The sequence below is a fragment of the Solanum stenotomum genome, chromosome 11, assembly GCF_019186545.1.
Source record: "Solanum stenotomum isolate F172 chromosome 11, ASM1918654v1, whole genome shotgun sequence".
Classification (NCBI taxonomy): domain Eukaryota; kingdom Viridiplantae; phylum Streptophyta; class Magnoliopsida; order Solanales; family Solanaceae; genus Solanum; species Solanum stenotomum.
This window is the reverse complement of record NC_064292.1, coordinates 14,422,163-14,494,251: the sequence shown is the minus strand read 5'-3', so window position 1 is coordinate 14,494,251 and position 72,089 is coordinate 14,422,163. Positions and strand designations below refer to the sequence as shown.

The following is a 72,089-nucleotide window of genomic DNA, read 5'->3' as shown; positions in this document are numbered from 1 at the left end:
ATCAGAGCACAGAGTTCAAGAGTCCTAGAGATTCTATGAAGCTGTGTCTGTAGAGTTCTAGTTATCGGAGTGAAGCGCGCCACATCTATAAATAGGAGGCTGCGACAATTAGGAAATTACCTCACTTCTTTCACACTCATTTCGTGCGTTAGAGTTTGATCTCTAAAATGTTTCTTTTTATTCGTGCTTGTGTGTGTCTTTCAGTTAACCATGCCTCCACGAAGAGATGTCTGCTAGGAGGAACGTTGAGGAGCAAGGGTACCTAATGCACCTGAAATGCAACCCCAAAGGGAAGTCACTAATGCTGAGTTCAGGGAAGCGATCAGGATGTTAAGCCAAGTTGTGACCAACCAAGTTGGGAAACAAAGGGGGGCTCGATAAGAAGAAGCCGATACTTCGAGGATTCGAGAGTTCTTGAAGATGAATCCTCCAAGTTTCACCGGTTCAAGCACTACTGAGGATTCAGAGAATTTTGTTGAGGAATTGCAAAAAGTATTTGAGGTCGTGCCCGTTACCGATGCTGAGCTAGTTGAACTACTTGTATATCAATTGAAAAATGTTGTTAGGACTTGGTTTGACCAGTGGAAGAAAGGTAGAGTTGAGGGAGCACCACCAGCGAGTTGGGTTGGTTTTGAGGAGGCCTTCTTGGGGAGTTTCTTTCCCCGAGAACTGAGAGAGGCCAAGGTATGAGAGTTCCTCAATCTTAAGCAAGATTCACTAAGTGTTCATAAGTATGGGTTGAAGTTCACCCAACTATCCCATTATGCTCCAGAGATGGTTGCAGATATGAGGAGTAGAATAATTTTATTTGTTGTTGGGCTGTCTCGTCGGTCGAGTAAGGAAGGTAAGGCTGCAATGCTAATAGGTGACATGGATATAGCAAGGTTGATGGTCTATAGCAATAGGTTGAGGAAGAGAAGTTGAGGGATATAGAGGAATTCAGAACTAAAAAGGCTAAGACATCAATGAATGAGTCCGGGCAGCAAAGAAATAATGCGAACCGGTCTTATTCCAACAAAAGCAAAAAGGACTTGCTCCATCATCTGCTAGTGCACCTACACCCAGAAACAAATGTGAGTACAATAGTCAAAATTCACAACACTTCAGGGCTAGACCTGCCCAATCTCAGGGTAGTGTGGCACAAGAAGGTAACTGGGATCATGCATATGCTAAGTGTGGTAGAACCCACCCAGGTAAATGTCGCGATGGCTCCACAGGCTGTTTCAAGTGTGGACAAGAGGATCACTTCATGAAAGAGTGCCCTAAGAACCGTTAAGAAAATGGAAATCAAGGCAATATAGCCCAATCTTCATCAGTTGTTCCACCAGACAGGGCTGCACCTAGAGGAGCTACTTTCAGTACTGGCGGAGGAGAAAACCGCCTTTATGCGATCACAAGTCGTCAAGAGCAAGAAAATTTTCTAGATGTTGTCACTGGTATGATCAAAGTCTTTACTCTTGATGTTTATGCTTTGCTAGACCCATGAGCAAGTTTCTTTTTTGTGACTCCTTATGTTGCAAATAATTTTGATGTTCTTTTTGAGAAACTTTGTGAACCTTTTTGTGTTTCTACACCTGTTGGGGAGTCTATTCTAGCTAAGCGAGTATATCGTGATTGTGTCATTTCCATCAATCACAAGAACACCATGGCTGATTTAGTTGAGTTAGACATGATAAATTTCGATGTCATTCTTGGTATAGACTGGCTTCATGCCTGTTATGCCTTCATTGATTGTAGAACTCGAGTTGTTAGGTTTCAAATTCCTAATGAGACAGTTATAGAGTGGAGTAGTAGTTCAGCAGTGCCTAAGGGTTGTTTCATTTTGTACCTTAAGGCGAGAAAGTTAGTTTTCGAGGGGTGTGTCTATCACTTAGTCCGAGTTAATGACTCTAGTGTTGAGATACCTCATATGGAGTTAGTTTTGTAGTAAAAGGGTTTCCAGTAGTCTTTCTTGATGATCTTCCCGGAGTCCCTCCCGAGAGAAATAGACTTCGGTATAGATATTCTTCCAGATACTCGTCCTATATCTATTCTGCCATATAGAATGGCACCAACAGAGTTGAAAAAGCTAAAAGAACAATTGAAAGATCTCCTAGATAAGGGCTTTATTCGACCAAGTGTCTCACCTTGGGGCGCTCCAGTCTTATTTGTGAGAAAGAAAGATGGTTCCCTTAGGATGTGTATAGATTACCGCCAGTTGAACAAGGTTACCATCAAGAATAAATATCCTCATTCAAGAATTGATGATCTTTTCGATCAGCTTTAGGGTGCTACTTGTTTCTCTAAGATAGACCTCAGATCAGGCTACCATCAGTTGAGGGTAAGGGAATCTGATATTCAAAAGATAGCATTCAGGACCTGTTTTGGTCATTATGAGTTCTTAGTTATGTCCTTTGGTTTGACCAATGCGCCTGCAAAATTCATGGACCTTATGAATAGAGTATTCAAGCCTTATTTAGATATGTTTGTTATCGTGTTCGTTGATGACATACTAATCTATTCAAGGAATGAAGAAGATCACGCTAATAGCTCTCCAAACTTTAAATAATAGAGAGTTATATGTCGAGTTCTCTAAGTGCGAGTTTTGGCTTGAGTCTGTGGCATTCTTAGGCCACATTGTGTCTGGAGAGGGATTTAAAATTGATACTCAAAAAATAGAGGCAGTGCAGAATTGGCCTAGACCCATATCTCCAACTAATATTAGGAGTTTCTTGGGTTTGGCTGGATATTATAGAAGGTTCGTAGAGGGGTTCTCGTATATTTCATTCCCTTTGACCAAGTTGACTCAGAAAACAGTGAAGTTTCAATGGTCTGAAGCTTATGAGAAAAGCTTTCAGGAATTGAAAAAGAGGTTGACTACTGCCCAATAGTGACCTTACCAGAAGGTACACAAAGTTTTGTTGTGTACTGTGATGCGTCTAGAGTTGGCTTGGGTTGTGTGTTAATGCAGAATGGCAAAGTTATAGCTTATGCCTCCAGACAGTTGAAAGTTCATGAGAAGAATACCCAACCCATGATCTAGAATTGGCTGTCGTAGTATTTGCTTTGAAAATATGGCACCATTATATTTATGGTGTTCATGTGGATGTATTCAATGATCACAAAAGTCTTCCGTATGTGTTTACTTAGAAAGAGCTTAATCTCAAACAAAGTAGGTGGTTAGAATTACTTAAGGATTATGACATGAGTATTCTTTATCACCCAGGTAAGGCTAATGTTGTTGTTGATGCTTTAATTAGGTTGTCTATGGGTAGTAATGCCCATGTTGAGGAAGAAAAGAGAGTTAGCGAAAGATGTGCATAAACTTGCACGATTGGGAGTTCGACTAATGGATTCCATAGAAGGAGGAGTAGTGGTGATGAATGGGGCTGAATCATCCTTAGTGTCGGAGTGAAAGAGAAACAAGACCAAGATCCTATTTTTCTTGAATTGAAGGCAAATGTTCATAAGCAAAAAGTATTGGCTTTTGAACAATGGGGAAACGGTGTGTTGAGGTATCAAGGTAGGTTGTGTGTACCAAGGGTGTATGAACTCCAAGAGAGGATCATGGAGGAAGCTCATAGCTCCAGATATTCAATTCATTCGGGTTCCACAAAAATGTATCATTATTTGAGAGAAATTTATTGGTGGAGTAGTATGAAGAAGCGCATTGCAGAGTTTGTTGCTAAGTGTCCGAATTGCCAACAAGTTAAGGTAGAGCATCAAAGGCCCGGTGGTTTGGCTCAGAATATAGAAATTTCAGAATGGAAGTGTGAGATTATCAATATGGACTTCATCACAGGTTTACCAAGGTCTCGCAGGCAACACAATTCCATTTGAGTGATTGTCAATAAAATGACAAAATCAGCCCATTTTCTACCGGTAAAGACTACCCATTCATCAGAGGATTATGCTAAGTTGTATGTTCAAGAGGTCATAATACTTCATGGGGTTCCGGTCTCCATTATTTCAGACAGAGGTACGCAATTTACTGTACAGTTTTGGAAATCATTCCAAAAAGGCTTGGGTTCAAATGTGAACTTAAGTACAGTCTTTCACCCTCAGACAGATGGTCAAGCAGAGCGTACTATTCAAACTTTAGAAGACATGTTGAGGGCCTGTGTAATTGATTTCAAAGGTAATTGGGATGATCACCTACCCCTTATTGAATTTTCTTACAACAATAGCTACCACTCTAGCATCCAAATGGCTAATTATGAAACTCTTTATAGGAGAAGATGCAGATCTCCTATTGGATGTTTTGAAGTTGGTGAAACAGGGTTGATAGGACCAAATTTAGTTCATTAAGCTATGGAGAAAGTGAAAGTGATTCAAAAGAGGCTGAAAACGACGCAGAGTCATCAGAAATCCTACACTAATGTTAGGAGAAGGGAGTTAAAGTTTGAAGTAGATGATTGAGTATGCTTGAAATTTTCACCCATGAAGGGTGTTATGAGGTTTGGTAAGAAGGGGAAGCTTAGTCCCCAGTATATTGGCCCTTACAGAATATCCAGAAAGGTTGGTAATGCAGCTTATGAGTTAAAGCTACCCCAAGAGTTAGCAGCGGTTCATCCGGTATTTCATATTTCCCTGTTGAAGAAGTGAATGAGAGATTCTTCACTTATCATACCAACTGAAGATATTGGTATCAAGGATAGCTTATCTTATGAAGAGATTCCGGTTCAAATTCAAGATCGTCAAGTTCGCAAGTTGAGGACTAAAGTAGCATCAGTCAAAGTTCTTCGGAGGAACCAGTTTGTTGAGGAAGCTACTTGGGAAGCTGAAAAAGATATGAAGAAGAGGTATCCACATCTCTTTGAGACCGGAGACATTCCAGATCAAGGTACTAATTCTCTTCTTAGTACTCTTTAATTTATAAGTTGGCATGTTGTATTTGTATTGCTTGTTGGGTGTTTCAGTTGAATGTTAGATGTTACACCCTTAGCCTAGTGAGACTAGTAAGATTAATCTCATTCGAGGACGAATGTTTCCAAGGGGGAGATATTGTAACATCTCGCTAATTGAAAGAATTACAAAGAGTTAGAATTGGAAATAGTCATTTTATGAAAGAATGGAAAATCTGGAAATTTGTTAAGTTATGTTAAGTTTGGGTTTTTGGTAAACTTCAAACGACCACAACTCCTAGATCAAGATGATTTAGGTGTGCTTCTAGATACTGTAGGAAATATATTGGAATTATCTTTCCAACTTCACCGAGTTTGCGCGATTCCGAGTTCGTATGAGTGAGATATACCTATTGGAAGTTGGGGTGTTCGAATAAGGAAAGTGTAATCCAGATTTTGGAAGGGTAGTTTGGTCTTTTCCTTACCAAATTACTTTATTTCATTTTGAGAGAAGAGAGAAGAAGAGGAGAAGGAGCAAGAATCGTCAAGTTCTTCAAGAATCACTTGTTGATTTCGTCAAGGGTTGATCCCTACGAGGTATGTGAGACTTTCATAACGTTGGCTTCGTTCACCCACGTGTCAAGCATGTTTATTTCAGCATGAATTCGTCCAAAAATGGTTGAAAGGTTGATGTTTTTGATATGTGTTCATGAATTTGTTTTCGTTCTTGAATTGGGCTGAGATAAAAAAGTTTTGAGATTATTGCGTCAAATTATGGAGTTGTTTTGAGTTAGGTTCTTAGGTACATTAACTGGGTATGTGAATCTAAAGAAAATTTGGGAAAAAGAACCGAGTTTAGGCGAATTGGGGCTGGAAAACGAATAAGGAAAAAGTCGGGCGAATCTGGTACCAGGTCCGCGACGCAGACCTGTTCCTCAGGATGGGAAAATTCTCCTCGCATCGCGGAGTGGTCACGAACCGTTCTGCCTCAAAAAATATTTTTGCGACCAAATATTTAAACACATCTCCGCATCGCGGATTAGTTTCCAGACAGTGATTTCCTGATCGTTTCTATGTTTAACTATCTAAAAACCCTCATAAACATCATGAGATCCTTTCTATCACAAATCACAATCCTTGAATCCATAAATTCAAATTCAAGGATAAGAGTCAAGTTTAGAAGTTAAGAATCAAGTCAAGAGAAGTTCGTAAAGTATTTCAAAAGTCTTTCACAAACGTTTTATCTTTGTTTTAAGACTTAAGCTTTGAGTTGAGGAAAGAGTAAGAGTAAAGTTCATTTCTTCAAAGATTATACGGGAACTAAGTATTCCCAAAAGTTAAAAATGTTTTCACATTTGAGTAAGAAGGGAAACACTGATTTCCAAGAGAGCTTTTAAGCTAAGTTTTGAGTAATTATCTCAAACCAAAGAAAGAAGTTTTGTTTTAAAAACATATGAGCTAAGTATATTTTGGGAGTAGTATTAAGCACCGATATGGGGATACGAGTTCATAATAACTCAAGTCTCCATAAATCATGTAGCTATCATGGGTAGTAAAGGATCACACTCTTTAGATGATTCCTTAAGTGCTTTTTAGCATAGACTAGTGGATCCACTTAGTTAAGGCGTTCTATATAACGGCAAAGTATAGGACAGTTCTGGCAGCGTGGGCAAGACGTTGTATCACCACTTAGGCTCGTAGTAGTGGTTGTCGGTTAGAGAAACTCCCACAGTATTACTTACTTTATTATATGAGTAAGTTGAGTTGTTATTGCATTTTCTTTAACAAACTGAGCTGCTTTCTACTGTTTTAAAAAGCTTTCTATATATTATATATTGCATGTGTATTATTGCTTTATATTGAGTTAAGTTATTCATGAGTTGAGTAAAGCCAAGGTAAGTGTTTCTTTCAGATTCCTTTCAAGCTTATGTTATGTTTAATATTCCCCTCGTATACTCGTACATCCAATGTACTGATGCCATTTGGCAGACATCATTTTATGATGCAGACACAGGTAATCAGGATCAACATCCAAGGCTCCGTTGATCCAATTAAGCACTCAGAGTCAGTTGGTGAGCCTCATTGCTTTGTGGAGGACTCATTTTACTTTGCTTTCTAGTATTTCAGTTGTTAGGATGATCGGGGGTCTTGTCCCGACACCCCTTCTTGTTTTAGAGGCTTCATAGACGGTTAGTAGTTCAATTGTCTTTACATTATTATTTCATATGTTAAGACTCGAGTTGCCATTTTGGCCTAGTTGAATGTTTGACATTTAAACGTTCTAAGTTATTTTATTAAACAGTTGAGTAGACGTGCATTTGATCATTATAATAATGCTTAGAGTCTTCTGTTGAGTAAGTAAGTTAGGCCAAGGGTTTGCTTGAGGCCAGTAATGGTTCTCGAGTGCCAGCCACGTCCGAGGTGTAGGCTCGGGGCGTGACAATATTCTAATCATCCATAGTTAAAGTGCATAGGCATGGTACTCCAGTCATCCATAGTTAGTGTACCGTCGTGGTACCCGAGTCAATCAATAATCAGAAACAATCATGCACAATCACAAGCACAATAAACATTACGACTTGAAAACCATAAGTCACAATAACAAGTCCATTGTATTAGATTATCAACATGTTGTCATTTCATATGTCCCCCTATGTATTCCCTACCATGAATTGCATCAATGATACTACAAAGCAGTAGACATGTATACATACATAGACCAAAATCATACAACCATCACCTACCTCAAATCAAGCCTGTTGAAAATTCTAATAAACCTGAGCTTTTCCCTTACAAAGTGCCTCGACTTGTTCTTAGTCTAAAACAAATAATAAAAGCAACAATCAGTCACTAACAACCTATTAATTATCCGGATCATCAGCAAATCTTTACCCCAGACCAATATATAAGGCTTAAAAATCAAAGCACAAGGTTGGGGAGTCAAAATCTTACCATTACCGACGAATTTCATGGAAAATGAGTGTAAACAACCCAAAATCGTCCCTCCCACCTCCAAGAACAAAAGTGCAGAAATTAGGAGGTTTCGGGGTTGTTTCTGCATAAAATATTATTTCGCCCCTTTATAGCAGCCCAGCCCGCTATAGCGGAACTTACCCTGCTATAACAGTATGCACACCGCTATAGTGGGACGCTTCCAGCTATAGTGGGATAGTCGAAAGTACTACATCTCGGAAATCCGAGAAAAGTCACTTTTTTATAAGACAACATATTCCCTTTGACGTCTCGACATATCTCTTCCAATCAATTTTGAGAGTTCTACTTACCCGAATTTAATTCCATAAAGCCATATGGACTCCTTATTAATGTCTCGACATATCTTGCATATATATTTTTTTTCTCTAATATTAATCTCATCTACACTAGTAGTTTGCCGAACATATGGAAGAATTAGGAGGGTATTTTGGTCAATTTATTTTTTATTAAAATTATGTAAGGACAAAAGTTAACGATCATCAATATGAGGGGCAAAAATTTAAGACCATCCTTATGGTATCTTGTTCTTACAAATTTACTCTATACAACATTTAGTACCATGCTGAGTTTAACAAGACCAACCAATTGCGGGGATAATTTTTTCTTGAACTACCAAACATTGTATAACTTGCACGAAAACTTATATGTTGGGGGAGTTGGGAATTTCGTTAATAAAATCAGCCAAACGACCAGTTAATTAGCGTTATTATTATTTGAAACCACTATGATTGAATGTTGAAATACACAGTATAAGATTCATCTTTGAAGCTGAGTAATGGTGCCAAAAGAAAGTTTCTCTTAGCACCTTTTGCCACAAAGCTGATAGGGTGATACTGGGTAATCCCATTTCCTAACATAAAACTTGTTGCCTGTTTGAATTCAGCATCGAAGGACGACTTCGAATTGCAGTTAAGCTTGACACTTGATACATCTTTGTAGTCCACACCACTATACATGAAGCAACCACTTTTGTCATCAGATTCTAACGAAACTGTCCCGTCCTTCCCATCTAATCCTGCAACCAAACGGAACAACGACCAAATGCCATCCGAGGACTGTGTGATCCCGAGACTTGTGCCATTTCCTAGATGAGTTATGAACATTCCAGGGAAATCAAAGGGCTCTAACATGACTAGTAGTCCGATAAAATCTTTTGGTTCGGAAAGATTGACAGATTGTTTGTCATTTGAGATGATTCTGAAGGTAGCACTGACAGCAGAATCTGTTCCGGTTTCAGGGTACTTCTCCATTTGAATAGAGCGGTTCGTGCTTGTCATGACAAATGTTTCATTACTAGATTCTTGTGTTAGAGATATTAGATAAGAATTATACTCCCATGGAACTGGAGTTATCAAATCTGAGAGAGAAGTGGATTTTTTTTCAATATCCCAATCGCCAGTAGAATGGCCCGCGAGAAGGTATATATGGACCATAAAGAATTGCCTGTATCGATGCATATTCTAGACGGTCATCTAAAGCACCATTTAGAAGAGTGTGTTAGTAGCTATAATGTATGATCCAATAGTTTTTTTGAATAGAGACATATAACATTGATCGGACAAAGAAAAATCTTAATTATCACCTTTAATAGCCTCTGTTCGAAGATTCATAGGAAGCTCCATGTTGATTTTTTCACCTGAGCCCCAACCCTTGGTGATCGATAGGAAGTTACCTGGTGGAGGTAGAGATAAATTCTCCCCGTTCAAGGATGCTTTTGCACTACTTGAATCTGTCCAACTTGGTATCCTCAGATTCAATGTAGATGGTGCACTAGTTTCATTCTGAAAGAATTATTAATCACAACAAGTTATGTTCAAAACAGGAGCGGCTTAAGTATATCAGTGGGCTAAAGTCAAAAATGTCATTTTGAGGCTCGGAAATTGGAGTAGTGCATTCTATCAAATATTACAAGTTCCAACAAATGAATAAAGGAACAAAGTAAATTAGAATGCGTACCCCCTTTGATGACACTGTTATTGTCACTAGAAGGCGATTGTCCCACGAAACAACAGGGTCTACACTCTGACTCACCACAATTTGCTCAGATTTCCAATCAAGAGTGCTAGATATATACTGGATGATGTAGAGCCCAGGAGAATTCCCTTTCTCTTCGAAATAAATAGAATCTCCCAATTTGGAGAATGATTCAATCCCTATAGAGGAAAATGGGAAAATACAACTTAAATTCATTCCATTTTTTTAAGCTATAGATCTTTGGGGGTAAACTCAGAAAATCACAAAATTTTGTTGCAGACATAAATATATTTGCTGTGCCAGGGGCATAGAGAAGATTGTTCTTTGCAAGAAAAGTAGGGTCCCGTATGTCCAATCTTTGATAGACAGAGTTACCTGGTACTTATACTGGTAGGAGGTAGCAACTACCCATAGAATTATCTAGGTGTCCGTACACTAGTATGGACACCACGACTATAAAAAAAAGACAGAAGGGCGTAAGATCAGAGTGTATTTATTCCAACACCTGTTCCATAGCAACACCAAAAGTCATTAAACGGCGATCCCCATTTATGGTAGGTCTGAGCTTTGGAAGCACCCGGTCGAAGTGGAAGCATATATATCATCACTCCAGGATCTCTGCCCCTTTGGATACTGAGCACACCATTTGTTAATGCGCGTTCATAATAATCAGCATATGCTATTTCTTTCGTCCATCTGAACAAGTGGCGGGAAACCTACAAATGATTCACATTTTTCCATAAATAAACACTCTCTTCCCCTACGAGCGAAATAGGAAACAACACACAAAAAAAACCAATGAGCGCACCTTTAGCATATTATAGGTAGTACACGATTCTCCGGTCTCTTTGCTTAGCTTGCTTGCTAACCTCTTCGGATCAGACCTGCTCAGGTTGGTATCAAAGAGAAGGGGAGATACAAAGAACTTTAAATCAAGTAAGCCAAACAAAGGAATTAACTTTGTGCATACTATGCTTAATAGTAAACAAATAAATAGAACTGTTCATCTCCGTTAGATTTTTTAGACTGTACTACCAAAATTCATCGGCTGATGTCCCTCCAGTTGCGTAGACGTGGGAAGAATTGACAATATCCATGAAGAACATCCCAATTTCCTAAAGAAAAAAAATGTTGCATTTACTCCTAAGTAAACCAGTGGAAACACCAGGACTACAGAACTTACTCCTGAAAAGATAGTTTTCCAAAATCAAAAACATTTACCTTAGAAATTGGATCACCAGTAATCTCATAACGCAGTTGTGATCCAATAACAATTGGAATGTGTGTATTTGCATGAAAATTCGATATGTCATCAGCCTAACAGAAGAGATAGGGGAAAGATATTACACACACAACTATATATTGTAATCATGGATCATATATGATCAGCCTAAACCAAAAGAAAAACAGAAATTACAAGATTAAAAATCAAATTTAGTTATACAAAAATTAAGAAACAGAAATGACTTTCCCAGTAAATAACTTGGTTCGTTCTCAAATGTGCGAATGAGGTGCTTCGATTATAGTCAACACAGCAATTAGTTGAATCATAGCAAGTAATGGTAATAGATACCAGTCGATATTTAGTATGTTACAATGTGAGAATGTGGAGAACGGGGATTTATACCTTAACAGCTAAGCGTCCTAAAAAGCATGGTTTGTCAAAAAGATGAGCCAACACTAGGTGCTTTGAATTACCCTGCAACAGCATTTAGAGGATGATAAAAGTAAGATTATTCAGATAATCACAAAGAGTATGATATATGCATATTGTTGCTTATGTGAGGCGATTAATGACAAAACATTGTGCTAAGGAAAGCTGCAATTTGCAAAATCAAATTAGTTAAGTTTTAGATATTAGGACAGGAAAGGTTAGACTGTACTGTTATTCTGTACAGCCTATAAAGAACATCATTCATGCCACCAAATTCTTCATTTAACGAATCCCAGTGCCTTTGAATAGTATACTTGGTGATCACATTTTGCACCCGATCGTAGAAGTAATCAACCATCCATGTAGTCATATTCAAAGCTTTTGGATTGCCAGCTAAAGCATACTGATCCAAAAGACCTGCCATTATCTGTCAAAGTCCAATTTAGTTAAGCGGAGCATAAATGGCGTTAAGAAGCAAGAATTGAACATCTACCTTATGAATTGTATAATACGGTGCCCAGACTGGTTGTATAGCTTCAACGCGATCAAATTGCTCTGATGGGAAGGCAGAAAGATACCCTGTACCCATCTTTTCCTGGCATTCATTTAGTGCAGAAACCACAGCATACATTTTCTCTCCAAGACTGTCATTGTAGGTGCTAGCCCACATCTGTGCTGTGGCACTAAGGTAATGACCTTCAAGTTACAGCAAACTGTCAGCTAAGCGATACGAGTTTGCATAAAACTGAACATATTGGAATATACAAGTAGTTGTCTCTCAAAGTAACATTCAGAAACTCATAAAGTTTGATTCTTGAATCATGTGAGTTGAGGCTTGAATCCTCACTGTATCGCGAACAACCAAAATTCATCCATAAATCAAATGCTGAAAGATAGAAAGTAGAACTAACCAACAAAATGACCTCGAACCTCCATCTCTGGTTTCTCCCAACCTCCATATGGCTTACCACGAGTCTCCAGACCAGCTGTTTTCCTAAAACTCCAAACCAATCTATCAACATCAAGCATTAACAAGTATTCCAAATTAGTTTGCTGAGCAACTCCATACATTGAATTTGATTCCAATCTCACATCATGGAGTGAAACCTCATTCAACAAACCATAAACTTCTCCAAGACCACCCGAATTCTTCATCTTTCTATACGTCATAGCCCAATCAAACTCGTCTTCCTCCCTCAACACCTTCCTAGGAAGCAAGTTAAGCCAGGCCGAATCATCGGTAGGAGTCAAATGGTAATGACTAAAAATCTCTTGTTTTAAAGTTTCATTCTTTGAAGACAATAACTCATATCTAAAAGTATGTGATGACAATGGAGTATAAATGTTTGTACACTCTTTACAATGAACACCACCATATAACATAGAAAAAAAAGCCAATACTCCTAACAACTTGAAAAACACTAAAGATTTCATCCTGATCAAAACACTAAGAAGATATATGGAAACTCTCTCAATTTATAGTATAACAAATTTTGACAATTGTGAGCTAACTAAATACTAGAGTCCTGCATGTGAAAGCAAGAGCAAAAGAAGTGTGTAGAGTGTTGAGGAGGGTTAAAAAAAAAAAAGACAAGAAAATTAACAACCATTGTTGAAAATGAGCTAAAAAACAACTCTTGTAAAGACAAATTCAAGTTGTAACCTTCAAAGTAATTCAATAAGAGAAAGTAACAAAAGTGCTTAGTGCTAACCCCATGACAAAAATACTTGTTGCACTTCCATTCCTAAACTAGTACTTATAAAATTATGTACATTAGATTAATTCAATATTTTATTAGTAATATCTAGATAATTCAAAATATACTAAAAGTACAGTAAATTACAATTCTTCTTATATTAATATGATAAATTAATATATTTTAAAATGTTAATAAAGCATTAGAAGGCAATCAAAATAAGAAGACAAAAAGGTAAGCAGAGAGTGGAGTTAAAGCTAAAAATGGATAGTTTTGTTGTAACTAAAAATCAAATGTTCACACCTATATGAACAGGGTTATTATGTTGTCTGACTTTATGATTCCATCCTATTTTCAGCATATTAATTAACTGAGTTTAGTTCATAAGTTTGTTTAAAATGGAGAAAAGTTCATTACAAATGTATTTGGATATTTAAAAATTACTTAATTATGAAGAAGTGTAAAAGCTTTGTGAAATAATATAGTAGCAAAATATAATCAAAACAAGTAACATATTATATACAATTATTTGTATTTGTATTGTATGCATGTTGGCATTGCCATTGCTCTTCTTATAATTTCTCTCATCCTGTGAATTATGAGGTACATTTTTTTATAGAAAAAAAAAAGCATAAATAGCTTAGAGATGAAACTTAATAATTCTCATTAGCTATAGTTTGTCTAAATACGCTTTATGGGTATAGTTCCATTTGTTATGCTAATTTTTGTTTATATATTTCGCTGTTTTGTTTTTTAGAAATTATACAATTTGAGGTTATACAAGTAACATATTATATACAAGTATTTGTATTATATACAAACTATTAATATAGATAAATAAGTAATTGTAAATAAGTGTCGAAATTATACAATTGATTCATAAAAAATATTGTAGGTGATAATATACTGGAAAAAAACAATCAACAATCAAAAAATATAAAGAACAAAACAAGAAATGGAAGTTTGTATATACACAAATACGTATACACATGTACAGTATAATAACAAAATTATTTATAGGTATACAAATACAAAATATATACAAATATCTTAGATTCTTCATAGCAAATTTCTTAAAATATATCCCCAATTCATTATTATATTAAATAATACACTAGTAATATTTGTAAGGCAATATATTCAATCAAGCAAAAATTGAGGGGGCTAAATAAGGAATCAAGATCTCAATGACTAATTGAGAATATCACCCCTCTCGTTACAAGGGCTCAAGTATGGGTGTACAAAACCGAACCGAAAATCGAATCAAACTGCAAATCGAGTCAAATTGAAAAAAAAACTCGACTAGTGGTTTGGTTTGACTTGATTTGATATTGGAAAAAAAAACCCGACTAGTTTTGGGTTGGTTTGGTTTTAACAAAAAAAAAAACCAACCCGAGACCAAACCAACTCGACATTATATAACTTTAAAATTTTATTTTATACATAAAAATATTTACTTTGATATAATTTTAAAATATTTCTTATACTATTTCATAGGTTTTATCGATTAATATATTATTTCAAGTTTAAAACTTAGAATTCGGAATGGTCCAATAAAGATTATAGTTCATAGATTTTGATAATTATAATAAAACTTAAATCAAAATCAAATTAATACTAATGCAAAAAGAAAATCAATTCAACATTGGTTTAGACAATTAAATACATAATCTAATTTTAATTTTCCTTAAATATTTAGTAATGTAACTAATACTTATTAAACTTATTTTAGCATGATTTAGTACTTTTAAATTATGATTATTTTCATTATGACTTTGCAATATTTATTTTATATGATGATTTCATTATTATTTTTTATTAAATATTTTAGTGTCATCAGTACTCATCTCATATTTTGTGTTATTTTCTTAAGAAACACCTTAGATAATTGTATTTTGGTTGGACTAAAGAAATACTTGGAGCACAAGTTAATTATATGTTTGTATGCAAACTTTACCGAAAAAATCCAAAAATCTGGAAAAAAACCCCCCGAGGTTTATTAGTTTGGTTTGATTTATAAATTTAAAAATTCGACATAATGGTTTGGCTTGGTTTGGTATTTGAAAAATCCGAACCAACCTGAGGTTGAAAAACCCGAAGAAATCCGAATTTTATTAGTTTGGTTTGGTTTATAAATTAATTTTTTTTACACAAATGGTTTGATTTGATATTTGAAAAACCCGAACCAACCCGGTCATGTACACCCCTAGGCTCAAGGATGGAAAACGAATCAAATTTCAAGGAGATCTTGGAAATTAATCTGGAAATATGATTAATTATCTTCGTTTTTTTTCTTCAAAAATCAAATCTCTTTGGTTACTATCTATTCTCGAAGAAACTTAAGCCTCGTCAACTTTATAAGAAAACGCTCTAAAGAAGAAGTGAGGATATATAAACAGTCTGAATTATCTAACCTTGTCTATTGTATTTTTATTAAGCATTGTATTACTTAATGTTTTACTGTGTAATAAAATTAGAGGGAAGACAAAAATATTTATGGTAAGGTATTGTATCAAAAAAATAAAAATAAAGAGAAAAGCAGAGTGTAGACTTGGGATTTATATTTAAACTTTGTGCTCAAACCAAATTACAAAGGTCAGAAGAGAACAAACTTTCAATCTAAGGGGACTGAACTAAGATCTATTTGAGATCCCAACCAATACAAAAATATCTGGTGCAATAACTTTTACATTCATCATTTTTACTACTCCCTCCGTTTCACAAAGAATAATCTCCTTTTTATTTTAGTCAGTTTCAAAAAGAATGACCTCTTTCTTTTTTTGGTAACATTTTAATTTCAGCTTTCCACTTGACATGTTTAATGCCACAAGATTAAAGGACAATTTTGTACATTTGACATAACTTTAATTTAGGATCACAGATTCAAAAGTCTTCTTTATTTTCTTAAAATTCGTGTCAAGTCAAACTAGACCATTCTTTTTTTAAACGGAGGGAGTATTATCTATTAACTTTTTGTTGATAACAGTTGACTAATAAACATCATTAGTCGACCGTTAAGAAGACAATTGAAAAAGGAGTAATTCATGATCCCTTCTTACACTTTCAAAGTTGTCAAATATTAACGAGTGTCGACCTAGTAAACGAAAGAGTGGTTCTCGACCGCCACTTCATGCCTCATCATTACGGTTTGACAAGCCTTGACACCGGGACATTTATAAATACATAAATTTTATTGGACTAAAAATTCATTTATAATTTAAATTAAATTCATGTTCATTTGAAATGAATGATTAATTTGAGTTTTACAAATGAATAAGTCTATTTTGTTTAATTCAAGGTCCATTTCATTGTGAGGGTCAACTCATGTCATGTGTAAAATGACATGGCATCCCAATCAAATTCAAGACCAATAAAATGGTGTCACGTGTTCAAATATTGTGGCAATCCTGATCAAATTCAATAACCAATCAAAAGTCATCACGTGTCTAAAATAAAATATTTTGGTCAATTAATCACAAGAAACCTTGTCACATAAAATTTGGGATAAGTTGGATGGCTAATATAAACCAATCAGAAGAAGGTAAGAGAGTTCATTTTACACTTAGACTGTCTATCACCTACAACTATATATAAATAGGAGTTTTACATAATTTTCTTAAAACATTCTGCAAGCATTGGCCAAAGCCACAACATTGACTACTCGGTTATTTTAAAGAGTGGTCAACGGAGTTCTTCTCGGAGATCAATCCAAAATAATATAGACATTCTTAGATATCAAAGAAATTTCAAGGAGATATAAATCATTCTACATACGAGCCTCGAATCATGAAAAAATAATAAGAAAGAGTAATCAAGATAACAATAAAATTTCACTGAGTATATTATTGTTGTATTTTAATTGCATTTAATTTTCTGCATTACGAAAATTTGAAACAACTCCTAATCTGTTTGCTCCAACTGCTTCTTGTTTTGCTTATAGGTATGTTAAAGGCTTTGTCTCGGTAATATGGTTTATTCATGTTATGTTAGAGATCTTATACATTAGTCGAGTCTATTATATTCATTCATGATGTAAACTTTACAAAAGCATTTATCAATTGGGTATTACATTTTTGAATTTGATGAGAACTTATGGAAGGAATTATTTTTTAAAAGAACTGTTCTTATGGTATGCATTTACTTCATTCCTCAGCATATGTAATAAGGTATGAAGCCAATTTACCCATCATCGAGACCGACTTCAAAATTTATGAGTCACATTAGTTTTGTGCGTCCACAAAACACATTAAAAATAAATTAAGGTATCTAGATATACATTCTGAAAGTTGGCCGAGTGTTAGACTTTAGACGAAAAGAATGGATAATCTAAAAATTAAATACATTAATCATTAGATTCAATCTAAGAAGAAAGAAAAATGAACTCATATATGAAAATCCTTATTTAAATTACAAAAAAGGGTCAAAAATACCCTTAAACTATCTGAAATAACTCATATTTGCTCTTAAACTATTTTTGGCTCAAAACTACCCTTCCCGTCAAACTATTGTTAAATGCCATGTGGATGCCACATTGCATGCCAATACTAATTACTCTTTTTTTCCACTGCCACATAGACTAAATCACTAAATCCTAGTTATTCTTTTTTTCCCCTCATTTCATTATTTTCTAGAAATGATTTCACCCCTTCTCCCTCATCGTATGTTATTGATTAGTTAACCTAGAAGCAATATAAAAAATCATTAGTGCTTTCACTTTTCTGTACGAGCCCAATATTACTTAACAAGCATTCCAAATAATGAATTCTCTTTATTTATCAGCTTCTTTGGGTCATCAAACTCAACCAACTTCCCTGGAAAATCAACAATGGTGCAAGTGGTAAGTTTCAACATATTATGAAATAGATACTTTTTTTGTACTGTCGACCGTTATAGCATGATGAATAAGATCATTTTATCTTTAATCAAATGTCTAAGAAATTTAGACCTATAAATGACAAAAATTTCAGCATGGAACACTTTTCTCCTTGGGCCTTACACGATTTTTTTAGAAAAAGCAACTTGGTGTATAAAACATCTTGCGTTTACGTGATATTGGGGGAAAAGACGCATCCTAATGGGCGTGATAGACAATCTATCCTAATGCAAGAATTAATAGAAGACTAGGTGTGAAATAAAAAAGAGAAGATACTCCATCGACCATGTTTACTTGTTCATGTGTGACTTGACACATCGCTTAAGAAGCAATAAATAAAATGATAATTTTACGATATCATCCCTAATTATTACTCCTCTGTCCCAATTTATGTGGTACAATTGAAATTTTGAGCTTGATACAAACTTTTAAATATTGACAGTGAATTCAGACAAAGAAGCTTTAAGTTTCTTGAAATAAAATTTATATATTTAGAAACTACGTAAAAAGTACTATAAGTCACAATAATTAACAAGTTAAAATATTTAAAAGACATATAAGAAAGTGTACGGAGATAATACATCCTCTGTCCCAAATTATTATTTTGGAGTGTGACATAATTGGGACAAAGGAAGTATAACATCATTATTGGAATAATATAAGTAACTCACCATCACTTATTGCTAAAACTTTTGTGTAATCCATCACTGTTGGAATTCTGTGAGCAACTGTTATAACTGTGCAGTCTGCAAATTGTAGCCTGATTGTTTTCTGGAGAATTGCATCTGTGGCATTGCCAATGGATGCAGTGGCTTCATCTAGTACTAGAATTCGACTCCTCTTCAACAGTACGCGTCCGAGACAGAACAATTGTTTTTGTCCCATGCTCCAATTTGATCCATCTTGTAGAACTGAATTTTGCTCATATAGAACACTATTGTTATCTTCTAAAATAAACAACAGTAAAATTGCTATGTGATCTTATGTTAGATGATCAACATTTTGAAAGTATTGTAGAAACAGGAGTCGTAAAGGGTGATCTTGAACTTTTGGCCTTGCTTAATAAATATTTCTAAAATGACCTATGTTTACCTGAGGAATCTAGTCCCCCTTCTTTTTCTTGCACAGCCTCTCTAAGCTGACACTTATCAAGAACCTTCAAAAACAAAATTTTATTAGTAACTTACAATCATTAGCAATGAGACAACATATGTATATAAAAATACTTACCTTCCATATCTGGTCATCACTATATTCTGATAAGGGGTCTAAATTGTATCTTACAGAACCTGTAAAGAGCGTAGGATCTTGTGGAATAATTCCAATACGCGACCTAAGGTCATGAAGCCTAATAGTTGAAATATCACATTCATCGATGATGATCTTTCCATCTGAAGGCTCAACTACGCGAAACAATGCACTGATAAGAGTTGTTTTCCCACTGCCTGTACGGCCTACAACTCCAATCTTTTGTCCCCCTTCAAATGTACAACTAATACCTTGAAGAACTAATGGAGTATTTTTCCTGTACCTCACCTGCTTCAAAACAAACTTACAAGAGATTAGCAGTGTTCGTGAACAAATTAACGGTTCTTGCTACTGAAAAATAACATACCTTTAGATCGCGAATTTCCACTTTACCATGCTTAGGCCAACCAGGTGGAGGGTGGTTTGTTTGCACTAGTTGAGATTCTTCAGTAGGTATTCTCATGCATTGTTCCAGCCTTTCTATAGAGATAATAGAATTTGCTATCATGCATTGCCATTGAACACACAAAACAAGAATAGCATTTAGTGATAGGCCATAGGAGAATGCCATTCCAGTAAGTCCTGTCAACAACAAGGTTCAATCTGTGATTTTCAGATACGCGCAAGTAAGCCTTAGATAATATCATATATAAAAACACAAATGAACGAACCGGATACAGAACTCCCTCTGTGAAACAATGTCATGTCAAGCATCCAGAAGGACATGATAATCGCGCATATTATCTCCACACGTAGAATTAACCATTCAGTTACTGAGAAAGTATGGAAAATTAGCCTAGCATTTTTATCAATAAACTCCAAGTTCTTGAAAAAGAAACGGCTTTCCTATCCAAAAGCTCTAATTGTCATTATCCCAGAAATGCTTTCAGCTAAATGGTTGGCAACTAAAGACTTTGTCGTTCCATTTAATCGCATCAGTTCTTTAGCAGTAGCATTGTAGTATCTCTGCATGATAAGATGTGTTGATAAATTACATGCTAAGATTATTCAACTTAAAAGTAACTACTAAANTTTAGTGATAGGCCATAGGAGAATGCCATTCCAGTAAGTCCTGTCAACAACAAGGTTCAATCTGTGATTTTCAGATACGCGCAAGTAAGCCTTAGATAATATCATATATAAAAACACAAATGAACGAACCGGATACAGAACTCCCTCTGTGAAACAATGTCATGTCAAGCATCCAGAAGGACATGATAATCGCGCATATTATCTCCACGCGTAAAATTAACCATTCAGTTACTGACAAAGTAATCAAAATTAGCCTAGCATTTTTATCAATAAACTCCAAGTTCTTGAAAAAGAAACAGCTTTCCTGTCCAAAAGCTCTAATTGTCATTATCCCAGAAATGCTTTCAGCTAAATGGTTGGCGACTAAAGACATTGTCGTGCCATTTAATCGCATCAGTTCTTTAGCAGAAGCATTATAGTATCTCTGCATGATAAGATGTGTTGATAAATTACATGCTAATATTATTCAACTTAAAAGTAACTACTAATATTTGAAAGCTAAGTACTAAAAAGCTATGAAAATGTCTATTACCTGAACTATTATAGTTACATAAATCATCAGTACGATAACAAGCACGATCTCTGGGGCGACAAAACACAGGATGACATAGGTAGAGTATGAAATAATGATTGATCCAACAGCAAAGTTTATTAAGAAAGGAAGCTCAATGTCAACAATGTTCAAATCTGAAGATACCTGTGCAAAACAATTGGAAAATTAAGATCAAGGTGCAGATTTAATTTGCAGTAGACATTTGTTTCAGCGATTCTTACCCGACTAAGCATTCTTCCTAAAGGCGTTGAGTCAAAAAAAGACATCGGCGCAAAGAAAAGAGAGCTTGACAGTGTAGAGTAAACTGATTTTGATGCATCGAGTCCCAGCTTTACTGTTAATAAGGATCTTAAAATCAGTAAAAGTATTAAACCAAAACCAATGACTGTGTAGACATTGATTAACTTTAATATGCTAACATTGGAATCTTGAAGGTCAATAGCCAACTTGTAGCTCTGTATACATTGCCCAACTACAAACATTGTGTGAACAATGAGCCATGGAGACATACAAGAATCCTTTGTCATGCTTTAGCTATTGTATGTATGGCTTCAATCCTGCATCTCCTACTTCTCGTTCTTCTGCTTTGATTAATTGATCTCCTTTTAAAGAACCTACATCATCACGTTCCTCAGAGGAAACATTATTATCTAACTCTATCTCAGCAGCTTTAGGCCTTTTAGAAGCATAAACTACTTGACATTTAGGAACAAAAGTAGTTTTTTGTGCATTAACAAGGTCCTGAAATTCCTCACTCTTTGACAGCAACTCATCAAACGTACCGGATTTTATGATCTTCCCACTAGATATTAGCTGTGACATTGAAAGAGATCTGGTTAAAATGGGGATAGATTATAAATTTATAATACTCCTTCAAACATCAAACTAAACTTTTCTCATACAACTAGAATGAACAGAGTTCTTTATGGAGGTTACTAACCAAAATAGAATCAAATGATGGAAGAAATTCAACTTGGTGTGTTACCAGCAGCACAGTTTTTCCTGATAGAGCTTCCATGACATAATCCTGCCAAATCAAAATGCAGGAAGTTGAGAAAATTTTCAATAGTGGATATGGTTTTCAAGGAAGACAAATAGAGAAGACTTGGTATAAAGTACATTAAATAGATTGGTCGAGGTATGTGCGTCTACAGTACTAAATGGATCATCCAAGAGGTAAATAGCTGCATCCTGATAGAGGGCGCGAGCTAGTTGAACCCTTTGTTTTTGCCCTCCACTCAAATTGTTACCTCTTTCTCCTATCTCAGTAAGTTCACCAAGTGGAAGCATCTCCAAGTCTTTCACCAGTAAACTCCTTTCTAGAGCTTGTCGATACCTTTTTGGTTCCATATTAGATCCAAATAGGATGTTTTCTTGTATGGTCCCTGTCTGAATCCATGCTGTCTGAGAAACATAAGCTATCTTTCCATAAACATCAACCTGCAAAAACAAAAAGAAGAAACAGTAACATCTTCTGATTACGCCGATACAGTAGGTATTCCCTACCAATATCAATCAGGTAAACTAAACAATTTCTGAAGACTTACTGTGCCGTTGATGTATGTAACTTCTCCAAGAATCAGAGACATTAGGGTGGATTTCCCTGAGCCAACTTCACCACATACCGCCACTTTTTCACCATATTTAATCTTGAGATTTATGTCCTTTAATGTAGGCTTTAAAGAATTCATCTCCCAAAAAACATCAGTGCAGTTTATACATATATTCACATCATCTTGTCTTTGCATCTTCATATCCCTTGTATGCATGTCAGGTTCCTCAAGAAATTTCACAATCCTCGATAGCGAAACCTTTGCTTCAATAAACTCCCCGACAACATCAGGGAGCCTTCTAATGGGCTCTTGAACAAGCCTAAAAGAGGCTAGAAATGTGAAAACGTTGCTAACATTAAGGGGAACTTGAAACAAGTAACAAGCTACAAAAGTGGCAGATGAGACCAGAATGGAAGATGACCAGAAGAGGACGAAGTAGTATCCTTTTTGTGTTAGAATGATAGCCACTTGGTTTCTTCTAATCTCAATTTGTTTATCGCGTCCATGAAATGTTTTTCCCAAGAATATAACTTGAGAACCTTGATATACGCAAGTGCTTCTGTGATGGCCTTTAGCCTTTTATCTTGCGATATCATGAGGTTAGTCTGATACTTAAGTTGCAACTTGGCTAATGGGGAATTTACTAGTACAGTTAATATTACAATCACTAATGCTGCTGATGAAGCTAACCCTATAGAATAGTACATTACACATGACCCTAGGACGAGCTGAAGAATTGTCGTCCATAGCTGATGAAACCAAAAGGGGAATTCACCTATTTTTTGAGCATCTACAGTCACATAGTTCATTATCTGGCCTGGGGAATGAGTTTTCTTGGCAGAATTTAAGACATGGAGTTGTTTGTGAAAGATAGCTGCAGTCAGTAAAGATCTTACTTGTTGTCCAATCAGTCTACTTCTGAAGTGCCATTGCCTCTCTGCTAGAGATTCCAAACATTTCGCAAGGAAAAAGCCGGCTGTTAGAGCATATCCTCATACTTAAAGGATTCTCTTCCTTCAGCAACCTCGATGAAGGTATCAAGAAACAACGGTCCTGTTGTCAGCGTTAAGATCTTAATTAGAGCAAACACCCCCAATATCAGGATGGATTTGTGGTGGCAGAGGAGTATTGCCATTAATATAGAAGGTCTACCTAAAGGGTCTTTTCTTTTTAGCATTTCCACTTGCTCATTGAACAGATCAAAACATGTTCTTGATCATCAGCTGATCTTAGATGAGGAACGTCTACGTTCTCAAGAATCTTCTTTTTACCTTTCTTCATTAGTGGATTCAACCACACAAATGATAATTTTCCAAGAAACCCAGCATTTGCAAATGGAGTGATCTCATAACTATCAATTCCGTCTTCAAATTCTTGTAAAGGCTTATAAAATGTCTCATCATATTCACTTTCTTTAAATCCACTGCAGTTCAAAAGTATTGCTCCAAGAAAAGATAGTGAATTTAATATCACTTCTATACTTTCTATTACATTGCCATCATCATATCTAAACTTCCACAACAATGTTATGCAAAGAAACATTGCTAACAAGAATGCAACGATTGAATAAATCTTCACTATACGGAAAGTTTGTTGCTTGCATAGGCTAATGAATGAACTTACAAATAACCATGTAATGTCATGGACAAGAAGCAGAACAGTTCTGTATTCTTGGTGCTTATCTTTAAGCTTCCATGCTCCAAATGCTATGTATCCTAAGCCCAAACATCCATTAAAAATATCTGAAGTAAATGAAAATCCCTTAGATTTTGCGCGAGATGATAACTTCCTCAATGATATCTTACAGACTAGGATAACTAACAGGATGAACAACAGTAGGAAATCCACAGATAACAGAAAAATATGATTGAGACATGCATCTGAATTGAGCATTTCAACAAAAGAACTAAAGTGTTCTCCACAAAAGGTATTTGAGAAATCCATAGATTCAGTTCCTTGTAGAAAAGATTAACTTTGTACTATCTTTTTAACTTTGTCAAGAGAAAATAAGCAACATTTAGGATATGTTTGGTAGTTCATTAGAGTTAGGTATGTATTGGTAATACAGAGATTAGTTAAGAGGGAATTTATGTATAATTTTATGCAAGTATTAGTTATGCATGATTTGGGTATTATTTTATGTAGGATTAAGGGGTCATTTGGTAGTTGGTTTGGAAATGAGTTATGAAGGCATTAAATCCTGCATAAGTAATACCACGTTTGATAGTTGGTTTGGAGGTAAATTATTCATGTATAAAAATCAATATGGTGTTTGGTTTGTAATTTTGAAACCTGCATAATAATACATTAATTATAAGTTAAATTAAGACATAGATACTCTCATAACTTATACATGTATTAGTTATGGGGTATCTAAATTGCACACCAAATACTGCATTAATTTTACACATGAATAACTTAGCTCCTAATCAATTATCAAGCATGACATTACTTACGCATAATTTAATACTTAAATAACTCAGAAAAAGTGAAATGTTTAACTAACTTGTCTTTTAGGGTATGTTTTGTTGGGTTTTAAAAGGTGTGAATGGAAAATGAAGAGTTGCGACTTTTATGAAGAGTTGTGACTTTTATGAAAAATTGCGACTTTTATGAAGAGTTATTACTTTTATGAAAAGTTGTGACTTTTCTGAAAGATTGTGACCTTTCCGGTAAGGCACAATAAGAACATTTTCACACTACCCTTTATTTTCTATAAATTGAGGGATTTCCTCTCATTTTAGAAAAACAATTTTTACTGAACTTCTTCTACTACTACTAAATCTAGTATTCTAAGTGTACTTTACTGCCGTTGAGTGGTTCGCTGACACCGTGGTTTTAGGTACTGATACACCGGTGAGTAAGATCGTTCTATCCTGTGAGGATATATTCCATTAACCTCGGGTACTTGAGGGGAATAATTTCCTTAAGGGGACACTGTGCATTCAGTGTGCTCGATTTTCTTTCTTTGAGAAAAATATTTTTATATTTTTTCTAATCTGTTTCTGATTCTATTTTCTCTACTAGCTTTAATTTTCTAGTTTGAAAATACTCTATAAACTTTGTTGTTTCTTACCAAGTTCTTCAAAGTTTTGTTCCAAGTATCTTAGGAATACAAGATGAACAACAATCTTAAGGAAATTATTATACTGTTAGGGGTCGTTTGGTGTAAAGGATAAGTACAAATAATCCCGGGATTAAATTATAGTACCACTTAATTTGTTGTTTGGTTGGCAAGTTCGGGATAACTTATCCCGGGATTAATAATTAGTACCGGGATAAGTTATCCCTCCCCAGTCCCCATGGGTGGTATAGTAATCCCGGGATAACTTATCCCGGGATAAAATAGGAAAATGACAAATATGTCCCTTTAAATCCTTTTTATACACCATTTTTCACATTTATGTATATTTACATTTTTTTAATACCATGTATAATAATATTTACTACTCCTTATTTTTATGATAATTATACATATTTTTCTATTAAAAAATTACACTATATAAATATAATTTTTATTTATGAATTTATTTGACTAATTCTTATGTTTATTTTATTTTGATTTCTCATAAATTTTCTTCTCTTTAACAAACTTAAGAGGGAAGTTCTATTTTTAAGCTAAATAAGAAAAAAGTTATATTTTTAAATACACATGGTACTTATCACGGGGATACATAAACAAAAATATTTAAGTTGAATAAAATAAAATTTTTATTTTAAAAAATGAATAACTAAAGCTCGCAAAGAAAAATTTAAAAAGTTTAAACAAAGTGAAGGGTAATTTTGTAAACAAACAACTTGTTCTTAAAATTTATCAATATATAATATTTTAAATACAACAAACCAAACACTCAATAAGAAATAATCCCAGGACAATTTATCCCATCATAACTAATCCCAACATAACTTATCTCATCATAACTTATCCCATCATAACTCATATTCAAACCAAACGACCCCTTAGTATTTCTTGTATTCTACTGATTGAGAGATACATATCATGGAAGTAGAAGATTAATTACTTCTCTAGAATTCGGTGCTTTGATTGGGGAGGGGGGGGGGGGGGTGGGGATAGGAATAAAAATATATTTGAAAATTTTAATTTATTTATTTTTGAATAGGAGAGTCGGGTACGGGGTATGGGTGTAAGAAAAAAAAATAAAGGATGAAGAGTTTGGAAAATGTTTTCCTTAATTTTGGAAGGGAAGTCATTTTCCTTAAATTTGAGGAAAATGAGTTGATTTGGAAAATATTTTCCAAACATTTTATGCCAACCAAATATGGAAAAATTGGAAAACATTTTTTGGAAAATATTTTCCTCTATACCAAACACACCCTTAGTGCTTGATAGGTAAACAAAAAATATACCAAAAAGAATATTAATATACAATATAGTCAAATATTATGTGGTTGGATGGAGAATATGAGGGGTTGTGGAGGAGACCATGGGGGTCAGGAGTACTCGAGGTGGGGATTGGGAGGAGAATATGGGGTGGGGTATGTGCTGTAGAGGGTGGAGAGTGACATATCAATGAAATTTGTTTTTGTTATTTTACTTATTATTAAGAAACTTGCTTTTGTAGAAAATAATCTTTGATCGATCAGATCATAAAAGGAAATTGGAAAAACATAGATGAACTGGTAAAGTATTGGTATTCTGTTATATATGTTTTGGTAGATGAAATTTACATGGTTGTTCTTTTGGACTATAGATAAATAGGAGTTGAATAACATAGATGAACTGTTAAAAGTATTGACCTGGTGTTACACTCACACGTTATAATTAGAAATAACTTATTTTAAAGCTCTCTTTTTATCAATAGTGAGGTAGTTTATAGTCACACAAATTTCTAAGATAAAGATATGTAAAACCCACAAAATTCAAAATATAAATAAATATTATTTTCTAGGCTAAATACTCTTTGGTGGCCTGTAACACCTTGCAATTCTACTCTAGGAATTCAAACCATACCATTTGTCGTAAGTGTATCAACATGGCTATGGTGATATATTACTTTTTCATATATTTTAAGGTTCATTCTTAGGTGTTAGAAGTGTACAGGATGTAGTTTAGGGTTATAAGGAACCTCTAACACCAAGGTAAGTTCAAAGCTTCTCTACCGATCGAAATTATGCATGAATTCTAGCAGGGTCAACTTCAAACGATCATATATCTCAGAATATGAATAGTTAGGTAACCCACAACCTATCAAACTAAAGGTCTATGAGTCTTCTTTTAAACTACATGAACATCTTATCTAAACGAGGCCTGAGCCAAAAGTTATGATCATTTTAGTTGTGTTTGACATTCTATTTTTGACATGCGTTTCACTGAAGTTGAACATTCTGAACCTATGAAATACCGGTCTAGCATCGGTTGAGGAAAAATTAAGAGATTTTCTATTTCGAACATGTGTTTCACTGATGTTGAACAATTTTGGATAGGTGTTTCACTAGTCAAATGTTGGTTGGGTGACAAAAAATCATTTAAGTTGGTTTTAGTCCGATTTCTCACTTTTGGCCTTTCTTTCAAACACTAGAAGTGTTTTTTCTCCTCCTCCTCCTCCATCAAGGTAAGTCCTTCTCCATGGATTTCAAGCATTCCAAACTCCTTCATCTATTCATAAATCATTTATAGAAATCTTAACTCTTGACCATAGGACTTTCAAGAAACGAATCCATGAATTTCAAGAAAAGGGTTTCTTGGTTGTTTTTTTTCAAGTTGTGGTTCTCCACTTGTGAAAACACTCAGTTCTTCCCCACAAACTACATTTCCGTGGTTTCAAAGAATCCTTCATGAACGAATTAGGGTTAGAACAAAACTCCATATTCTTGAATTGTTCTTAAATCTTCCTGAAACCACAAAAAATCTCCATGAAAGTATTTCAATTTCTTGATAATTCTTTTACCCATGAACTTTCTAAGATCTTTTTTCATGAAATTACGAATGATTATTGAAAGAAGAAGTTTTTATCTTGAGAACTATACTTTAATGATTTTCTTTATGACTTCTTGATATCTTTTTGACGATTTCTTGATGTTTTCTTGAAAATTCTTATGTTATGAATCCTAAAACTATGAGTTATGAAAGTTCTCAAATGTGATACCTTATGATGTTATCTTATGATTCTCTAGCTTTATTATTATGATATGATATATGTCATTTAATTTGCAAAGCTATGATACATGAACGGTAACCTTATGACGTGATGATATGAATGAAGTTTATGAACTATGGTCCTTGAATGTTATGAATATGAGTCTTTGGCTAACCTATAAGCACATGAGCTTAAGAGAGCAAAATGGTTAATTGAGATGACATAAGTGTAAATGACAAACAACTGAAACTACATTTGCCGATATAGGTTAAGGATCGTACCGTCGGTTCGGGTGACTCCTTATTTTATGCTCCTGGTAGGGTTGTCAAAAAGGGCAAGTTCAGCCCCACCCGACCTAAGCCCCGCGGACCAAGGAATTTGAAGGGCTAAGGCGGGCCAACCCTTCATTTGGAAGGGTCTAAAAATGCTCAACCCAACCCTAGAAGGGCAGAGGGCTGGGGTGGGCTAGCCCTTCTTCTTTTTCTTTTCAAACTTAAAATTATATAATATGAAGAAATTGAGAAGAATTTCAAATCAATTATGGCAAACAATGGTGTTGTTTCAATAACACTAGCAAAAAATCTGGTGTAATCCACATGTATCTAGGATACTAGATATGCGAGATACATATATCTGATGTAATGCATCCCAGATACGCGAGCGAGATAAGAGAGTGACAAGTGAGATGGGAGGGAGACGAGGGAGACGAGGGAGCGAGATTTGTCTATGTATCCTAAATACATGCGAATCCACTTGGGTAGAGTGTATCTAGAACAAATTGACCTTATTTTAAGTCCATGTATCCTGAGATACATGTATCTAGATGTACTAAAATCTGATAAGATTCATAATATTACAACATAACGTGCATTTACATAATTAGCTCATATACTAGCGAGATTGTTGTAAGTTACCCTTACATAAATAGTTTTGGCCCATGGATCGACCTCGGTCTAGCCTTGATCAAGCCTCAAGGGCCAAAGGCTTATATAAGCCCTAGTTTTAAATAAGCTAGAAAAATCCTATCTAACCCTACCCCAATAACATGTTGGGTTGGGCCGTCCCCATGAGCTAAGCCTATTTTGACGACACTAGCTCCTGGTATGGGATAGATATGGATCCACATGATATATACATGTATGTCTCATACCAAGGAAGGTATGAGATGGTTTAGTTGATCGGGTCGAGATAAGACTCAATGCACGTACATGTTGGTTTATGTTGGTTATACTGTTAGACTCTCATACTGAACTAAAATATGATGAAAGAGGTATCCTTAAGGCAGTCTAAACGACTTCATCTCTTAATCTTCATATGCTACGGTTATTAGCTGCTTCAATTGATCTGATATGTATGCTATAGTTCATTCCAGCATTTTACAGACAATATTATTCTATTTGTACTTACATCCCTTTTGTTTGGGGCTGCTACATCTTTTTATTGATGCAGACAGAGGTACACAAACACGTGATCAAGCCGTTCGCTAGGTTTCATATCTTCTTCTTTTAGTGAGCCTCTCTCTATTTTTGGGGTTTAGTCTACATATTTTAGAAAGTTATGTTTTCTTTCAAGGTATACCGAGGACCTTGTCCCAGTTGACACTATTCACTGATGTTAATGGGCTTCATAGATAGATGAATAGTTATGTTACGTTTGGACCTTCATGTTCTTTGACAATGGTTATAACATTTCTACGACTTACGTTATGAAATCTTTTTTTTTTATGAAACTTGTCTCTTCAAATGCTTTCAAATGTATTCTTTCGCTCATGTTTAGATGTATGCTCATGTCCAATACCATGTTATGGATACGATCGGGCCAGCAATATTGGCATAGAATGTGGGCCACATTTAGGGTGTAGGTTCAAAGTGTGACATGGCCAATAGTAAAGTAATTATGTGAGAGATGGTGAAAACAACCCCATCAGATAGTGAAATAGAACATGAAACTGTAAGCTCCCAGTATGGGAGGAGTCAGGGCTCTGATCGTGTGCCTTTTGAAGAATGAATCAACGATTCATAGGTATTGTATCAAGTTAAACGATATCACACACATTGAGTCGAAGAAAGTATTACTAAATAATAATTCAAGAACATATATAAAGTAGAAAAACAAAAAATAATGTGACTTTAAAGTTGTCAAAGAATCTTAATAGCTCAGTTGGTTGACTACTTGAAATCTCATCTTATCTTATAATTCACTCTACTATTTCCCATTTCCTCCCCCCCCCCCCCCTGCTGCAGCCGCCAAGGTAGAAGAATGTGTGAAACTGTAGCAACAAGTGTGGAAGCTTTACAACATCAAAAGGTTGAAACCTCGATACTACCTTTGTGAGGGCAATTAAAGATTTTCATTCCCTCTTATGTACAATACTCTCTCCGTCCCAATTTATTATATGACTTAGTTTGATTTCGCACCGAGTTTAAGAAAGAAAGAAAGACTTTTGAAACATATGATTTAAAATAAGTCATAGATATTTGTGTGGCTAGAAATCATTTCAGTAAGGGCAAAATGGACACTTTAAAGTTAAATTGTTACTAAATATAGAAATGTGACATTCTTTTTTAAATTGACTAAAAAGGAAAGTAAATCATGTAAAGTGGGACAGGGGAAGGGGAAGAAGAAGAAGTAAGTTAAAGTAAATAAATGTATACATCCTATTCAATACAGAGTGTTTAACTAATATATAAAAAATTATGAAGGAATTCTTAGTGTTGCCTTTGGAAGTTTCGGAGCTGTAACAAGGAGCAAAGTTGCTATGCTAGGATAACAAGCAATTCAAGGGTCATCTGCATCAACTCCTATTTTGGGTTTTCAACTCCAAAAGGATCAAGTTTCTCCATAAATGCTTGAGAAGGAGAAAGAAGTGTTGCTGAAAAGATCAAGAAAACTTTAGCTCTACTTGAGCCATCTGGTTCAAATAACTCTACCACAAAGGATAACTATGATTCGACAAATGAATCCTCTCCACATGCATCATGCAATATGAGTTCGTTGAAGATCAGCTTACGCGACAATCCATGTTATTCTCCTACATTCCCAATGATGATGCAAGCAATGATAAATAATTCTTTTTCTTCTGAGGAACAAATTGTGAATCTGACGATGTTGGTTGAAGGATTAACCAAGTATATACAACACAAAGAGTTTCGAATTGACAAATTGATGGATAGGATGGAAGGCTTTTACATGGGGAAGTGAGTCATGCACCTAGAAAGGGTGTTGACGTTCAAGAGATCGAAAATCTTGCGAAGCAAGCACCGCTTGTTAATGAGATGTCAGTTTCTTTTGAAGGAATGATCTCACTCGATCGGTTGAAGGAGTTCATTGAAGGAACAATCAAAGATAATGTAACACCTCTGATTTGAGAAAATAGAAAAAAAAATGCAGTTTTCTAAACCTGGTGCAAGAACCACAGAAGCCATCGACGTTCCGTCGTATGACACACGGTCAGTAGGTAGGGTCCGTCGTTGGGAACCAAATATTTATAGTCTTTGACCCCACCCACGGTCGACCATGATGGTCTGTGGTTGGACTTACGGACCGTATGTGAGGGTTAACAACCAATTGGAGGGAATTGGTTGTTGGGTCAACTTCAAACAGACATATCTTTTAGCACAAAATGGATTAGGTGGTCCATCACATATCAAATGAAAGATAATTGAATCCTCTTTCCAACACCACCGAGTTTGCTAAAATTCCATCTTGGAGTAAAAAATTATGCTCATTTTAGTGAAGCCCTATCGGGTAGAACTTGACCTACGACCCCTACCAACGGTTGGTAGGTCAACCGACGGTCTGTAGGTCCCTCTGTGGATGACCTTTATCAGCTTTTAAGTTAGGGTCATTTAGGTCTTTTTCCTATGCATTTGGGCCCTTAAACTACGTCGTTTAATGCCTAAACTATGTCGTTTTACTCAGTTTAAGCCTAATAACTTAATCAGACATACCCAGAACTTTTATTCACCTAAGATTCATAAAACTTAGAGCAAAAGAGAAGAAAAGAGGCGACCCAACCCTTCCAAGAATGCAATAATTTTTCTTCAGTTTCAGCCCCGAAATAGAAGGATTTATCCATAGATTTTGCACCAGGTATGTGAGATTTCACTGGTGGATTCCTTTCATCCACTAGGTCCCTATAATTCAGTCAGATTCTTGATTCTTATATCTTGCTTAGACCTAGGGTTTCTAAAACCTTATATATTAGTTGTGATTTAGCTGTTTGAGTATTCTTAATTAGCTAATCATGTTTTCATGGAATCGTTACTTAGTTCTTGCATGAAACTCAGAACCCTAGTTGTGTAGATTCTCCTAGTTCATGAATTACACATGCTAGGTCGGTTAAACAGATATACATGCTCCAGTTTTGAATGTCACATTATCAGTATATAATTATTACATTCTCAGATTTGCATGTCAGTATTTTGAGTTATTCAGTATTTCAATCATAATGTATCATATACATATTCAGTTGGAAGTAAGCTTAGCACCGAGTTGACTAGGGTTTCAGCGTACCCTCATAGTCCCAAAACTACGTGTAGGTTAAGTCCTCTCTGTGAGAATCAGTTTTAGTGATCACACGAGTCATTCCTTTATACCCCTAGCAAGGTATATCGGGCCCTTCGATAGGGTGTATACATCAGACACCATGGATATCTCACGTGGTGGTTATGTCGGTTGCTAGTAGCTCCCATAGTCAGACTCTAGTACATTTGACCAGGTTTTCAGTTATACTTCAGTATTTAGTCTCAGCATGTTATGTACTTGGTCATTGCATTCAGTTCAACTTAGCTTTGCAGTTATGCTTCAGTATTTACATTCTTACTCAGTTTATGTCATTGCTCAGTTATGTTTTTTTTCAGTTTATATGTTTCTTCAACTTTTATCCTATCATGCATGCTCAGTACCTTCCAAGTATTAACGCATACTCTACGCTACATCTTTTCATGATGTAGGTTCAAGTCCTCAGCATTCATATCACACTTAGATCGGTTCCCGATCCACATTCAGCAGCTTTAGTGGTGAGTCCTCATATTTCGAAGACAATAGACATGTTTTTAGATTTAGTCTTTCATTTCAGTTTCAGTTTTGCTAGGGTTAGCTGGGACATGTCCCAGCAACTCTAGTCAGTTAGAGGCTTTTCCAGACATAGTAGTAGATTCAACTTTAGTTTCTGAGTGATTGTTCAGTATCAATAAACTCTTAGAAGTATTTATATATTTAGACCAGTTTTGGGTATTCCCCATCATTCAGTTATCTCATGATTTAGCTTCTACATTAGTTTATCTTTCATAAATATATTCAGTTTTTCTTATAATATTCCAGCTCAGGGTTAGCTTGGGGTCACTCATGATCCTAGGTCCTATGTTTACGTCAAGGGGGTTGTAACACCTCGGAATCCAGACATAGGAAAAGTGCAGCAGAAATCACCTAAACCAGTGAACCACGATAGGGTTCATAGACCGTGATAGGGTCCACAGTCTGTTGACCTGCCCGTGAACCCAGAGCCTTTCCAGCAGAGGTGGACCACGGAGCCCTTCACGGGCAGTGGACCACCTCACAAACCATGGTAGCACTTGTGGAAGCCAGGAAGAGTCCACCAGGTCCACACGTCAGATCGCGGGACCCCTCACGGGCAGTGGTCCTAACGACAGACCGTGGTGGCATCCGTGGAAGCCGTCACAGAAACTAGTAGCTTAGGACAAAGGACCACGATCGGCTTGACAGCTCGTGGTCAGTCTCGTCAGGTTTTCAAGTAGGGTTATTTTGGTCTTTTTCCTATCTGTTGGACCCCTAAACTACGTCGTTTAACCCCTAAACTACGTATTTTTGGTCAGTTTTAGCCTAGCAACTTAATTAGAACTTACCCTAGTCAACTCATTCTCCAAAAATTTATCAAGTTGAACAAAAATGAGAAAGAGTCGACCAAGCCCAAGTTCAAGAACGCAACAGGTTTTCATCAGTTTCAACCCTAAAATTGAAAGATTTCTTCATGGAATTCGTCACCAGGTATGTGTGATTTTACTAGTGGGTTCCTTTCACCCATTAGGTCCCTAGAAGTCAGTCAGATTCTTGATTCCCTTAATATTATCTAGACCTAGGGTTTCTTGAATGTTAGAAATTATTGGGTTTTAGCTATTAGAATGATCCAAATCATATTATCATGATTTTAGTATTGTTTTGCATAGATTTTTTCATAAATTTAAAACCTTAGATATGTAGTTCCTTTAGTTCATTAATTGCACATGCTAGGTCAGTTATCTCTATTATACATGCCTCAGATTTGAATGTTTCATTATTAGTACATTAATGTTGCATTTTCAGTTAACATGTCAGTATTTTGAGCTATCCAGTGTTATAAAAATTCAATTATAAATTGTTAATTACATAATCAATTGGGAGTAGCTTAATATCGAGTGGACTAGGGTCAGTCACCTTCAAGTCCCAGAACTACGTGCCTCGTATGTTGTAAGTCCCTTCTGTGGGCATCAATTTAGTAATCACGCAAGACATGCCTCTATATCTCTGGCAGGGTATAGTGGGTCCTCTCGATGGGGCGTTGATGAGTTTGAGATTTGGACTCATTTAAGGATTTGTGTATATAGATTTAGTGTCCTCAAATACCTATTTTGTGCCCATAACTGATGTTAAATACTTGATTTTCAGGAATATAGATTGAGGAACAAAGCAAGGACACTAACAGACAAAAAGGAACAAAACAGGCTGAAGAAATGAAGATGGGCGAGCTTGAGGATTGCCAAGAGAACTTGGTGTGTTGCCTAGTGGCTCATAAGACCGCCTAAAGTTCCAGTGTGCCAAGCCCTGAAGGGAAGAACCAAGTTGGTGATGAAAAGGAGCAGTCAACGAATCGCCGAGAGATTTCGCGAAGCCAAGATAGATCGCCCAAAGTTACAGACCTTTAGGACACTGAATGCCAATGCAGAAGGGCAATAGGAGAGACCAAAGGGCAGCTCGCTGAATGGTTCAGTGAGCCCGACTTACTTCACCGAATGACTCTTCGCAGTATATTTTTGGCGACTATAAATACGGTTTTGAACATTTAGTTTAGTATCAAGTAATATTTAGAACAAATTATTATTGAGTTTTGAGCTTCTGGAGACAATTTTCTCTAGTTTACCTTAGCTTTGGAGGATTGAAGAAATTCACATTTGAGAATTTAGCGGTGGGTCTTTAAGAATCTTCAAATTATAGCATTGTAAGGATGAAATCACTATTACCCAGTTGATGGATAATTAATTTGATAACGGTTTTTACTTTTTTATAATGTCTAGCTAAAACCCCAATTCTTTGGGTGTGATTATGTGATTATGGGCTGATTTAGCCTATGGGAATTGCTGATTATTAGTTTAAATGCTATTTAAAAGTGAGTTTAATCATTAATTTTGGTTTAATTTAAGAGTTGTAGTTGCAAATGCAGTTCGATGTTTGTGTTCTTGGCTTGCGAGAGAGAGAGGTTTTAGAACCAAGGTTTTTGATTAATGGTTTGTGGGTATTGGGCTGACCAGGGTTAAGCTCGAGAGAGTGAATCCTAAACCCAATCCCACACATTCAGCTCAAAAAAGTGAATGGATTAAGGTGTGGGTTGCTCTTATTTTGTGTATTGTTCGATGTTCGAGAGAAATCGCTTGATTCAGGGTAAATTGTTTGAGAGAAAGTTTACCGCCCTTATAGCCTAGCCTACTCACTAATATTTAGTTATTTTCTAATAGTTGCAATTACCCATATGTCTACTCACATCCCAATAATCTGTCTCATTATTGTTAATTTTTATTGTTTGTGCCTGTTTGTAGTTGATAAGCAAAACCAAAACCCCTCATTTGACATTCGTGTCACCCCTTAATTTGAATGATGTCTTTATTCGTCAACTTTTATTCCTATGACTGATTTGACCACATTTATCCTTCCAAATTGAATCTTAAACACATACCGCTCCCTGTGGAATTCGACCCAACTCATTTAGTTGGGTTTTATACTGATTTACGATTATTGAACACCTAGAATTGGATGAGGTGTCTTTGAAACGTTATCCTAATCAAAATGGCACCAATGTCGGGGAGTGGTGTTGTTTGAAATTCTTTTGGTGAAGTTGAATTGTACTCTTGTTTGTCATAGTTGAATCTACTTATTTTTAGTTTTAGTTTTTGTGTTATTTGTTGAATAGAGGAAATGATCATATATGGTAGCAACGGTAACCTAGTGGACCACCCTCCTTCAAAGATGATGGTTCTTAGGGATAGTATCCTAAATTTCAAGCACTTGGAGGGTGAGACAATCCATGAGTTGTGGCTGAGATTTAAGACACTATTGTTGTAGTGCCCAACTCATGGAATCCCAGATAAGATGTTATTGGATTGTTTCTATAGAGGTCTTCGTGCTGAGAACAGAGGAGTGGCTAACCAACTTTCTCCGGGTGGTCTAATTCGACAACCCTATGCAATAGCTGCCCAACTCCTCGATCGCATGACTAAAACCAACAAGGAGAAAGAGAAGGACCAGAATTTGGCCAAAATATTGACTCAGCTGGATCTCTTGGCCAAAAAGATCATGGAATTTGAAGTACAGTACAAAAATAAAGATAGGTATACTCCTCCTCATGAGCGTAGAAAGCCCAAGGGTTAAGAGGGTGGACAAGTAGAAGAGATACTCTCACTCATTCTCCACAAAGTCGAACAACACGACATAGTGTTGAACGAGATAAAAGAGAATGTCTCAATGCTAAATCAGATGACTACTTCTCATTCCATATATATTTAGCTTCTGGAGACCCAAATGGGTCATATGTTGTCTCGTCTCTACTCGAGACAACACGGACATCTGGTGCATTGAGGCCGATTACTTAAAGGATGAGGCTGAGAAAAAAGAAAGCATCTCCAGCTATTGACATTGAGACTTTACACGCAGAGGCAGTATTGCTTACTCTGGCCCCTGGGCCTTCAGGTATATCTAGTGTTGCTCCTTCCATGAGTCTGAGCTCTTCTATTGCTCCCCTACCTCTTAGGTCTGCTGCTAGTGTTATTGCCTCTCGACCTCCACTCGCCCAGGCTGCGATACTACGAATGGGGCATTTAGCCCATTCTACTGATAGGCGTGCCTCCAGACTTGAGGCTACAGTACCTGGGATGATTCAGAGGGCCCTCACTGCTGTTGTGACACCTCTTAGTATGTCTATTGATGCCCTTGCGGTAAGGATAGCGGTGTGTGAGCGAGGTTAGGGGGTCACTGATGAGGTGACGGCCCTAAAGGATGCCATTGTTGAGTTGAGAAAAGACTTGGACCTGTTGAAGTCCACGAATATGTCTATGATTTTTGGGACCGTGGAGATCCCTGATGACATGGGCACAGATATTTCGGTTAGTTCTGATATGCCTCAAGCTACCACCGGAGATGAGATTCTAGCCGATGAGGTAGCTGTAGAGTTCGAAGCTGAGACTGATGAGGAGCAACTCTGTGTCTCTGAGGAGACTTCATATGAGGGTCTTACAGAGGTCGATGAGGCTATGGTGCATTCAGCCATGCAGATTTCATTGGCAGATACATCAATGACAGGCTCTAGTGGAGCCAATGTTGATATTACACCAGGCACTAATGCCCAGGATCAGAGTATTACACCGGGCATTGACTCCCCGACAGATGGAGCGACTGTGTCGACATGATCTTTCTTTACCTCTCTCTCTGTCATTTTTATTGACTTTTGATTATTTTTATTACATTTGAGGACAACTATTATTTATTTGTGGTGGGGTGAGGTATTTCTATACCTACCTCTTGTGCATATATTGGGTTTTGTGTTTTTAACTGTGTTTTGATCTTATCTTGTGGATGTTTGAGTTTATGGGTCCTTATTATGAATGAAAATGGTTTTTGACCTATCTAAAAACAATTGTCACTTCTTGTTGTGTTTGAATGTAGTTGTTCTTGTGCAAATTTGAGTATCAGTTATGATCAATACCGATGACTTGAATAGTGCTCTTAATCAAATAAAAATGAATACGAGGCTGCAATGAGGCCAACTGAAGTTGCATAGACAATATGTGAACTTTTGGCATCTCGTTGTGACTAGCCAGTTATCGAATGAAGTCTGTTGTGATGAACATTGCACACTAGCGAAATTGTGAGGTCTCATTTGATATTGGTGACAATGCCTTGTGTAATGAGCTTACCGTGAACCTTGTGTGATGACACCTAGAATTTACCCCGTTGGTCCGGCTGACTAAGTGATGCAAGCTCTTAAAATGATCTTAGACAACAGTATTGAAGAGCGAAACAATTTGACAATATACCTCTTTTGTGACCAACCTTGTGAGATGTGTGAACCTTGCTTGAACCTCATTTGAGCGTTATCATTTTCTTGGAAGAAACTTGAGCAATTGAGACCCCTCTTTATCTATTCACCCATAATCCTCATTAAGTGTGGTTTGTGTGAATAGCCAACTTAGGCCAAAAGCGTAAGTTGGGGGTGTGGTGAAAAGAGAAGGTAAATCAAGAATGTGAAAGTTCCCCCTTTTAGAAATGGACTTGAAAAAGATGGAACCCCTCTATATAAAAATAAAATAAAATAAAAAAGAATGAACAAGTTGTGAAAATTGTGAAAGAAATGGGGTGTCTGGTATTCCATTGGAAGTTGAATACTAGGGTGAATGTTAATCATGATTCAAATGTTGAAGGTAAGGAAGAAAGTGATGTTCGGACCACATTTCATGAGGGTAGTAGCCACTGAGCCTAAATGACCCTACTTTTACACTCAGCCCCATTACAAGCCTTAAAATGACATTTTTTTATCTTGAGTGAGTTGAACGCTTGTTGATTGGAAAATAAAGGCAAACCTATGGGTGAAGTCATGCATGTTTTCATCTTTGTGAGTGTGAGAGTTGTATGTGATTCCGAAACTTTAAATTGTTGAAGAATTGTGTGTGAATATGGAATCATCTTTGTTGTAAGGGCATTTGAGTACCTTTGTTGAGCTTGAACTTGCATTTGAAGAAAGTATTGTGAACTTGAACATCTTTGATAATGGTGAGTCACAACTTGAATCTTTGAGTGCACAGTTGATCTTTGCATGAGTAAGTTGAGTCTTGTTGTGTGCATTCATGATTGAGTCTTTTGTAGCATTGTTTGAGATATCCTTTTTGAACTGCTGAACATGAGTTTTACTTGAAAACAAGCAAAAGTTTGGACTCATTTAGGGTTTTGTTTATGTAGATTTAGTGTCCTCAAATGCATATTTTGTGCCAATAACTGATGTTAAATCCTTGATTTTCAGGAATATGGATTGAGGAATAAAGCAAGGACACTAAAAAGCAAAAAGGAACAAAACAGACTGAAGAAATGAAGATGGGCGAGCCTGAGGATCGTCAAGAGCACTCGGCATGTCGCCGAGTGGCTCATCAGATCACCTAAAGTTCTAGTGTCCCAGCCCTTAAGGGAAGAACTAAGTTGGCGATGAAAATGAGCAGTCGGCGGATCGCCGAGTGATTTCGCGAAGCCAAGAGATATCGCCCAAAGTTACAGACCTTGAGGACACTGAATGCCACGGCAGAAGGGCAATGGAAGATACCAAATGGCGGCTTGCCAAGTTGTTCGGCGAGCCCGACTTACTTCGCCGATTGACTCTTTGCAGTATATTTTTGGCGACTATAAATATGTTTTTGAACATTTAGTTTAGTATCAAATAATCTTTAGAACAAATTATTATTGAGTTTTGAGCATCTGGAGACAGTTTTCTCTAGTTTACCTTAGCTTTGGAGGATTGAAGAAATTCACGCAATTCCCCCTCAACTAATTAACTAAAGTCAACAACTAGTTCAAAATTCCTAAAAATGATTTTTTGGGTCATTACATTATCCACCACTAAAAATCATGTTCGTCCTCGAACATAAGGTGAAAGAAAGTACCTGAAGCTTCAGAAAGCTGAGGATATCTGGCACGCATGTCAGACTCTGTCTCCCCAGTTGCCTCTCCCACTGATAGGTGCTTCCATTGCACTTTCACTGAAGCAATCTCCTTGGTCCTAAGCTTTCGAACCTGCCTGTCCAATATAGCTATAGGTTCCTCTTCAAATGTCATGTCTGGACCCAACTCCACTGAATCGAGTGAAAGCACATGTAACTCATCCGGAATATACTTCCGAAGCATAGAGACATGGAAAACAGGTTGAACTGCCGACAAACTAGGTGGCAAGGCCAACTTAAAGGCCATCTCTCCCACTAGACTCAAAATCTCAAAAGGTCCAATGAATCTAGGGCTAAGCTTGCCCTTCTTCCCGAACCGCATCACACCCTTCATAGGTGACACTCTAAGACAAACATGATCGCCCTCCATAAACACTAAGGCTCTAACTCTCCGGTCTGCATAACTCTTCTGTCGACTCTGGGCTGTCAACAGTCTATACTGAATCCTACGGACTTGCTCCATAGCATCTCTAAGCAAGTCAGTATCCAAAGAGTCCATCTCTGCCGAACCAAACCAACCGATCGGAGACCTACATTGTCTGCCATACAACGCCTCAAATGGGGCCATCTGAATACTAGAGTGATAACTGTTATTGTAGGCAAACTCTGCTAAGGGTAAATGTCGATCCCATATAGCACCAAAATCGATCACACATGCTTGGAGCATGTCCTCCAACACCTGAATCGTTCGCTCGGACTGACCATTTGTCTGAGGGTGAAAGGCTGTACTCATATCTAGCCGAGTACCCAAACCATGTTGTAATGCCTTCCAAAAGTGAGAAGTAAATAGTGAACCTCGATCTGATATAATAGAAACAGGAACTCCATGTAGTCGCACAATTTGACTGATATATAGCTCGGCTAACTTCTCCGCCATATATTTCACCCGAACCGAAATAAAGTGGGCAGACTTGGTCAGCCTGTCAACAACAACCCAAATGGAGTCATAACCACCCACTGTGGTAGGCAAACCCACAACAAAGTCCATAGTGATCCGCTCCCACTTCCAAGTAGGAATAGGCATCCTCTGAGATACACCCCCGGGACACTGGTGCTCACACTTGACCTGTTGGCAAGTCAAACACCTAGAAACAAAGTCTGAAATATCTCTCTTCATCCCACACCACCAGTAATGCTGACTCAGATCATGATACATCTTTGCTGCTCCCGGATGGATAGAATATCGGGAACAATGGGCCTCTTCAAGAATCAATCTAGTCAACTCTCCGATCTTGGGCACATAAATCCTGCCTCCGATCCTCAAGACACCGTCAGAATCAAGGAAAGCCTCTTTGGCTTCCCCTCTCAATACTCTGTCTCGAATGAGACATAACTTTTCATCATCAAACTGGTGCGCACGGATCTGCTCGACTAAAGAATACTGAGCCTCAATAAAAGCAATCATCCCATCACTCTCCTCTGAGATCTGCAACCGGACAAGACTATTAGCTAACCTCTGAACATCTCTAGCCAATGGTCTCTCCTCAATGCTAAGTGCTGCAAGACTTCCCATGCTAGGAGTCTTCCTACTCAGAGCATCGGCAACAACATTGGCCTTCCCCGGATGATATAGAATGGTCACATCATATTCCTTCAACAACTCAAGCCACCTACGCTGCCTCAAGTTCAGATCCCTCTGACTAAAGATATACTGAAGACTCCGATGATCAGTGAAGATCTCACAATGCACCCCATACAAATAATGACGCCATAACTTAAGTACAAATACTACAGCCGCCAACTCCAAATCATGAGTAGGGTAGTTCTTCTCATGGGACTTCAATTGCCTAGAAGCATAAGCAATCATTTTCCCCTTCTGCATCAATACACCACCCAATCAGACTCCTGAAGCATCACAATACACAGTAAAGTCAACACCCTCCTCAGGTAGAGTCAACACAGGAGCCGAAGTCAACAAAGTCTTGAGCTTTTGAAAACTCTCCTCACACTCATTAGAACACTGAAAACCTACACCCTGTCGAGTCAATCTAGTCAATGGAGCTGCAATAGTAGAGAAACTCTGAACAAATCGTCGGTAATAACCTGCCAATCCCATAAAACTCCTAATCTCGGTAGGAGAAGTAGGTCGCGTCCAGCCCCTAACTGCCTCAATCTTGGCCGGATCTACTCTAATACCCTCCTTGGACACCACGTGTCCCAAGAATGCCACAGAATTAAGCCAGAACTCACACTTTGAGAACTTGGCATACAACCTCTCTTCCCTCAATCTCTGAAGTACAATTCTCAAGTGTCGAACATGGTCATCCTCAGTCCTGGAGTAAACCAAAATGTCATCGATGAAAACAATCACAAAAGAATCAATGTATGGTCGAAACACCCCGTTCATCAACTCCATAAAAGCTGCAGGGGCATTAGTTAACCCAAAGGACATCACTAAGAACTCATAATGCCCATACCGAGTCCGAAAAGCTGTCTTAGGGATATCTGATGCCCTAATCTTCAACTGATGATACCCAGACCACAAATCAATCTTAGAGAACAACGATGCCCCCTGTAGCTGATCAAATAAGTCATCAATACGCGGAAGAGGATACTTATTTTTCACTGTTACCTTGTTTAACTGTCTGTAATCAATACACATCCTCATAGTCCCATCCTTCTTCTTCACAAACAACACAAGGGCACCCCAAGGTGATACACTAGGGCGAATAAACCCCTTACTCAATAAATTCTGCAACTAATCCTTCAACTCTTTCAACTCTGCTGGAGCCATACGGTAGGGAGGAATTGAAATGGGCTTAGTGCCCGGCTACAAATCAATAACAAAATCAATATCCCTATCGGGAGGAACACCTGGAAGATCAGAAGGGAATACATCGAGAAACTCCTGAACCACGGGAATAGAATCCATGGAAGGTGGTTCAACACTAGTGTCCCGAATAAAAGCTAAGTAAGACAAACAACCTCTCTCCACCAATTTCTAAGCACGGATAAAGGAGATGACCTTGCTAGGATAAGAGCCATGAGCACCTTTCCACTCAACCCTCGGAACACCAGGCATTACTAAAGTCACAGTCTTAGCATTACAATCAAGGACAATATGATAAAGAGAAAGCCAATTCATACCCAAGATAACATCAAAGTCTACCATCCCCAAAATAATTAAATCTACCCAAGTGTCATACCCCGCTAGAGAAACAAGACAAGATCGATACACTCTATCCACCACTAAAGGCTCACCCACAGGTGTAGAAACACGAATAGGTACAGTCATGCTATCACATATCATATCAAATTCAGCAGCAAAATAGGTGGACACATAAGAGAATGTAGACCCTGGATCAAACAATACAGAAGCAGATCGATGGCATACTGGGATGATACCTATAATAACAGCATCAGAAGTCTCCGCTTCGGGTCTCCCCGGGAAAGCATAACAGTAGCCCCTCCGGCTACCTCCAGCCTGGGTGGTAACTCTACCCCCACTCTGCTGAGTTGCAACACCACTACTAGAAGCTCTACCGCCTCTACCTGACTGAACTCTTCCTCGGACTCTACCCTGTGGTACCGATGGTCTAGCCTGAAATGAAGAATTAGGTTGGAACCCTCCACGACCCCTCTGGGAAGTACACTGTCGCATCAGGTGATCGGGATCTCCACAAGAAAAGTAAAATCTCTGTCTCGGGAGCTGCTGTGCGGACCCTGAAAACCCACTATAATTGTCTCGCCCCATAGGTCGCTGCTGTGAACCGTGACCCACGCTATAAGAACCCCGAGGTATCTGACCACCCTCGGATGTCGGCATAGATGCATGGACGGGTCCTCGCTACTGAAAGGAACCACTTTCTCTGTGTGATCCCCTACCTCCAGATGAAGCACCATAAAACTGACCTGATGTACGGACTCTCTTAGGGTTCCCAAACTCTTCTCTCTCCATCAATTCCACCTCTTTAGCGGCACTCACAATGGACTGGAAGGAAGCCCCCTCTCTAGATGCTCTAAACACAGCCGATCTGATAGAGAAAGTCAGCCCCCTCACGAATCTACGAATCCTCTTTATCTCGTCTGGAATAAGGCCAAAGCATGCCTAGACAACTGGCAAAAACGGGCCTCATACTCTGTAACTGATAAGTTGTCCTGTCTCAGATTCTCAAACCTCAAACGACTCTCCTCTCTCACGCTCCAAGGGATAAAACGGTCATGAAAGGCACTGGAAAACCTCTCCCAAGTCACTGGAGGAGATCCAACTGGCAAAGCCCCCGAATAAGTTCTCCACCACTCTCTCGCTGGCCCACGAAGCTGGAGTGTAGCATATCGAACCTCTAGCAACTCTCGGCATGTAGTCAAAAACACATGAGCATCCTCACTCTTCCCACCCTGAAACTGAGGTGGGTCCATCTTTCAAAATTTCTCATACCTACGCTACTCATCCTCAGTCAGAACAACCAATGGTGCACCTTGACCCCCAATTGCTGGTGCAAGATCATTCTCAAACATGGGATCTTTTGGTGGCTGCGCCACCACATCATGCATAACTGGAGCTTCCTGTTGCTCTTGGGTCTGAGCCCCCTCTCTAGTCTGAGAGTCTTGTGGTGTAGTGGTCGCACCACCACCCTGAGTAAAGCTCTCAAGCACACTTAACACCCTCAATAATGTATCCTGAAGCAAAGGTGTGACTATAGGCTCTGGAGGAATCTGGTCTTCTCTGTCATCAATCTGAGGCTCAGGAGAGGCCTCTCTAGTATGAGCTCTCACTGGTGCTGCTCCATGGCCACGACCTCTGGCTAGTGTCGTTCCACGAGCACGACCTCTAGCTCGGGCTCTACCCCTACCCCTAGCTGGGGCCTCAACAACTGCCTCGAGAAGTGCCTCCCCTCTACCACCAGTAACAGTCGCTCTAGTCCTCGTCATCTGTCAAAAGAGTATACAATAGCTCAGTACTAAAGAAGGTAACCACGCACTATGAGAAAGAATGAACAAAAAGGAAGTTTCCTAATAGTCTTTATAGCCTCTCAGAGATAAGTACAGACGTCTTCGTATCGATCCTTGAGATTCTACGTAGACTCAACTTGTATGCACGTGAGACCTATGAACCTGGGGCTTTGATACCATTTGTTCCATATAATTAAATTAAGTTAGTGAATTGTTTTTCACTTTTAATACATAATTAATAATTCTTTATAGAAAAAAATAAAAATCTAACCCTAGAGTGAGACTCACTTTTGCAGCTTCAACAAGAAACTGACGAATACGGGTAATTCCAATCAAACTTCAAGCTTTGTTTATGTATATGTGATTGTTGGAAGTGAATAACTTATTGTAATTTGTATTCAATGGATTCTTTATAGACATAGATGAGATTTCAAAAAAAGGAAAAGAAAAAGAATGGTAAGTGGAATATATATGTTGCACCGTGCACAAATTTTAATGAAGTTTTATCATGAAACATTAATGATATACTATGTGGATAAAATAATCATTATATTGGGTTGTTGGAAATAATTGAAAGGGAAAATATATGTATACATATGTCTTCTGCAAAGTTTAAAGTTTTCCAATAAAGTGAGTACTACACTCCAAAAGAATCAGGTAAAATTTATATACTGTGATTTACCTTGTTCACAACTTTACCAATATTATTGTGTTAGAAATATTAAATTTTTAGAAAATGGTAAGTTCAAGTTTCATTCAAATTAAGTGGGGACAAGTTGGTGATGTATATTTGGAGGGTTAATGATGAGTAGTGGTGAGGTAATCATTGGAAAATAATGTTTTGAAGGAATTAGTTAGTGCTCTACATATTTCTTGGGAGATTTGAACAATACTGGTTCTGTGTTATCATTTGAAAAGTAATTATTCATTGTTAAAGGTCACCGATTATGTATTGAACTTCGATTTAAGATCTTTCTTATTGTTATCACATTAGGATTCAAGCTTTGATATATTGAGCTATGAAATCAGTTATTAGGTGTATCATACGAAACCTATTAGAGTTGATATTGGAAAATTGAGACATAATCCTAGGCTTGAAACTTAAGAACTTGATTATAGATTTGAGTAAGTTTTCGGGTCTAGGCTAAACCGATAGTAATATGGGTGTTGATTAGTTTTGAAATCTTATTGTGATTATATATTTGAATAGATTGCTTTGAGTTGGAAGTTCAACGAAAAAGGAAGGCTCAAGTCCTAGAGTGAATTCTTGATCGAGTGAGGCAAGTGGATTTCTAAACCCTTGTTAAGCGTATGGAATTCGTGTTTTTCCTTGTGGTATATGTTTAGGAGTAATGTGATCAATTGTTTGTGTAATGTGTTGAGAATTGTTTGAAAGACTTGTTGAATCATCGTTGAAGTTGTGATTTGTGCAATGTTATGAAAATGGTCATCTCCTCATTATTTGTGTGAACATGTCATTTGTATTGTTCTGAGACATGGTTGTGACAAGTGTTATGTGCATTGAAAAAAAAATAAGAAATTAAAGAGGATGTACCATTTCGATGGACGTATCGCGCGCCGCGATGGATACTATATTTCGAGGGACGTGTCGCGCACCGCGACGGATATTATATTTCGAGGGACGTATTGCGCGCCGTGATGGATGCATGGACAAATATGTCCCCCATGGGTCCCGGACTGAGAGACAGCGGGTGTGTATCATTAGGTCAGACATGCATCACTATACTTGACATTGCATTTCATTGCATTGCACGTTTTTATTATTGATGAACTTGATCTTGTGTGTTGCTGATCTTGTGAGTGCCTTTCTGTGAAATTTGTCATTGATGAATATTGAGTTGTTATTGAGAATAAATGATCTGTTAGAGTGCTGTTGTTGAGCTATAAGCTTTGCAAACTGTGAATTGTTAGGTTGGGCTAGTTTTATGCAGGTTGTAGTTATGGAGTTTAGGATGGGGTGTAAGGAGTACCCGTATTCTGTACTCTTAGCTTGTGTTTAGATGTTTGCTTGTTGAGTACCGTGTGGTTTGGTACTCACCCCTTGCTTCTACAATCTTTTGTAGGTTACGAGCCCGGATCTTCGTGATACCTTCCATTCTCTTCGTTTCTGAGGTTTTCTGTGGAGATATGAGAGGTAGCTGTTTGTCATCTCAGCGAACCTTCTTACTCATGTTTATGATTTTGTTTTTACTTGAAAGACAACGTCATTTGAGACTTGCGTATTTTATTTCAATTCTAGTATTTACATTAGAGGCTTGTGCACATGACAATCAGGTTTTGGGGATTGAATTAAGTTGACTTGTTTTCGTAATAGTAATTGCTATTGAACTTTGCTTTATTTCCGCACTTTATCGAAATGATTGGGTTTTAGGCTGACTTGTCTTGGTGGGATACGACGAGTGCCATCACATCCATTTTTGGGTCGTGACTAAAGGAGTACTTGTATTCTATCCCCTTAGCTCGTGTTTAGAGGTTTACTTGTTGAGTACCGTGTGGTTTGGTACTCACCCCTTGCTTCTACAAATTTTTGTAGGTCACGAGTCTGGATTTTTGTGGTACTTGTTATTCTCTTCTTTTCCAAGGCTTCTGGGAGATTTGTGAGGTAGTTGTTTGTCTTTTCAGCGATCTTTTTTACTCCTGTTTATGATCTTGTTCTACTCTGGAAACAATGTCATACGAGACTTGTGTTTTCTTTTGAATCAATTGTAATACTTTAGAGGCTTGTACACGTGATAACCAGATTTTGGGGGTATTTTTGAGTTGATTATAAAATTTCCGCATTTTCTTGTAATGGTTGAGTTTTAGGCTGACTTGTCTTGGTGGGATAAGGCGAGTGCCATCACGTCTATTTTTGGGTCGTGAGAAAATAGTATCAGAGCCCCAGGTTCATAGGTCTCACGTGTGTATAAGTCGAGTCTAAGTAGACTCTTGAGTATTGGTACGGAGACGTCTGTACTTATCTTCGAGAGGCTATAGTGACTTTTAGGAAAAATCTTCATTTCTTGGATCTCTATCGTGCATACTTGGTCCGATTTTAATTATCATTGTTTTACTCCATTCACTCTCATTTATATGGTGACTCGTGCGTAGCTCATGATGTGACTATTTAGTGTGTTGTATTTTTTTTGGATGTTAGATTTGTTACAAATGTGGAAGTGATAGACTTACGAGAAAGATGTGTTGTCAGATTTGAAATGTTCAACGAGTTGAATAGATTGAGTTAGGTGATGACTTGACGAAACATTTTAAGGATATTCGAATGATGAGGTTGAACAATAGTTTGAGGGATTTTATAAATGTGTTTATTTTTTTGTTAGCTACCCCAATAAAGGGAATAGTACTTGTGTGGTATAGGTAATATCTTGATTAGTTTGATAATGGAAATGGAATGATTAAAATGATGGATATGAAATGAACAGTGTGACTTCAGAAATTACAGTTAATAAAGTTGTATGAGTATGGGTTGTTTAGTATATGATGAGAATGATGTTGTAATAAACGAGGTCAGAATCTCTACTACGATTTTATAGATTGGGTATATATTTAAAAGGGTCATAATACAACTACTATAATCGTACCGATTCTTACTTGTTTAGAGTTAGAGAATGTGTTACTTTTGTTGTTGACATGATCTACGAAGGGATGCATATCGTTTTGGACGAGAGACTGAACAAATTTGGTAGTGTATGTTACTTACTTAATGGAGCAGGAATGTGTAGGCTATTTGGGTACAATCTTCTCGAGAGGTATGATGTGTTCTAGTGGTGGATTTAACGGACTTTCACGATGTGGTACTTGTGGTATATGGAAACGGATATGTTGATTGTTAAGCGTGAATACTAATAGCTACATAAGGAGTTATCAATTGTATTACATGCTCGTATAATAAGGTTTGATGTCGCATTCATATTTGAGAAACCAACTAGCTTGTTACTAAAGACGAATGAGTTAAGCATTATATTGTTAGGAAAATTTTAGTGGTGGATCATTGGTACGATATTGATGTGGTTAGGTTGTGAAGTGTATATCGAGGATTTTAAATAAGTGGTAATTTCATCGTAAGCTCCATGGAAGTGGATCGATATTAGGATGACAAGTTTATAGGTAAAGGAAGTCTCAACGAGCATACTTGTATGAAGGTAATTGAGAATTTTAGTAAGAAAGTGCATATAAAATTAAGTTAGTCTTTTGAATTTGATTGATATAGCTGTGTTTGAGGTGTCATCAATGACAAGGTTGACTTTGTAGTGATGGAAAGGGCTAACTAAGCATGATAGTAATAAGAGTTCGTGATGAATTATAATTGGAATGCAACTAAATGATAAGTTTTGTTGGTTAAAAGAATTTTGTATGGTAATGATGACTTTAGAATGTCTAAGGTATGGTTTACTATTATTTTGTGAGTAGCGTGGTTGTATGGTAATTATTTTTAAGGAGTTGGGATGTCGCTCGAATAGAACTTAAAGCAATTAAAGTCATAATGAAAAATATAGTGGGATGTAGTGTAGCCTTTGGAAAGAGGTGAGAGCAAGAATATTTTCTCTTATTGCAAGAGCGAAAGAAGTATCTTCAAAGAGATTAAGAATTGAGGTATAGAGACATGTGGTTCCATCTGTTTTACTATGGTTATGGTGATATTGTTACGTGTCATTCATATCAATTAAAAGTTGTTGGATAAGATTTGAGAAAAAAGTCTACAGATGTTTGACTCGAGTGTGATGATAAGTGTTTTATTATTTTGAGTTTGGTAATTGGTACAATTGAATTTTTAACGAAGGATATGGTAAGATCAATGGAGAGGCGATCAATTATAGGCTAAGATACGTGAATTCATAAAGATCATCAATGTATGAGCTAATGTTGATAGATAATGGGATTGTGTTACACGGTTGGGATCAAAATTCAAGTTTTTCATGGTGAGTTTAGGTTTGTGGCAGTGTGTTTTTTTAAGGTATGGATTGGTAAGGTAAGAAGTGATTGATCGCATTGAGTATAAAACATTTGGAAGGACTTATGCAGAATTTGAGTAGTGAATTTGATTACTTTTGATTGTTATACCTAAGGGGGGTTTCATGTAATGTTTTAGTTTAGAGGATAAGGTAGAAATATCATGGGTTGTTAGTCAAAAGATAAGATTGGTAAGCAAGTCAGCGAAAGGAGAAAGAGTATAGTGTATTGAAGGGTTCAAGATATTTAGAATTTTGTGTCATAGAAAGAATTTAAGAAAAGTGAAGGAATAAGACCTCTCGTATAAGCCATTGGTTTATAGTTGAAGGATTATTGATTTTTGCCTATGAGTTTAGATATGACTGTGAGATGTGAACTAGTTCGGTACAGACTTACTAGGAAGTTATCATCGATTTTTTTTTGAAAAAAGATTGAGTTTTAGTTGGGTGACAAACAACTATTTGTGGAAGATTCTATGTGGTTATGTCAAGCTAGATTGTTCAAATTATGATAGGTAACTTATTGATGTTCAACGGTGTGGACCTACAATTTTACATGGTTAATGAGGATTTTGAGGGGATTGAAACTACTTTGTTAATGAGACGATACAAACTGTTATGATGTATTACATAGGCATTTGATAGTGAGTAGAGGTTATGAGCTTATAATATACCAAATTATTGGAGTGACCAGGAATTTCTTAAGTGTTGTTATGAGGAATATAATGGTTTTGAATATTAGTTGAAATTTGATATCTGAAAAATTACGTGGAGTTGACATTGAGTGTGATTCCATTGTTGTATCTCGATGATAAATTACTTTTAGATTTAGAATTAGTGTTATCAGTCTTGGGTGTGACCTGTATTTGTCATGAAATGCTTAAAGAGGGAGTCATAGTTCAAAAATTTTAGAGGCGACAATGTGTTCCTAAGAAGACTTGGATACGAGTGACAGTTTGAGAGTAAGGTAAATGGTTGGTATGGTTGTGATGATTTGTTAGTATTAGGAGTGTTGACTTTAATGGAGTATTGTGAAGATCATGTGAGGTTCGACAAACCAAGTATGTGTGCAATTATAATTGAGACTAGATTAGTGATTGTGGGTGGCTAGAAATCAAAGAGATAAGGTCATATGTATGAAAATATTTGATACGGGCACTGTGGAAGAAGTATTGAGTGTTATTCAACCTTGGTTCTGTATATTCTGATGTGAACATCTACTTCGTTTTGAATATGGTTTGGAGTGAGATTCACTACCTATATCCACACGTGTTTTCATATCTATGGGTGAATCCCTAGTGGTGGATCGGGTGTACCGATCCTGTGATTGTCCTCTTGGTAGGGTGAAATTCTTGGACAGACTTGGTCATTTCAGTTATGATAGATTTTGTGTTGTTTGAGATAGTTGAAGTATACCAATGGTTTTACACACACAACTTTGGTTATGAAAACTTATAGAAGAGTTTTCGTGAATATATAGTTATAGTTATCAGACACTGTTCTTAAAGGTTTTGTGTCTTGGTGTGTACCGCTTGTTGGGTGGTTACTTGATCTTATTCTTCTTTGAGTTGGACATGTTTGATTTTCCCTTGATGAGTACCCGATGTCTAAAGATCAAATTTTTATAACTTAAGCTCGTGAAAAGATTGCGTTGTGAAAAGAAAATCTTGATAAGATCTGTGATTGTGAGCATTATGAGTGTGTGGTAGTTGATTGAAGTTACTTCTGGTTGTAGCCGGTATCAATTCAGAATGTTATCTTGGTTATGTGAGAAAGGATTCTTCATGATGGTTGTGTTATGGTCCAATGAGTTTTAGTTTAGATTGCATTCATGAATTAGTTTGTGGCTTGATAATCACTCCTGATTTGTAGATCTTTTAAAGTTTGATTCGAAAGTTCAATTCTTAGTAGTTGATCTTGATGGAATAGACTTAAGGACGAGCTAACTTAGAGAGATGAGCACCGAGTGGTAGGTCATAACTCAGGTTTTGATAATGTTGGTTATTCTTCCTTCTACATCTTTATGTTCGAGGACGAACATGATTTTTAGTGGTGGATAATGTAACAACCCTCTTAGTCGTTTTATGAATTTTTCTCATTATTTTTATATTAGCCCTTTTTAGTAGCTTTTATAAATAATTTATGACTTACAAGAATGAGTGACATGATTTTCAGATTTAATAAAAGATTATTTTGTTGCTAATAATAATAGAAAAGAAAAATAAATAAATAAATAAATAATAAAAAATTAATAAAAGAGTAAATGTTGCTGGCAGTTGTGAACAGCAGCAGTTCACGCAACCGAGAAAAAAAAAGAAAATAGAAAGGGTTGGAATACTCACCTCCGCCGTCGATGCACTTCGTCCAGGTAATGACCATAACTTAATAAGGATGCAATTGTTCATCTCTTTTACAATTAATGAGCAGCTATGATTGTTTATTATTAATATTGGCTATGAAAGATAATCAAGGAAGGTGGGTTTGACAAAAAATTTATATTTGAAATTGGAATATGAGTGAGTGGAAAAATGGGTTTAGAGTGCAATCATTGAATAATGATTAGGTGGTAATCATTGTACAGTGAGTGGTCCTTGGGAGATTTAAGTGAGGAATAATGGAATTTAAGTAGTAGACGTACTAGTTGGTTGTTGGACACATATTTTTCCTTCGTTCTTCCTGCGACTCCAATTAATAATATGGTACCACATTATTATCAAAGTTGTGATATATTGATAGATCTAATTAAATACCATATGTATTGTATTATTTGAATATTATTAAATTCATGATACTGGAGATTTAGAATATAATCCTAGACCTGAAATTTGGAAATATGAGAGTTGACATGTTAATTGACATCAAGATTTAAGATCTTGCTTATAGGTTTGGGTGAGTTCTTGGGTCTAGACTAGACATATAATAATATGGATGTTGTTAGTTTTGAAATCTTATTGTGGTCATTTATTTGAATAGATGACATTGAGTTGGAAGTTTAACGAAAGGGGAAGACTCAAGTCCCAGAGTTATTGTTTGATAGATCGAGGCAAGTGGATTTCTAAACCCTTGTTAAGTGTATGGAATTCATGTATTTTCTTGTAATATGTGTTTAGGGTAATGAGGCTTGGTGATGGGTTGACTTATCCACATTGATTAATTCTAATGATGAGAAGGGGATAATAAAAGGCAATGTGATGAAGTGTTTGTGTGATGTGTTGAGAATTGTTTGAAAGGCTTGTTGAATCATTGTTGATGTTGTATCTTGATTGTGTTGTTCTGAATTATGCAATGTTATGAAAATGGTCATCTCTTCATTATTTGTGTGAACATGTCATTTGCATTGTTCTGAGACATGGTTGTGACAAGTGTTATGTGCATTGAGAAAGAATAAGAAAACAAAGAGGATGTACCATTTCGAGGGACGTATCGCGCGTCGCGATGGATACTATATTTCGAGGGACGTGTCGCGCGCCGCAACGGATACTATATTTCGAGGGACGTATCGCACGCCGCAATGGTTACTATTATCGAGGGTCGTATCGCGCGCCGCGATGGATGCATGGACAGATATGTCCCCCATGGGTCCCGGACTGAGAGACAGCGGGTGTGTATCATTAGGTCAGACATGCATCACTATACTTGACATTGCATTTCATTACATTGCACTTCTTTATTATTGGTGAACTTGATCTTCTGTGTTGCTGATCTTGCGAGTGCCTTTCTATGAAACTTGTGACTGATAAATATTGAGCTTGTTGTTGAGAATATATGATTGTTAGAATGTTGTTGTTGAGATATGTGCTTGTAAATTGTGAACTGTTAGGTTGGGCTAGTTTTATACAGATTGTAGTTGTGAAGGTTCAGTAGGGGTGTAAGGAGTACTTGTATTCTATCCCCTTTGCTCATGCTTAGAGGTTTACTTGTTGAGTACCGTGTGGTTTGGTACTCACCCCTTGCTTCTACAAATTTTTGTAGGTCACGAGTCTGGATTTTTGTGGTACTTGTTATTCTCTTCTTTTCCAAGGCTTATGGGAGATTTGTGAGGTAGTTGTTTGTCTTTTCAGCGATCTTTCTTACTCTTGTTTATGATCTTATTCTACTCTGGAAACAATGTCATATGAGACTTGTGTTTTCTTTTGAATCAATTGTAATACTTTAGAGGCTTGTACACGTGACAACCAGATTTTGGGGCTATTTGTGAGTTGATTATAAAATTTCCGCATTTTCTTGTAAGGGTTGAGTTTTAGGCTGACTTGTCTTGGTGGGATAAGGCAAGTGTCATCACGTCCATTTTTGGGTTGTGACAATGAGAATTTGGAAGTGGGTCTTTGAGAATCTTCAAATTAGAGCATTGTAAGGACGAAATCACTATTACCCAGTTGATGGATAATCAAATTTGGTAACGGTTTTCACTTTTTTATAATGTTTAGCTAAAACCCCAATTCTTTGGGTGTGATTATGTGATTATGGGCTGATTTAGCTTATGGGTATTGCTGATTGTTAGTTTAAATGCTATTTAAAAGTGAGTTTAATCATTAATTATGGTTTAATTTAAGAGGTGTAGTTTCAAATGCAGTTCTATGTTTGTGTTCTTGGCTTGCTCGAGAGAAAGGGGTTTTAGAACTAAGGTTTTTGATTAATGGTTTGTGGGTATTGGGCTGACCAGGGTTCAGCTCGAGAGAGTGAATCCTAAGCCCAATCCCACACATTCAGCTCGAGAAAGTGAATGGATTAAGGTGCGGGCTGCTCTTATTTTGCATATTGTTCGATGTTCGAGAAAAATCGCTTGATTCGGAGTAAATTGTTTGAGAGAAAGTTTACCTCTCTTGTAGCCTAGCCTACTCACTAATATCTAGATATTTTCTAATAGTTGCAATTACCCATATGTCTATAATAGCATATAATCGATCACATCTCAAGAATCTGTCTCATTATTGTTAATTTTTATTGTTCGTGACTATTTGTAGTTGATAAGCAAAATCAAAATCCCACATTTGACATTCGTGTCACCACTTATTATGAATGATGTCTTTATTCGATAACTTTTATTCCTATGACTGATTTGACCATATTTATACTTCCCAATTGAATCTTAAACACGTACCGCTCCCTGTGGAATTCGACCCTAACTCATTTAGTTGGGTTTTATACTGATTTACGATCGTTGAACACCTAGAATTGGATGAGGTGTCTTTGAAACGTTATCCTAATCAAGCGTATACATCGGACTCCACATTTAGCTCATGTGGTTTTATGTCGGTTATTAGTAGCTCCCTTACAGTCAAATTCTATTGCATTGACCAAGTTATTAGTTACAGTTAGATCTCAGTTTCAGTATGTTATAAACTTAGTCATTGCATTTAGTCATTTCATGTTCAGTATTCTCAGTTTAGTATCATGCTTATCTCATATCATTGCTCAGATATATGTTTGTTCAGTTATGTTTTAATTCAGCTTTATTCTATCCTGCATGCTCAGTACATTTCAAGTACTGACGCATATTATGTGCTACATCTTCTCGTGATGTAGGTTCAGATCCTCAACTTCCAAATCACGCATAGATCGGTTCCCAACCTTCAACTCAGCAGTATCAGCGGTGAGTCCTCATTCTCTAAGGACGACAGACATGTTCCTTTTCTATTTTTCGTCTTTAGTTTCAGTTTTGCTAGATTTAGCTGGGGGCATGTCCTAGCACTTCTAGTTAGTTAGAGACTTATTTCAGACATAGTTAGTTTCAACTTTAGTATTTGAGTTTGACTTTTCAGTTGTTGTTAAACTCTCAGCTTTCATATATTCAGACAGTATATGGGTATTCCCCATCATTTCAGTTTATCTCGTGATTTAGCTTCCGCATTAGTTCATTTTTATAGATATGTTCAGTTTGATTATGATATGCCAGCTCAGGGCTAGCTTGGGGTCACTCGTGATTCTAGGTCCCATGTCTGCATCCTGGGGGTAGCTTTGGGGCGTGACAGGGGTAGCCTCGGGGGCGTGACAGATAAGTATGAAGTCTCCACTAAGTCTTCTCATATGTATGCCAAGTCATACACTACAAGAATTGTTAACTTCAAAATACCCGCTGATTATCAGCCTAAAAAGTTTCAACACTTTGAGGGTAAAGGAAATCCGAAGCAACATGTTGCACACTTTGTGGAGACATGTAATAATGTTGGAACCTATGGAGACCATCTTGTCAAGTAGTCTGTCTGCTCTCTAAAAGGAAATGTCTTTGATTGGTACACAGATTTTGAGCCCAATTCTATTGATAGTTGGGAGCAACTATAGCACAAGTTTCTCAATCGCTTCTATAGCACAAGATGTACGATGATCATGGTAGAAATCACAAATACTCGCCAAGGGAAGGATGAAACGGTTATACATTTCATAAATTGATGGAGGAACGCAAGCCTAAATTGCAAAGGTAGGCTTAGTGAAGCTTCTGCAATAAAAATGTGTATCCAAGTAATGGATTTGAGAGCTTCTTTACATCTTACAAGGAATAAAACCAAATCTTCTTGACAAAACTTGATTTGCCTTCTTCATAATCTTGTTCTTCACAAAATCTTCATTATTGTTGCTTGCCATGGTTAAAAATAAAGTTTAAAATATATGGGTTAAAAATGGCTTTAAAATATTTAGTTTTTATTTTTAAACTTGCAGCAACAACAATATTGAAAATATGGTTTAAAACTTTTTCCCCACATGTAGCTAGACAAAAATCTTCATCATCATCAAATTGATTACAAATTAATCTTAAATCGCCTTGAACAAGTCTTTAATTTCGTTCTATTGGATTATTGAACCATGTGCTCTGATATCACTTGTTGGGTTCGAAAGTGATTAGGGCGCCATGCAGAAGCTTATAATTAGCAAATCATATGGTTGATAAATTGGACGACAAATAAAAGTATACTAAAGAAATATTATTACTATTATTTGGTCAAGCGACCTATATATTGAAAACTAATATTAAAAAACATTAACTCTATTGGGAGAATAATCTCCCCATAAACTAAACTTTTAAACATCTACATTGTGGATCCTAGAGTGTTATGTTATGAGAATAGGGATCTTCAATTTATAGATCTCCAAACTTTTACTCTAAGGAAAGAATAGACCAAATATAGAAGAAAATATATGATAATGTTGTCTTTTCTTTTAGGAAAAAATAAAATTCAAATAAGGTAAAAAAAAATTCAAGGGAAACCCTAACTGTATGCTTGATACTGCCTTAACCTAACTTTTTGTACAATGATGTAGGCATAAGATTAATGTTAACACCGAGATCACAAATCCTCGGGCCATAAATGCTCTACCCTATAGTAATTTGCACATTGAAACTTCTAGATCTTTTAGTTTGGTGGGAAACCTATTCTAAATTCTAGAACTGCACTCATCGGTAAGTGTAATTGTCTCATACTCTATTAGCCTCCTCTTGTTTTCCAATATCTCCTTCACATATTTGACATACTTTGTTATTCCCTACAAAACGTCAACAAGTGGCAGATTAATGTGAACTTACTTAAGTAAGAAGAGAAACTTATCAAAGCATTCATCCTTGCTTTATTTCTTGAAATTTTGGGGAAATGGAGGAAGTGATTTTACTTTATTTGTTGCACTCTCGTGTGAGATTTGTCCAACCTCATTATTTTTCTTTTCACTGGTTACTGCCTTGTGAACCTTCTTTTTTGGAACCAACTCTTCAAGTTGCAGACCATTGTGGGTACATATGCCATTGACCTTCTTTGAGTTTGGATTAGTGATATCTGGCAAGGCTCCTCGAGAATGTGAGTTTTGAGTATTAGCGAACTTTCCACGTTTTTTGTCTAGGTTCTTAGTGGCCAATTGATTGTAATGCATATCTGTGGCTAGATTTTCCTGATTCGCGTGATTATGTCGAAGTCTTCCATGATTTTCTTCAGCATCTCTTATATTCTCATGTTTCCCTGATTACCACTTTGCTAATTGGCCGAGCTATGTTGATTATCATGTTTCCCGTTACCTTGAGGTCTCTATTTATTTTGACCTTGATACTTATTTTGGTTACCTCCTCATGAGAAATTTGGATGGTTTCTCTAACTTGGATTATATGTATTCCCAAAGTTATGGTTTCTTCCATTCCCTTGAGCATTTTCTGTGAAGTTCACAGAGTCTGGATTCGCCCCATAGTATTTTGTAGTATGATCACCACTGCCACATACTTCACACCACACTTGTTGTCGCATCACATATGTTGGAGCGTGTTGTTGCCCCAATGGAAGATTACTAAAGTGAGTGTTCATCATGTTTTGCATTGCAACCATTTGTGCAGTTAAAGGTGTCACTACATCTACCTCTAGTCTTCCAACAGTCTTTTGTACCACAGGTCTAGCTCCTCTTCCATTTCATTCGGGATTGCCTTGTGAAATTCGATTCAACAGTGTAAAAAAATCCTGATAATTTTTCTCTAAGGCTTTCCCCCTGTAGTAGAGTCGAGAAACTTTTTTTATGTTTGGTCAACACCTTCAAAGAAGGTATGGATCAAAACCTCATTGGCTTGGTGGTGAAGCGGGCAACTTACCAATAAGGATTTGAATATATCTCAAGCTTGATATAAATTTTCTCCTCCTTTCTGCCTAAAACTCAATGTGGCCTGTACACGTAACATCCAGTTGTGGGAAAGGTTTTGTTATGTTATAATTTCCGCAGTACTTATGTTATGTTTAGTCCTTATTTCCTTTTTTACTTCTACATTTACCCTTATCGAGGGTTCTTTAGATTGACCTCTCTTGATGGGATAAGGCACGTGCCATCACACCTAGTTTTTGGGTCATGACACGTATATCCCTTTTATATCCTTAGTTTTTAATCATTTTCCCTTCATTTCATTGCCTATTGTGACAGTTGTGGTTCTTGATTATATTTGACTATGCACTTTTTGTGTGATGTAACCTTTTTTTGAATTTGAATGCATCTTTCTTGAATCTACTGTCTCTTTTTAATGCAACTCCATGTTTGTGCTTATTTATTCATGTTAGTGTTTCCCAAGTGGCCATGATTTTACTCAGAATACATGTACTCTTGCTTGGTTTACTGTTATTTACTTTTTTTATAATGTTAAAAGGGTAATATGTGTTGATAACATGTGAGTTAGTTCAAATCATAGGATCTGGTCGTCTATGTGGAAGGGGGAATGTGCAAGTAGTAAACATAATCGACGGGAGAAATAGTTTGTCATCATCAAAAAGAGGAAAATATTGCATTCTCATGTTTTGATTAGTTAACAAACTATAGAGTAATAAGATCTTGTAGAGGGACCTGATCCTTCGAGTGGTGGTCGTTCAAGACAACTCAGTGGAATGCAGCTCTAAAGCTGCAAAAGTTGTTCTAGTAGGTAGGCATGACAGCAGAGGCACAGAGTTCTCAACCATTGGTATACTACGTACTAGGTTAAATTTTTTAATCATATATATATATTAGTTAAGAAAATTATCATTTGGGACATCTATTGCAATTATTTAGGGGGCATCAATGTAAGGGGTACATGTTTGTAATTAATTTGTATTTATGGACATTTGCTTAGTTCCCCGTTTGAATTTGGTCAAATGATCTGATTGATAGCTGATTCTTTTGGACCAAATTTATTTTGTAAAAAATTCATAAAAGTACAATTACCTAACTTATATTACAAAAATATTGTCCAAAATTTACATGGCAAGTCTTTAGCCCAAAGCCCAATCGGATATACTATCATATACACAACTTTTATTTTATTTTTTTATAAAAATATTTTAAAATTTATATATAATAGTATACACTCAATATACAAAATTGTAAGCGATATTTATACACTCATATACAATTTATACACTATTATACAAGCTTGAATTTAGTCAAACTTCACCGTCTGATTTCTCTCAAACGGTAATAGGGAATCTTTTGAAAGTTTGTATAGAGGTGGATCTGGTGATGGCCTATCATGAATCACAACAGAGTTTGATTAGGAAATAATTTGAAAATTGTTGGCAGTTTGCTTTTGGAATTTTGCTATAGTGATCATGTTTGTAATTTGTGATTTTCTGAAGTTATAGATGAAATTTGAGATGATTTTTGTTGCATTGGATTCGCCTCATCAAGATCTATCATTCTACTCTTAGTTTGAAATTTTGGAGGTCGGAGGGGGTTGTGTCCCCATGGCAGCCCTCTAGGGCTTTTAGGCTCCTCCTTTGGTCAATTTAGGTAAGCATTGAAAGCTTGGCTAAATTATGTAAAATAACATTATGGGTTGTACTAGAATGTAATTATCTCATTATTTTCCCATTTTTCGTTATTTCTATTTTCCATTTCTGATATTATTTTTGCACGAATTTTAATTTTAATTTTGCAGAATATGTTACCACGGTAATTTTGTAAAAGACACGGTTCTTTATAGTGGACACCAAATATATCTTTATAGTGGACACCAAATATATTTTTGAACAAGTGTTTTCTCACCATTTCAACTTAAAATTCCAGCTATGAATAGAACAACTTATCCTTAGTTTCAGTGTCGAATTTTGAATCATTTCTGCATATTTTCTTACAAACAAAAATCAAGTCTTTGGGTAATTCAAGAATATCTTTTGCAAAATCAAGTAATTATCAAGTCTTTGGGTACCACTCTTCTGCAACATGTCTTTGGGTACCACTCTTCTGCAACATGTATATTCTTATTATCCTGGCAGAAAGTAATTATCACCTCGGATATAGTGAGAGAATTTAAATTTCGTAAAGACACACAATAAATTTTTTAATCTCAGATATTCTTCTTAATAGAAGTTTTCTATTTTCGGTACTTCGTTCAATTTTCTAAATGTTGATTCAATTCAAAACATTAGAACTTTACCTTTCTGTATCATGTCCTCCAGTAGCGGAACTATGTACGACGAAGGGGATTAAATTCAATCCCTTTCGCAAGAAAATTATATAGTATATGTCTAGGTAAAAAATAATTATGTATATAATTTACTCATTTTTTTTTAATATAAAGACAAATTTTAGTATAATATTTTATACATCCCCTTGTTATTATAATTTGTCTCCCCTCTGATGTCTTCCCCAAATAACTTCATTTGGAATACGTTAAACTACATTATTGATTAAAGTCAACAAAGAGGAAAATATTACTCTTGTACTCTAACTAGATAAGGCCCAACAACTAGTGTTGAAGCATGCATGTAGGAAAAATACGAAAGGCCAATGATAGAAGAAGGAAAAAAATAACAAAAGTATTCATAAGCATAGTGATTTAATTCTCATTTTGGTTGTTTGTTCAAGGGGAATGCATAGGGTCATTCAATTATATAGTTGATGTTGCGTACTCTTCCTAGAGAAAACAGTACTTCATTGCCCCACCTTTTTATGGCAAGGAAAAATCTATAAATAGGGACATTGATATGATAAATGAGTAAACTTTGATTAAAAAAAAATAAAAAACTTTTAGAGGGGATTTCTAAAATATTTATTCATACCATGGGGATATTAAATTTAAAGGCTGAACTCATCAAGAGACACTTAGGAGTCGTTTTGTTTGAATAAAGGTTATGATGAGATTAGTTATGATAGATAAGTTATGTAAATATTAGTTATGAAGGAATAAGTTGAGGTGACATTATTTTTTTATTGAGTTTTTGCTTTATTACATTCAAAATAATATGCATGGCATAAATTTAAATTTTAAGAACAATTTTTTTTTTTACAAATATACCCTTCATGAATGTGAAAAGTGATGTATAAAAAGGGTTTAAAGGGATATTTTTATCATATACCTATTTTATCTCAGGATAAGTTATCCCGGGATTACTATACCGCCCAAGGGGAGGGATAACTTATCCCGATATTAATTATTAATCCTGGAATAAGTTATCCCGAATTTTTTAACCAAAAGTGGTACTATAATTTAATCTCAGGACAATTTAGTGTTATCCTTCACAGCAAACGACCCTTTAATACNAAAAGTGATGTATAAAAAGGGTTTAAAGGGATATTTTTATCATATACCTATTTTATCTCAGGATAAGTTATCCCGGGATTACTATACCACCCAAGGGGAGGGATAACTTATCCCGATATTAATTATTAATCCTGAAATAAGTTATCCCGAATTTTTTAACTAAAAGTGGTACTATAATTTAATCTCGGGACAATTTAGTGTTATCCTTCACAGCAAACGACCCCTTAATACTTAATACCATATTTATGCACATCAACTTAGATTTGTGTCATTTAAACACCTCTAATAGATTATTTTGACACTTTTTGCTGACTAAACTACTTGTGTGATTTTCACATCAAACAGGCACATGAAGAGTCTAAGGGCACGTTTGGCCATTCGATATGAGCTTAGGATTTTAAATCATGATACAAAATCATGAGGTGAAGTTGAAGTTTTGTTTGGACATGCACTTTGGACTGTTTATATTTGTATGCTTTCTCATATACATAAAAAGCCACATAAATTGTAAAACTATTAAAATTGTCCAATTTCTTTATACAGTCTTACCAAATAAGCAAAAGTTTATAAAATCGCATAATACACTATTACAAAACTAAAAAAAAATACAACATTTATTGATCAAATTTTAATTTAATAAAAGACAAAAACATGTATATATTGGTCATGTAATTTGATTAGTTTCATTTTATTACACTTAAAATAATAAATTCATTAATTTGATATATCTATTATCAATATATAATGTAACCAAACAACTAAACACTTAGATACATGAGTATCATACAAGTACGTACATTCATATTTATCATAGAAGTATCTTGTATTAATTTCATGTATATGATCTAATATTATTTCTTGTATCTTTATATGTATAATTTGATGTATCAAGTATAAATTTCATACACTATATCCAAAAACATGTATCTTATATAAATATAAAAATAGTTAGATACATTGTAATAACACAACAAATATATATGATAATATTAAGATACATGATAGAAGACCATATACATATGACAAGACTCGGATACATGACAGAACAAATTGTGTCAAATACATGCGTAAATTTCCAATAATACGTAAATCTCTAATTTTCATTAGATACATACACACTTAATAAGATACACTGATAAAACTAGATACATATAATCGTATCTCAATAATGTATTAGATACATTAATAATGTGTCAAATACATGTGTAAATCTCCGCTTATTGAAACTTTACGATTACATCTGTGGCTGGTCAAGGCATCTCACCGCGGCGGTGTTTGCATGCTTCACCTTTTGATTCATTGGTATTGCTTGATGTGCCTAGATCCGACGGGAGAAGTGACGTGAAGTTTTTTGGTTGATGTATAGTATACAAGGTATGCAACCGATACTATCGTCAATGTCGAATTTGATATTTCCATGAATTCGTGCGGAATTGGTTAGAGAGTGAGAAAATCAAAGATTAAGAATTTGATGTGTGTGGTTACAAGCTGTAGAGCATCCATTTTAATGGAGTGTTTCTTCTCAATAAATTTTGACTCTTCAAGGGAAGAGGAAGAGGAAAAGTTAGAGTTTGAGTTTTACACTAACTCATACTCTTTGAGGGAAATATATTTGTTNGAGAGTGAGAAAATCAAAGATTAAGAATTTGATGTGTGTGGTTACAAGCTGTAGAGCATCCATTTTAATGGAGTGTTTCTTCTCAATAAATTTTGACTCTTCAAGGGAAGAGGAAGAGGAAAAGTTAGAGTTTGAGTTTTACACTAACTCATACTCTCTGAGAGAAATATATTTGTTTTTAATTAAAACACTAATTTTGAAGTTTAAATGTAAAAATAATTAATCAATCCTAGTTTTAAGGGATATGAGTGTCGATTGTATCTTCAATAATATATGGTATAAAATATTAAAAGTGGTAATATATGTAATTGTTTAAAAGAAAAGGTAAAATTAATATATAAGATAGTGATGTATGTCTAATAAAGTAGTTTATCCTAAAAAAAAATATGTAACACTACACAAGTTATGCCAATTGTCACGTGTGTGTCAATATCATGTGGCGTACACTAAATCTCAATAAGCGGTGTCGATATATATAATGCAAGTTAAAAATTTAACAACACACTTTTAAATAATTGCATTCTTGACTCATTGGCTTAGATTGATTTTAAGCTAGAAGAGGTCTTGAATTCAATACTTAACCACATTTTTAGTAAAAGTATGTTATAAAGATTGTATTAATGCTTAATATCATATTTATACATGTCAACTTAGATTTGTGTTATTTAAACACCCATAATAGACTAAACAACTTGTGTGATTTTCATATCAAACAGGCACATGAAGAGTCTAAGGGCACGTTTGGCCATGCGATATAAAATCATGATTTGAAATCACGATATGAAATCATGATATGAATTTGAAGTGTTGTTTGAACATGCAATTTGGACTGTTTATGTTGTATTTTTTTCTCATAAACATAAAAAAAAACCTTAAATTGTAAAACTATTAAAATTGTAAAATTCTTTATACAATCTTACCAAATAAGCAAAAGATTATAAAATCACATAATACACTACCACAAAACTATTCCAAAAAAATACAACATTAATTGATCAAACTTTAATTTAATAAAAAGATAAAATTGAACATAAATTGTAGTGTGCTAGTCTTTAATATAATTCTCTCACATAGTACGGATAATTTCCTCATGTAGAACTTGCATTTCTCTATTAGATAATGAGAAGACGAATCATCATTGTTACTTAGAGTCATTAGTTGGTCAATATCATGACTAACTATATGTTCATGTTCATAGAACGTAAATATTTCATCATTCCTTTCTCGCAAAAAATATGTAATACTGCACAAATTATAATGACAATTGTCACTTGTGTGTCAATATCCAGTGTGTATACTGAATCTTCAGTAAGCGGTGTCGATATTTATAGAAGGCAAGTTAAAAATTTAACTATCGGACTTATTAATAAATTACATTCTTGACTCATTGATTTAGATTGATTTTAAGCTAGAAGAGGTCTTGGGTTCAATACTACTAACCACATTTTTAGTAGAAGTATGTTATATTTTTCAAAAATAAGCTTACATTGAGATTTGAACCCCAACCTCAAACACCAAAAGTGAACGGTAAACTGACGCGCCATTAGATTATTATTGTCAAATATTGTCATTTTAATATATATATATATATATATATATATATATATATATAGTATCATATGTATATTATCAAACAATTGACGAAGGGGTGTTGCCCTTCGCTCAACGTGAGTCAGTCCCTATCAATATCATAATGGTTCATTTATGCCTTGTTTCTAAATCTATTTTCTAAGCTCCAAAAGTTCATTCAGTCACATTGCACAAAGATGAATGTCTATAATTAAACAGTTCGTTGATGTTTAGAGACTCTCTCACTTTCTCTATATTCTTGCAAATATCACCGGTAGTCCTTTGTATGAAGCTAAAAATTCTTTCGTGTTTCAAAAATCAGCATCAACAACATAATATTTATTTATCAACAAAAATAATATTTTTGTAACGAATTACTAAAAGGACATGTAATGTAAATGAGAAAGCTTTGTGTAAACAATTAATATTTATTTTTAAAAAATGTTTTTTTCAATTAATAACATCGCTATCAGTCTTATACACTCAATATAACAATAGAAAAATATTTTTTATCAAACGTTGATTTGAATGAAGAAGTAGTAATAAATTTGGTTGGTAATAAATTTAATAAAAAGATAATGAATTTGATGCGCATATATGGTAAAGTATGAATTGATTTGAAGCAACAATAAATTTTATATTACTGAGAATAATCGTTATATAATATATAAATGGTTTTAAAGTAATGATATAAATTATAAATGTTATTTACATATGTAATAAATGGTTAGTAGATACAAAAATGAATTATTATTTTTTACAAAATATAAATTTGTGGGTCAATTTTTGTATTTAAAAAATCTCAAATCATGATTTGAAATTTTAAAATCTTTTTTTTTTTTTTTGGAGAATTTGAGTTTTCATCTCATGAGAAGAAATTGGTATGAAATCACATGTCCAAACAGGGGCGGAGCTACGTGGAATCGAGGGGGGTCACCCGAACCCCCTCGCGGAAAAATTACATTGTATATGTAAGGTCAAATTTTGATTTTATGGGTATATTAATTAAAATGACCCCCCTCAACACTAAAGAGAAGGATAGCGGAATGGTCAAGGGGTTCAAGTTCCGCCTGGCAGGGCTGAGTTTGAATCTCATCACGCGCAATAGTGTTTTTCATCTTTTTTTTATGCTTTAAAAGGGCAGAGAAGTTTTGGGCCCAGATTCTCAAACAAATGAAAAGGCCTCGTTGGTCATCTTTTTTTTTATGCTTTAAAAGGGCTGAGAAGTTTTGGGCCCAGATTCCCAAACAAATGAAAAGGTCTCATTGGTTCAATATGAAGCTTTATCCTTTTTATTTTTGATTATTTTCTTTTTGTCCTATTTTTTTTTTTCAATTTGTCTTTGTTTAAATTTATTAGTCACATTCTTTGTAAAGTTTTCTTTTAGACTAGATATAGGACCCCGTGCCAGCACGGAGCCCAATATATATTATTTTTTTATTTTAATTTATGTCATATTATGGAATTTGAGAAGTTATTGAAATTTTTATACGATTTTAAAAATATTTAAATTTTTAGCTATTGTGATTTGCAGTACTTTTTTAAAAAATAATTTTGAAAATAATATTTATTACTCTGTTTGTTCTAATTTATATGGCACACGCAGAATTTCAAATATTAACCATTTTTTATATGTCTCTTTATTATATTAAGTTGTTAATTATTGTATTTTATAGTACATTTTGAACCTAATTTTTTAATAATATATGTTATTTGCCATGTCCCAATTTATGTGGCATTAATTGATAGATTTGTTGGAGTCGAGAGATTTATTTTGTTAATTATTGTAATTTATATTTTTTTTTCCGTCAATTTCAAACAATATATGTTGTTAATTGATAGATTTTTTGGAGTGGACTATTTTTTTTTATTAATTATTGTGATTTATTGTTTCTTTTTCGTCAATTTCAAACAATATATGTTTATCATATAATCCATTTTATGTGGTACCAATAAAATCTAGAGAGTCAATTAAATTTTTTATATAAGTTTTAAATAATTAAGCTATTAATTATTGTAATGTATAGTATTACTTATATTATTTTTAAATATATTTAAATATTATATCTTAGGTTTTTTATCCTAATTTATATGGCATTGATAGAATTTAAAGTGTGAAATAATTGTTAATTATTGTAATAGATAACATGGAGTATTTAAGTCATTTATAGTATAGTAATTAATATATAATATGTAGTATTTAAGTGGAAGGTGGTGGGGCCCACTTAAATAGTTTGATAAATATATTGGATATTAGTAGTGATTTATAGTATAGTAATTAATAATATATAATATGTAGTATTTAAGTGGAAGGAGGTGGGGCCCACTTATATATTTTATATAGTAATATTGGACATTTGTAATGATTTTATTGGAACAATGGTAGTAAATCCTAGACTCTTCTAATATAAAAATATATAGTAATTCTTCTTATTTATATTTTTCATTTTGTTTCTACATATAGTTCTCTTTATGTGTACTAAGTTGAAGAAACAATAATTTTTTATTAAATTTTAAATTGAGTTAGAAAAAATATTTATATAAAATAAAGTAAATTAAATTTAACCGAACGAAGAAATATTAAAATTGTAAATAGTTTTTTAAACAAAATCTATTTAATTTAATTTTCTTTCTTTAATTTCATTGTATTTTTTTTCAATTTTATTCTAAGGAGATGAAAATTAAACTAATCTTATTTGATTTATTGATCATTTGTTTTTTTACAAATGACTAACCTAGTAAATTGAATTAATTGAACTAAAAAAAAGATGATGTCATTTATTTATTTTCTAAATATGTCAATTTTACCCCTTTAAAAAATCTTGGTGATTTTTATAGTAACATATGATTGAAAGGGCACTAATTTAGAATTTTTTTAATAAAAAAAATCAAAATAAAATAAAACATGACAAAACTTAAAGAAAAAAGAGCACAAGAATTTGAAAAAAAACACTCGATGGAGCAGGGTAAAAAGTAAGAAGAACCTAAACACGGCATAACAAGACAAGTTAAATTTAGCGAGTTAAGATTAATATATTTTTTTTCCATCTCATGTATTTATTATTTTATACTTCGAACCCCCTTAGCGAACATCCTGGCTCCGCCACTGTGTCCAAATAGTAATTTAATCTCATGAATTCATATGATGATATAAAATTGCATGTTCAAAATGCCTAGTAAAAATAGACTTTTTATTTTTTTATTCTTTTTTCTTTGTTTTATTCCTTTTCAGTTTCTTCTCCGCATAATATTATACCATTAATAAACTTTCCACCAGTTTTGTTATCTTGTTCATCGAAATTAAATGAATGAAGACCGCCACAATTTTCTGAGAACATGTGGCATTTTCTGCATAAAATCAAAATTAAACAATGAATTTTATCTTTTTATAAAAAATTTTAAACCAAAAAAGAACAGTCACTTTTTTCTACTATATAGAAGGGAGAGTTTTTAACTTTTAACATGCTGTTTTTTGTCATATTTAGGAAAGTTTAAGGGTAATTTGGTCTAACTTTTAATATTTTTTTAATATTAATACTTAAATAATATTGTATTTTGTTTTTTTGTAATTGTACTTTTTAAATTTGAGACGTAAAAGAGCTTCCACATTTTACGCAAAATTTGGCTACTTTCCATGCATGTGGGCCATTCTTTTTCTCCACTTTCCCACTATTAATTAATGCATATAATATAGGTCACATTTCTTATTTTGAATGACAACTTTATTTCCTTCTCTTTATTTCTGCCTCATAACTTCTTTCATTTTATTTTTTATGGCAAAATCATTTTTTAAAATACTAATTACTTTATTTATTTACCAAATATGGAAAAATTATGTATTTTTTAGTTTTTTATATATCTAAAAATTGTATAAACATAAATAACACTATAAATCACAATAATTAACAACTTAAATATTTAAAAGTTATATAAAAAAATTTAATTGACTCTCAAAATTCTATTGATACCAAGTTATAAATCAAAATAATTAACAATTTAAAAAGTATAAAATATATAAAAAAAAATCACTTGACTCTAAACAAATCTTATCAGTGCTACATAAATTGGGACAAGAGAAGTAACATATATGATCTGAAAATTACGTTAAATATTTAAAAGACATATAAAAAATGATTAATTTTTGAAATTCTATATATGCCACGTAAATTGAAACAAGGAGAGTAATATATATTATTTTAAAATTATATAAAAAGTACTAACAACTTAAAATCTTTTTAAAATCATATAAAAATTTGGCTAACTTTTCAAATTCTATGACACTCCCTTTGTCCCATATTAATTGACTATTATTCTAAAAATAGTTCTCATATTAGTTGATCACTTTACTAAATCAACAAAACATTATTTAAAATTTTCCTATATTAACCCTTGCCGTTAATTCCTTTTGAAAGTGTCACATTTATTTGTAAAATTCTCACAAAGTTTTTTAAGGGTTGAATTAGTAAAGTTATTTTCTTATTTATAATTTCTTCAGTATCGTGCAAAATGAGGACGAACGGAGTATCACATAAATTAAAATAAAAAATAACATATATTGGGCCCGTGTTGGGTTATTGGGTAGGTGGGGTTAGGGTTTAGAAATTTTTATTTTATTTTTTGAAAAATATTTTTCTTTTGTTTGTATCATTTATTTTTAATTATTATTTCGGACTCAAATTACATGGTTTTCATTTAATTCATTATTTTAACATGTCATTGATAAGTATGTTACACATTCTTCTAATTTCATTTTTAATAATATTAAATATTTTTTTTATCCTTTCTTCTTTGTATTTTTTTCTCTTGAAACTATGGTTACTCTTTCCATTTCAAAATATATGGTATTTATAACTCAGATACATTCGATAAGAAACTACTCATTCTTAAAAAATAAAAAGTAATTTTACTAATTATCTCCTAATAAAGAAAATCCTATTACTCTCTATGTCCCTAATGTTTCTTTTTTACTTGTCCATTTTAATTAATCAAGAAAGGACAAATATTTTTTTTTACTTATTATATCCTCAATTAATTAATTTTAATTACTATAATACACCTCTTATTTCGAAACAAAAAAAATAAAATAAAACATCACTTATTTTAAAAACCGATGGCCTAAAATTTAGGGCAAGAGACAAAGGGAACTTTTTGTTTGTTTCAGATATGGGACCTAAAAAAGGGTTCACGAGCGAAGCATCCAACATGTGTGATTTTTTCTAAGCAGACAAACAGAATATCTCAAAAAAAAAATTCCACTTCATTTATTTTGTTATTTTTGTTATAATATTTTTCGTCTATAGAACTAGAATACAAAATAAAGAACAATTTTGTCTTGTAAAATTTAGTAAAGAACTATTTAATTGCAGATGATAAAATAGTAATTGGTACGAACATGATTGTTCATGTTAAATTTGGTGAGGCAGCACTACACATGTTCAAGAATTTTGTATAATGTAGTTGTTAATTGTTATCGTCATGTTCCTAGTGTGTACAGATTGGTTGAACCTAATAAATAAAATTGAAAGAGGGAATACTAAAATTAAATGAAAAGAGGGAAAGCAAGAAAATTGCCGTTAGTGTAATTAAATAATATAGGGTGCAGCTGATTGAATCTTTTTGAACGTTAATTAATTTTTCTATCAATTCTCTCGTATAGGTGTAAGACCATAAATAGGGATCGAGCTAATATCTTAGATGTCTACTCAATTATAAGGAGATTTTTCTCAAAAAGTCATTCAACTTCTGTTTTTATAACTTAGAAATCATTCAAATATAGACATTTCACCTACAAAGTTGATGTTGGGTGAATATATAGTCTATTTAGCCGTATTTCACTCACATTTGTGTATTATTTTGAGAGATTCTATAGCTTGATACTCCCTATTTTCACTCAATTACATGATTTAGAGCTTAAGAAAGGTAATTTATGCTTTGTAGGTTAAAGGACCTTGAAATTCACCAAGTATGAAAAAAAATGAACAAAACTTACAAAACCAAATNGGGGGGGGGGGGGGGGGGGGGGGGGGGGGGGGGGGAAGTCAAAATACACCCCCCCTCTAAAGTTTATCCCCTGCATGGGATGGCAATGGGGTGGGGCGAATGTAGGGTGATACAGGTTTAATGCTATGCGAGGCAGGGCGGATTGAAGTGGGTTTTTTAAAAACTAATGCGGGGCAAGGCGGGTATATGTGATTTTATGTGGGTTTGAAGTTATTTTTAATTTCTTACATGTTATAAGAGTGGGGGGAGTCAAAATACACTCCCTCTAAAGTTTATCCCCTGCACGGGATGGCAATGGGGCGGAGCGAATGCGGGGTGGCACAAGTTTAATGTTATGCGGGGCGAGGCTGGGCGGGGCGGGGCGGGGCAGGGCGGATTGAAGTGGATTTTTTAAAAACTAATGCGGGGCGAGGCGGGTATATGTGATTTTATGTGGGTTTGAACTTATTTTTTATTTCTTACATGTTATAAGAGTGGAGCATTATTTATTAAGATAATTTCTTTAAAGCTACTAAAATGTTCAAAGATAGTAAACGAAAATGGTTCAAAAAATAATAATTCAATTTCTTACATGTTTCCCAATTGACCTCTAAAAAATAAAATTTT

General features: G+C 35.2%; 3 pseudogenes; all 3 read right to left on the bottom strand.

Annotated features, from left to right (window-relative positions):
- Positions 1-8,536: 8,536 nt before the first annotated feature.
- Positions 8,537-12,881, bottom strand: LOC125845572 (uncharacterized; annotated as a pseudogene).
- A 4,995-nt stretch (positions 12,882-17,876) lies between these two features.
- On the bottom strand, positions 17,877-24,345 carry LOC125845680 (ABC transporter C family member 10-like; annotated as a pseudogene).
- A 16,022-nt stretch (positions 24,346-40,367) lies between these two features.
- Positions 40,368-44,366, bottom strand: LOC125845593 (uncharacterized; annotated as a pseudogene).
- Positions 44,367-72,089: the final 27,723 nt, after the last annotated feature.